At 39.2% G+C, this 60,948-nt stretch overlaps 3 protein-coding genes across 5 annotated transcripts in view; all 3 read left to right on the top strand.

The window, feature by feature from the left end:
- Window positions 1-4,897, top strand: part of cad (carbamoyl-phosphate synthetase 2, aspartate transcarbamylase, and dihydroorotase) — a gene marked incomplete at its 5' end in the record, with an annotated part of 23,247 nt that extends 18,350 nt beyond the window's left edge. The window contains 16 exons of one of the 2 annotated variants that reach the window (XM_079255257.1): window positions 1-80; window positions 197-361; window positions 774-905; window positions 1,086-1,287; window positions 1,365-1,555; window positions 1,650-1,790; window positions 1,911-2,000; window positions 2,672-2,813; window positions 2,960-3,183; window positions 3,268-3,342; window positions 3,498-3,710; window positions 3,811-3,936; window positions 4,018-4,173; window positions 4,257-4,358; window positions 4,456-4,550; window positions 4,689-4,897. The exon at window positions 1-80 is cut by the window's left edge and continues 87 nt beyond it. In XM_079255257.1, coding sequence (XP_079111383.1) covers window positions 1-80; window positions 197-361; window positions 774-905; window positions 1,086-1,287; window positions 1,365-1,555; window positions 1,650-1,790; window positions 1,911-2,000; window positions 2,672-2,813; window positions 2,960-3,183; window positions 3,268-3,342; window positions 3,498-3,710; window positions 3,811-3,936; window positions 4,018-4,173; window positions 4,257-4,358; window positions 4,456-4,550; window positions 4,689-4,788 — 2,234 coding nt within the window. In that variant the 3' untranslated portion in view covers window positions 4,789-4,897. The remainder of the gene's footprint in view (window positions 81-196; window positions 362-773; window positions 906-1,085; window positions 1,288-1,364; window positions 1,556-1,649; window positions 1,791-1,910; window positions 2,001-2,671; window positions 2,814-2,959; window positions 3,184-3,267; window positions 3,343-3,497; window positions 3,711-3,810; window positions 3,937-4,017; window positions 4,174-4,256; window positions 4,359-4,455; window positions 4,551-4,688) is intronic. The other variant, XM_079255258.1, reaches the window with a different exon arrangement.
- Window positions 4,898-18,256: 13,359 nt separating this feature from the next.
- On the top strand, window positions 18,257-24,943 carry dnajc5ga (DnaJ (Hsp40) homolog, subfamily C, member 5 gamma a; the record flags this gene model as incomplete). The annotated part of the gene is made up of 6 exons (XM_079254924.1): window positions 18,257-18,375; window positions 19,211-19,424; window positions 20,201-20,357; window positions 21,972-22,156; window positions 22,933-22,976; window positions 24,870-24,943. The coding sequence occupies 4 exons, from the start codon at window positions 18,257-18,259 to the stop codon at window positions 22,151-22,153; spliced, it is 672 nt and encodes a 223-aa protein (XP_079111050.1). The 3' UTR covers window positions 22,154-22,156; window positions 22,933-22,976; window positions 24,870-24,943.
- Window positions 24,944-34,960: 10,017 nt separating this feature from the next.
- On the top strand, window positions 34,961-59,091 carry trim54 (tripartite motif containing 54). 2 transcript variants are annotated; one of them, XM_079255262.1, is made up of 8 exons: window positions 34,961-35,261; window positions 35,745-35,923; window positions 42,502-42,685; window positions 44,849-44,944; window positions 46,542-46,775; window positions 55,496-55,518; window positions 56,062-56,186; window positions 57,410-59,091. In XM_079255262.1, exons 1-8 carry the CDS (start codon window positions 34,989-34,991, stop codon window positions 57,478-57,480), a joined length of 1,185 nt encoding a protein of 394 aa, XP_079111388.1. In that variant the 5' UTR covers window positions 34,961-34,988; the 3' UTR covers window positions 57,481-59,091. The 2 variants fall into 2 exon arrangements, with proteins under 2 accessions (XP_079111388.1, XP_079111389.1); XM_079255263.1 differs by lacking the exons at window positions 55,496-55,518; window positions 56,062-56,186; window positions 57,410-59,091 and adding an exon at window positions 48,030-48,155.
- The last annotated feature ends 1,857 nt before the right edge of the window (window positions 59,092-60,948 follow it).

The following is a 60,948-nucleotide window of genomic DNA, read 5'->3' on the forward strand; positions in this document are numbered from 1 at the left end:
GAGGAGTGACGATGGTGTGTGCGATGCCCAACACGTCCCCCGCCATCATCGATGCTGCTACTCTGGCTCTGGTACAAAAGGTAGGATGGATTTTCTACTGGTTCTTAGTGAAGTAGGCTGGAACAGGAATATGAAAAGATCTGGTTTGTAGCCAAAACCCGCTGAAGTGTTTTATACGACTTAAACTCGTCATCAGCTGGCTAAAGCGGGCTGCCGCTGCGACTACGCCCTTTATGTGGGAGCTGCTTCAGACAACGCCGCCATCCTGCCATCCATCGCCAACCACGCTGTCGGCCTGAAGATGTACCTGAACGACACGTACTCCACCCTAAAGATGGACAACGTTTCTCTGTGGATGGAGGTTGGTAACATCTTCCCAGTAGATTTTATTAGATTTTTTTTTTTTATTAATAAGAAAACTTTCATGTTGATGCTTTAAGCTTGTTCCATCCTCCACGAGAAGCGAGAACTTTTTTCTTGTTCTTGCAGCCTCGAGAACAAGAACTCAGTTCTTGTTCTCGTGGAGGATGGAACAAGCTTTAGTTTATCACAAGATGAAAACTGGGATGTATTTCTTCTGCAGATATTTTTATTTATAGGTCTGGGTACATTAAATGTTTGGAATTATTGATCCAATTCTTGCTGCTTTTAAGTTAAATAATGTTGTGAAAAATTGGCCGCAGTTTCCTGCAACGACAGGTTTAGATGCTAAGCGTTTTCTGGGTGAGGGAGGGTTTTAGAGCGCCAACTAAATAGTTAACTTATCTTTGAAGCACTTTGAGAAGTGGCCCAAGCAGCTGCCCATCGTAGCTCACGCTGAGAAGCAGACAGTCGCTGCCATCCTGATGGTGGCCCAGCTTTACCAGCGGCCGGTCCACATCTGCCACGTGGCCAAGAAAGAAGAGGTAAACAAATATTTTAATGTCAGTTTTAAACTGAAGTCTGTCAGTAATATCTGAATGTTGGGATTCAGCTTCATGCATTTTTCTCTATAATTTAATGTTTAAAGTTTTGTAACGCTTTAGAATTGATGCAGAGAGTCTCAAAGTGCCACTGAATCCTTTTTATTTTACCGCGACCCTCAGATCCTGATAATCCGAGCCGCCAAGCAGAAAGGCATCCAGGTGACATGTGAGGTGGCGCCTCATCACCTCTTCCTGTGTGAGGAGGATGTTGGAGGGATTGGTGAGGGCCGAGCTCAGGTGCGGCCCATGCTGGGAACCCGTGAGGACATGGAGGCACTCTGGGAAAATTTAGACATCATCGACTGCTTTGCTACAGACCACGGTTGGCAAACGCACGGTTTCAGTCGCACAGAAACGACTTCTGGACATGTTTACATCGCGTGTTTTCTGCTTTTCCAGCTCCTCATTCTGTCGACGAGAAGAACAGCGAGCGTCCTCCTCCTGGTTACCCCGGCCTGGAAACGATGTTGCCGCTGCTGCTCACCGCCGTCAGCGACGGACGTCTGACTCTGGACGACATCATCAGACGTCTTTATGACAACCCACGGAAGATTTTTAATCTGCCTGTTCAGGAGAACACCTACGTGGAGGTAAGGACCTTCTTCCTTCTCTTCTTTACGGTAAATGTGACGCCTGAGCCTCTTAGCTTAAAGATAAACTGATTTCTATGACTTTTTCATTTAGGTGGATCTGGAGCAAGAGTGGGTTATTCCTCAGGCTATGCAGTTCACCAAGTCAAAGTGGACACCGTTCCAAGGCCTGAAGGTGAAGGGGAAAGTCCTACGCGTTGTGCTCCGAGGAGAGGTGGCCTACATCGATGGCCAGGTCAGCACACACACACACATCGTTTGTGTTGACTTCCAGTTCGCAAACCACATCGTATGTGTGCCTGACGGGATTTATTGCTTGAAAAGTCAGTTGTCTTACCGAAGCTGTCCCCTGCAGGTGCTGGTTGCTCCCGGTTACGGTGAAGATGTGAAGACCTGGCCCGCTGCCTCAGTCCATCCACCTGAACCTGTTAAAGAAACCCCACTGGTATGAAAAGTCAGTACAGTAACGATCAGGGCTGTGACGATGTGCTTTAGTCCCGATTCCATTCTGATTTTTTTGGTACCAATTTGATTTAAATTGCAATTTTCACAAGTCCTTGATATTGCTGATTTTTGTAAACTTTAAAAAAAAAAAAAAAAAAAAAAAAAAGGTACAAAACTTTTTTTGCTCATCATTTTTCTTTATCAATGAGGGGGGGGAGCACAGCCAGACCATTATTCTGCTGCTATAATGCCCAAGACAACAAATAAAAAGATCAAGAAAAAAAACAAATTTTATTATGGATTATTTTTATTTAAAAAAAAAAATCCTCGGGTTGTTTTTGTTTGTCAGTGTGTGTGCGCGCGTGTGTTTAGTTGTTTTGATTGTGTGTTATTGTTGTACTTTTTTCTTGCTTTAATCTCAGATTTTTCAAACCCCTGATATGTTTCATTTTGTTACGTAGGTAATGTCAAATGGGGCATGATTATAATGTATGATGTAACTATGTTCACTGTAAAAAATAAGTTAAAACCACAAAAAAAAAAAAAGAAAAAATTGTGAAGCAAAATTCCCGATATTCCCAACTAGATTTTCCCACCCTCAGTAACAATGCAGTTTTATACAAGTCTAAAGCTGCAATCTTTGCTTATTTAAAACTTGTTTGCTTCTTTCAGACTCCTGAGCGCCCGCGTCCAACTCCTCCCCGTGAAGGTCCGGTTCGAACCCGAGCACTGAGCCCCAGACGCTCTACTGGAGAGTCACGCTTCCTGCTTCCACCTCGCATCCACCGCTCCTCTGACCCTGGACTGCCACCAGGTACTCCACCTCCCACAAAGCCATGACATATTCATGGCTTCTGTAAGATGTCGGTACTTTTGATGGTAAAAGAATAAACATCAAGTATTTTCTGTCTTTACTGCCCCGTATTTCCTACCTGCCTCTTCCTCTTTCTTTCCACTGAGTGAATCCACATTGTGACTCATTTCTTCCAGACATGGTCATGCTCCCACCAGCCAGTGCTGGCGATGGTTACAGCCATCCTCCTCCTCTCTCCAGGCTGCTTTCACCACAGTCTGGGCCAGGACAGATGCCTCCTGCGCAGGTGTCACACTTCCAGACGTCCCCTCTGCTGCACCCCCTGGTGGGCCAGCACATCATCTCTGTCAGGCAGTTCAGCAAGGAGCAGGTACGCTGTCACAGTAATGCAGATAGAGGCCAAACACGCAGTCTTTATTTTCTACATAATCATAAAACGGCTCTTTGCTTTTAGATCTCACACCTTTTCAACGTGGCTCACACTTTGCGTTTGATGGTGCAGAAGGAAAGAAGCCTGGAAATCCTCAAGGTATTTCCAAAACCATCGATCTTTGTTGAATTTCTGGAGAGTTTAAGGTTTTTGTACTGGGCTTAAAATAAATTCCATCTGGTCACTCTTCTTTCTGGAAATGCTTCTGTGTCTGATAGCAGCTCTGAAATGTGCTTTTATTCCCCTCCCATCAGGGGAAAGTGATGGCGTCCATGTTCTATGAGGTCAGCACTCGTACCAGCAGCTCCTTCGCAGCAGCAATGCAGCGTCTGGGTGGCTCGGTCGTGCACTTCAGCGAATCCACGTCATCCTCCCAGAAAGGAGAATCGCTGGCAGACTCGGTTCAGACCATGAGCTGCTACGCCGACGTCCTGGTGCTCCGACATCCAACGCCGGGAGCTGTCGAGGTGAGTTTTACCTTCAAGATAAAAACTGTTTATTCTTTGTTGAGCCGGGGCGATTACGTGGTGTAGTAACAATGTGAGTTTACTGATGCTCTGCACGCAGAACGCATCGCGTCACTGTCGCAAGCCGGTAATTAACGCCGGCGATGGCGTGGGGGAACATCCAACCCAGGCCCTGCTGGATGTCTTCACCATCAGAGAAGAGCTGGGGACGGTCAACGGCATGACGGTGAGAAGCCGCAGAACTAAAATCTAAATCCTGACGCTGAAGATGGACAGGAAAAATATGTTGTTGCACATTTTAACTCAGATTACCATGGTGGGGGATTTGAAACACGGCCGAACTGTTCACTCTCTCGCCAAACTGCTGACCCAGTACCGCATCACCCTGCGCTATGTGGCACCTAAAAACCTCCACATGCCTGCAGAGATCATCAACTATGTGGCTTCAAAGGGAATCATGCAGGTGGGAATAAACTGAACTAAGCAGAAATGCATGAAAAGCACAGAAGACATGAAATATGCCTGAATATTAATTCATTTTTGCAGGAGGAGTTTGATAGTATTGAGGAGGCGCTACCTGATACGGATGTACTCTACATGACCAGGATTCAGAGGGAGAGATTTGGATCTGAGGAAGAGTACAAGGCTGTAAGTTACATTTCTCCTGCAGTTTTTACTTTAAAATACCACCGTGTAACAGAAGGAGGACACTTCCATGAATGTTTAACTCTGTTGTTTCTGTTAGTGTTTTGGTCAGTTCATCCTAACTCCTCACATCATGACCGTTGCCAAAAAGAAGATGGTAGTGATGCATCCTCTGCCAAGAGTCAACGAAATCAGGTAAGCCCCAAAAAGCTTTATATTTCACATTAATCACATTTAAACAAAAAAAAAAAAATCTTTTTTCTTGTAGCAGACAGCAAAATAAGTTACTGTAAAAAGAATAAACATTTTTTTTTTTTTTTTTTTTTTTTATAGTCCAGAGGTGGATACAGACCCAAGAGCCGCATATTTCCGTCAAGCGGAGAACGGCATGTACATCAGGATGGCCCTGCTGGCCACCGTACTGGGAAAATAAATTCACATGCTGCTCATTTATAGCACAAAGGATCAAATTGTTACAGCGAGGACGCTGTATTAGATGCTATACCTACCGGTACAGGTTTTTTTCTTCCTGAAAACTGAATTGTCTCATTTCACGTTCTACATGTGCTGTTAAATTTACATATTAGATTTTCACTGAGTCGTAAAAGTTTACTTTGCTGCTGTAACACAGCACCACTTCTTTTCAATCACTTGACTTTCTTTTTTTTTTTTCCTTTTTGTGACATTTCAGCTGACCTTTTTTTTTTATATTTGTTTATTTTATAAACCCATTATACATTCAGACCATTTGAGAGGTCAATGACTAATCTTTTACATGTTTATTTGAAGTTGTTAACAAATGATCAGTGTTTGTCGAGCCATCTGGAAGGGACCAGAGGAAAAGGGATGAAGATGTATTTTCTTCAAATACTACAAAATGCTGTTATTTGAAAGATGGTTAAAAGTTGTAGCTATTTCACTTAATCTGTTGCAATGTGTGTTACCATAAAGGGACCAGCTAGAACACTTAAAAAGGGTAAAACATTCATACTTAAAATCACTCTTTCCATGTGCACATACATGTTCTTTGATGACTAACATTGGGGCTACTCAGGTATGTTCTCATGAGACTTTTGACTTCTGTAAATTTACTTAAAGATGTTACATCAACTCAAAGCAGGAACGCACAGATTCTCAAAGCATCGTCTTTGGGTAGTTAATGGGGTATTTGCTGTAACTCTCAATGATTTTTTTGTACTGTAACAGCTGATGAATAAACTATGTGGAGATAATAAGGAGAAAATGTGGCCTAAAACATTTGGAGATGCAGGTTTTGGCTCTTGTTAGAGTTGTAACATGTGTCTGAATGTTCTAAATGTCAATGATGAACACCTGTACAAAGAGGCCAGCATGGGGATTTGATATATTGAAGATTAATTTGAATATTTAATAGAAAGTTGTCATATTTAATGGTGTCAGTTCAAAATCTTACTGTTTAAAGCTCATGTAACCTGAATTATTAAAATTTGGTAGGAAATTCAGGGATTAAGAAACTTACTCTCCAGTCAAAACAATCATAATAAAATGCCATATCAATGATTAAATTGTGACAATGACAATTTAAAGGAGTCTGATAAATAAAATGTCATTGTAAGAGCCAGTTACAGTGCAGCATTCAGGAACCGTCTGAAAAATCAGTTCCAATCAAGTCCAAATTATCGGTTAGTAACAGCAAAGAAATGGTGTTTAAATTTATGTCATTACAATATATAAATGCTTGTCCTTTGTCTCGGACAGCTATTGATATGTTTAAAACTCCAGTAATGGCTAAAATCCCTGTTTAAAACCACAACTAATACCCGGTCTTTATGCTCTTACGTTACGTTTTTGCTTGCATTTGCGCACTGCTATCTGTTAACAATCCCTCTATTACACATTTAAGTTTGTAATAAAGTGGTAGTTGTATTTTTTTTTTTTATAATTAATTTATTTTCTGTTTTACAATTCATTTTTCTTTAAAGTGTGACTTTCGGTGGAAACCTTGAAAGCAGCATCCCACGCTCTTTATTTCCTGGAAGGAGGAGCCACGCACGGAGGAGCGGACACAGCGGGCTGTCACTTCTCCGCTACCGGCTAACGGTACCGTGTTTCTGTCCCGTGAACCTCCACTTAACACATAAAACCGGATGCCTCTATGATCCAGCTAACCTTACAACGAGATTTACGGTGTTCAGTTTACACAAGGTAAGGGATTTCGGTGATACTAAATAAGCTAGCATGAGGTTAGCTAACCTTTGCTGCAGCAAAGCCAAGATAAGAATAACGATATATTACCTCACAGCTCTTAAATTTATCATTTAACTTTTAATATTGTTCTGTCTGTTTCAGACTTGCCTCAAAATGGTAAATAAAACATTTTTCATTGGTATAGATTATTTTAGGGCGGTGGCAGGTAACACTGAACGAATGCTAACTTAATGACGAAGTTATGCGTTTCCTGCGCTTAGTCAATCATCCGAGATTAAAAAACGACTCTAAACTTACTCCAATCTATATTTTACGCCTAAACTATTTTATTGTAATTAAAACTAAGGGCAAAATGTGCAAGAAAGCAAAAAATAAATAAATTTAAAAAAAAAAAAAATCACAATATTTGTTGTCATCACGAAGGCGACCCCTCCAGCTGTTGCTCAGCGTCACGAGCCATCTGTGTAAGTTCATATTTATGAATGACTTTCCGCTTTAGATGGCATTATTGTCATTTTAAGAAGCTATCTAACAGTAATTTTAAGCTGTCAAACTCTGACACATTGCAGTTTATTTGGTTGAGAAAAAAATGGTTAAAATAAAAACTTTAAAAAAAAAAAAAAAAAAAGAAAGAAATATAAATAGTTAAAACGATCCTTGTACATTTTTGAATGGTTGGGCGTTAAACAGAAAGTTGTCCTCCCTGTGAAAGGGATTAACAGAGGATTAAAGCTCCACAAGGACAAACAGAGACAATCAGGTGGTATTGCTTCTTTGATTGTCTTTATTCCAAAACCTTTTTATTGTGCCTTGTACAGTATGTTTTGGTATTACATCTCTGTCACCTGTGTTTGCAGCTGTTTGTTAACACGGAGATAAAGTGGGATGAAGTGACACTTCACACAGTTACCTTTTGAGAACAATATCAGATGCACTGTTGCATTTAGTAAATGATAATTTAAACCTGAATTAATAAACTAGATTATGCTTTGCACTTAATCTTTCAATCTGTTTCAGTCAGGCAATTACTCATCATTTAGAGACTTACTTTTTCTAATCAGGAATTTCATTCCGAAATAAATCCTGGAATTGTGTAATTTTCCTAGACTTGGAAAAAGTCTAAGTATTTTTGGAAAGTCATATGGTTTATAGTACTGTACAAAACCACTTGGGTAGAGTCTTTGGTACCCTCTTTTAGAGATGTCTTAAGCAGACATGGTCTTTAAACATTTTCTGTGTTTTTCTCACCCTTTTGTTCAATCTTGGTACCCGACTAATTTAAGATCAATGTGTATTTGTTAAGTCGCTTAATTCTGACTTATAATCATTATGCAATAGAAAATCATTATGGGCTTAAGGGACTTTTCTTCTAGCAGTCTCTCACAATGACACATAATTTGTTCCCAGTTTCTTTAGTTGCATAATAAAACATTAACACTAACAGCTTGATGGGGGGGGCGGGAGGGGGGAGCATTTTTGCACCAATAAGAGTCATTTCCAAATAAATTAGCTGTAAACTTGGAATATCTCAGCATGGTAGGCAGCATGGCTTTAGGAAATTTGAGGAAACATGGAGAGAAAATTAAGTGTCAGGCCAAAAATAAATCAATACAACAGTGGTTTACTATCTAAAAGGATGTTTTTTTTGTTTTTGTTTTTTTTTAAAGAAAAAGTGGAAAAATCCAGTAAAGAGCTGACACACGACCCAAGAGATGAATTGGACCCTGACCCAAACTGTCAAGAAATCATTCCTAAGAAAAGGAAACTGAGAAATAAGCCTGAACTATATCAAATAACACAAGAACTGCACTGAAAATCTGTGGCAACAGGTCTGATGGAGTGATAAATCCTCCCCATAGCCTGGACTTTAGTGTTATTAAAGCTGTACAGGATAATCTTGACAGAGAACAGAAGAAAAGGCAGGAAAGAAAGAGCTTAGGAAAGCTCATAAAGAGGCCTGGAGAATTATTTCTGAAGACTTAAGAACTTTCAAGAGGACTTGTGTAAAAAAATCCAGGTTGTTTTAAAGGAAAGAGATGCTCATACCAAAATTTATCATTCTTAAGCTTTATTTAGAATGATAATTTTTATTTACCCTTTTTTATAGATCATATTTCCATATATACACTTGTTTTAATGAATCATTTTAATTCCAAACAAAGTAGTAAGGGGTAGCTCATGACTTCCGCTCATTACTCTATTTCTATTGCCTGTAATAAAATTATTTACATTTGTAATTATCCATTAATGATCCTATATATATTTTTAATATATAAAAAACATTAAGTCTTGCTGCTACTGGAGGAACATGGGCGGCTGGGATTTTTCCTGTCCGTGTTAGAAACGACGAAGCCTGCAGTGCTTTCAGGTCATGACAGCTGAATTTTTAGCTCTTCACTTGAATGTCCGTTTATATTGTTTTGCTGTCAAATGACGTTTGTCACTGATTCTTCAGACATTGTGTAACTCTGTTTTTGTGAAGCTGTGCTTGCAGTGTGTGGATCCTTTTTGTGCCAAACACTTTCTACTATCGTCAAACATTACACCCAGTAAAAGCTGAAGAACACTATCGAATGTAGAAGCAGCTGATACGTGTACTTTATTACATTCTCCTTGAGAATAAGAAGCCATTCCTATGAATAACACTGCCTTCATTTGGGAATAATACAAATTATTATTTTTATTAATATAATAGAGTGAAAAGTGTGACATTTTTACTTTCATGGGATATAAAACAAATCATAATGATGGTGTTTGACAAGCTACAGAAAAATGTGATATCTTTTATTCTAATTGGATGTTTTTATGTTTTCTGGGACAATGTCTGTTTTCTAAGTCTATTGACACAAAATATCTAAATAAATACAAAATGCAGAAACACAGAACAACCTTCGGATTAAGCCACTTGATGAAAGCGACAGACCAAAAGTTGTCCTAAATACTGCTACTGCTGTTTTACCTCTTCAGATCATACATTTTCTTTCTTGTTAATTCTAAACTTAAACGGCAAAAACTGAGTGAAAATAACATAAATTAGGACCTGGTATGGCTCATATTTCTGAATTATTTTAGAATGATTTTGCGAGTTGTTTTTGGATTAGATAAAAATAAGTTATTTGTACCTTTCGATTGAGTGGTATATTACTACATTAATAATAAATGGTTGAGCCTGCACATAAAAGCCTTTTAATGATGTTTTTTTGTGCTGAACCTGAATGCAACGGCTAGACCATATAGTGTATTAATGCAGTGTTACAGCCGTGGTGATTATTCAGGGTTGGATTAACAAACAAATATCCACAAGCCGCAAGAGCTATGGATTTACTCCATTTAATTTGATTTGTTGAACCACTTAAATTCAGTATCAATCATAATGGACTCTTCATCCTCCCATTTGTGACCTTGGCCCTGAAAGGTGATGCCATGTTCAAATCTGGGGTTCAATTTATTTAGTCCCCCCACCCTCCCGCTTCGCTCCAAGCAATAAATTCAAATGACATGGATCCAACAGCTTGTTAAGTTCTGCATAGTGGTGCATTCATACCAGCCAGGTGTGTATTAGCCCTCTATGGCTGGAGAAGTTTGATATAATTCATCTACATACACCCATTTCATTTTCAAGCTACAACTAGTTTGAACTTCCATTTATTTATATAGTGATTTTTTTAAAAACTAAACTATTAGTACTAGAGTAACCAAGTAGTTTTTGTAGCTTCAACTGGATAACCTGGGCTTCTTTACGACGCTGTAAGTCATCATCTATAAGTTTCTTCAGATGTGGTGGCTCTGTCGTCCCTCCCAACGTGGAAACACTGAGTGTTTGTTGAAGTGGAAGATGGTATATCAGGTGATTAGTAAGCAAGGTGGCCCAATCATTAGGTGAATTAAATTAGGTCTAATTTTAGACACATCTGACCCTTTTTCAGAACTTTCCTCCATGCATGCCAAGATCTTTTCCCCACATATCCTGCTGTTTTGACAAGCAGACAGGACAAGCACTGGATTAAAATCTCATCAGTTCTCGCCAGCCTGTCTTGTTTTTAAAATTGTACTTGGGCTTGACCTTAGAGAAAACATCAGCTATGCAGGTTTTACACCCAGATTTAAGTGATAGATTAATAATAAAACCTGCCATGAATAACTATCGGTTACCAAATATAATACAAAAAAATTAAATACAATTTTAAAGCACCCATTGTTGTATTGACCTGTCAAGAGACGAGAGAAGGGGTGTCCAAAGTCGGTCCTCAAGGGCCGCTGTCGCAGGTTGTCGGGCGTATTCCTGCTTTAACACACTGACTCCCATCAGATGGATCTCACGGTCTATGAACTTCAGCATAAAGAATTATTAAATAGAGTCAGGTGTGTTTGATGCATCAGACACCTGCAGGATCGTGGCCCTCGAAGACTAGAGCTGGACAACACAGGACTGGAGCGTCTAACTCTTGTACATTTTATATTTTTCATCTCCTGATTTAATGTCTCTTTTTAAATGAACTGGATAAATACAAATAGATCAGGGTGAGAAACACGCAAGTTTTTTTTCCACAGCAGATTTTCCCCTCACAAACATTTTTAATGGCATATACTTTTGTTATTTTGGTTTAAAATCCTAAAAGTTTTTACAGCAGTCAGCGCTTTTCTAACCACTTTGTACACATCTGTTGTCACCCACCCTGTTAGCGTTACTGTTAAAAAGTGCTGCATTTTCACCTCAGTAATATCAGCAACGTGACGCTGATAACAGAAGTACTGTACAATCTCAAATTTAGAACTAATAGTTTAGTTTGTTTGCAAGTATTTGTATGCAGTAAATGGTAAAATACCCACACTTGTGAGCTTGCTGTCTGTTAGTATTGATGCTGTTCTGGACCTTGCTCGCTGGTGCTGGTGTAATCTTACAGGCCTATAAACTAATGTTATTTAGTATGATCTCCTTTTCACTGTGGGCACATTGAAGTTTTATTTTGACTGCCTTTAGTTGTCTGGCATAGTAGTTTTGCTTTGCACTTGTGGTAATCACATGGTTAACGTGTCACACACCTTTTCCAAGTTATTTTTAACAATAAAGATGCTTATTTTAGAAACAGCAGCATTGCAGATTATTTTGTAGCAGCTCTGACTGACTAAGAATGGGACAGTGCCTGCAAACCTTGCATATATTTCTTGATGTTTAAGTACTTTCTCTGAGGAAAAAAAAGATGACAGTATTTTTGTTTTGAGGCTTTCTGAATTGGAAATTTACAATGATGCAGTTGCCATTGTCATCTTATTGTTAAGATCAATATTTATTAATGACGTTACACAAACTGCTCACTGATTTACAGTTAGTGTGTGTGTGGGACTACATGCCTGCTCTTGTGTTTTACAAGTCGGTCACATCATGAAGTGGTCATGAGCAAGAGTTGTCCAGGCTTTCTAAAAAGGTCTCAAGTTTTTCTTTTGATGTTGACTCTTTGTTTTTTGGCTTATTTTCAGGGAAATGTATTTAAGTTAAGCCACACAGTTGTATAAATAATATGGCACATAATTCCAAGGGGTGGACATAAGAGAGACCCAATAAATGATCAGTTCAGAACATTTTTAGGCTTAGAGATGCATGATTTGTTTCCTTTTTTATTGAATTTCACTCATGAAAAATGTCAGATTTGCCAAAAACTTATTTCAGATGAGTTAGATGGATGAGCAGCGCACTAAAGAAGGGTCGTACTTAATATCTACAGTCGATGAACAGTATTTAGAGTGACTTAATACATTAAATCCATGTTTAATGGGATGATATCTAGCAGAGACCTGACGCAGGACCTGAGATGCAGCTGACACTTTAGTTAATCTCTTTTCTCTTGACTGAAACCAGATCAAAGATGGTCTCCAAGTGAATGTCAAAAAGACATTATTGTCACACCAGATAGTTACTTTTTTACTTCTATACTGCATTTCCTTTTTGTTTGCACCTTTTTTACATTTTTTCTGGCAATACATAATGAAAGGTGGATCAAACGTTTGCACAATACTGTACACACTGCATGAAAGTACTTTAGATAAAATCGACATTTGCATATCAAGTTATATACCTAAAACACAACTGTCTACATTTGTTTCATCAATGCAGTCAGTTTTTTTAGACCTGAAAAGAAGCATTTGCACTTATTTTGCCCTTTTTTTCCCCCCTCTTCCTTCCTTTTTATTCTTCTACCTAAAAATTCTTTCAACAAAATCTTTTCAGATTGTGTCTAAAGTCAGAGAAGTAAATGCACAGGGGCTGGAGTAATTTTCATATGACCAGTCTTTGTATCGTTAACATGCTATATTTGCATGCACAAGACTTGTTTTTGTCTGCATCAGAAAGACTGCAGTTTGCCAATCAACCTAATAGACCTGGCTCAGTAACACCGATCGATCGCTTCAGGGTCAGCTGCGAGGTGGCAGTTTTGATCTGTGTACGCATCTCGTCGTGCTACTCAGTGGTAAAACAGGTTTATGTTGAGGAAATTTTCAGCTCTACCCTCGGCTTGATTTGAATAAGTATTAAAGTCAGCTGTCTTGGCTCAAGCAGGGACGCCATCTGGGCCTGTGGTGTTGCTAACATGTTTGTTGTGATCACCTTTTTGCAGGATTCGTTGTAATTTTTCCATTTTGTAGCTGATTTTAGACAGCCAATTGAAATAATTGCAATCAATGCTGTCTTTATTTTCAGATTTCTTTTTAGGAAAAGGGATAGCGCAGGACAAAAAAATGGCCAATCATAAAGTATGAAAAGCTAAAAACAATGTCCTGTTTGAAGTATTTGAGTGCTAATCAGTGAATGAGGGCAGATTTGTGAATGGAAGATCTTAAGCTTGCTACTATAAGAAAGGAAGAAACATATTTTGTTATGTAACCTGCAATTTTCCTCCCAGCAATCCAGACATTATGTTACCTTTCATGCATATACTCATTATAATACATCTTGTGTTGATGGAAGAATTTATCCCTATATTCTACATAGTTAATTATATTTTTGACAAGTATTGGGGGTTTTTTTTTTTTGGTTTTTGAGAGTTTTTGCATTTTATTCTTTAGTTTTCTTATTATTTAAAGTACCATCTGGTACAACTGCAAATGCATACAATCACCAAGGAACATTTTCTCCTTTTCACCTCTCATTATTAACAAATTAGATAACAGAGTAAAAACAACACTGTTTTTCTTGCACTGGTGCAATAGATGGAATCAAGCCTTTCTCATTAAAGACAAAACTGACCTTAAAGCACAAAAAGTGTTCAAATGAAAGGGCAGTCATCAGCTTTCTGACCAGAATTCACTGCAGTCTTCTTCTGAAAGACACCCTCAGGATGGGAATCTAATTTTAGAAAGCACTGTCTGTGTGACTGAAGAGAACACAAGTGAAAGTGGTTGCTTTGCGTGCAAATACTGACAAAGCGGCTCACAACTCAAAGGAAGGTTTCAATAAAGAGGTGTATCAAGTATGTGTTCGTAAATGGACGAGTAGTAGGACTGATGTTATGGATAAAGGGATGAGCAAAGTTTTTGCATTGGTAAACTGTAGTTTGATGAACAAGTAAAATCTGTATTTAATATGACAGTGCCGAAGCTTTTCAGTGACATTTTGTGACTAACTTTACAAGATAAAGTTTACTGCTGTGTATAAACATTTCAACCTACTAAAAGTCTAAACTGCTGCGCAATGATTGAAGCAGAATTTGACATCAACTGTTCAGCCGCTTGCAAGCAAGTATGCCAAGCAAGGTTTTCTTTGAAAATCACAACTCCTGCAAGGGGAACATTGTTTTAATTTGCTATTTAATGTTTAAGCGATTGCCTGGAAGTAATTTAATAAAATCAACCTCAAGAAAAAAAAAACACTTAACATTCTAGTTTTCATTTCTAAAGGTGCAAATGCAGCACTTGTTAAATAAACCCAAATGTATCACATTTGACAGACAGTTTGAGACCTTTTGCATCACTTTATAGGAAAATCTGTTGTCAAAGTCCCATTGACATTGGGACTTGGATTACATTATCATGATTTTGACATATCACATGGTATTAAATGGTAAATATCCCTAAAAAATGTACATTTTTTTGTTTCATTAAAAAAAATCTTTACCTGTCAAGATTGTGGTAGAGGTATGGATTTTTTTTGGTTTTGTTTTGTTTTTTGTTTTTTTATCCAAAAACAAAACAGAGGTTGTGCTGACACAGGACTTTAACAGGACTAAACACATGCACACACAGTGGACTAGCAATGGGAACAGAAACCATGGGGTATAGATACAGGGAACCCAAACAAGACACAGGTGTAATGAATCAACCAATGAGTCCAGGTGAAGCTAATAAACAGGAACAAAGGCTAAACAAGACACAAGTGAACTAAACAAGGAAGATTACAAACCAAAACAGGAAACCAGAACTGAAAATACAAAACACACATCATGACAGTAGTATGTTTCCATGGCCTTCTGGCCTTAAAGGATTAAAGTTAAGTCATTAAAAGAGAGATGGTAGTTCAGAAGCTGTAATCACCTGGATAAATGAGGGTTTCCCACGGGAAATTACAGTCGGTGCATCACTATATTCTAAACCAGAGGTGTCCAGCTCCGGTCCTCGAGGGCCAGAATCCGGCAGGTTTTCTATGTATCCCTGCTCAGACACACCTGATTCAAATTAATTAGTAGTAGAGCTTAATCAGTTGTGCACGTCATTGGCTGTTTGATCCATTTAGTGGAAGCTAGATGTGTTGGAACAGGAATACATGGGAAACCTGCAGGACAGCGGCCCTCGAGGACCGACTTTGGACACCCCTGTTCTAAACTGTGCTCAAGAGTTTAAGTTGCAGATGAAGTTTTTTGTTTGTTTTAATGTGTGACATGTAAAGAGAAAACGGTATCTGTATTTGAACAGGTGGGACGCCTCATTCGTCCAATCTTGTTTGAATATCACTTAGAAAGGGCTGGTAGGAAAGTGGTAAGACTGGGTCCGTAATGGCTTGATTGGTGCTGTAAAGTCTCTAATGGTGTTTACTTGATGAATAAGAATCCATACTGTACACCAGAGGTGGGGAACCCTGGTCCTTGAAGACCTGCATGTTTTCCATGTATCCCTGATCCAGCACACCTGAATGGATCCAACGTCCTATCAAGATGTGCACAATGATTCATTCATTTGAATCTGGTGTGTTGGAACAGGGAGACACTGAGAACTTTCAGGATGATGGCAAAGTTCCCCACCCCTGGTATACACAGTGTATCCTCGTATGTACCACTTAGAGGAATGAAACTCAGGCCACTCTGTTATTGAGCCAAGTTTTCTGTACGCACTCACTTTCTTGTTAACAACTTTTTTATTTTTGTTTCTCTTGCTACAAGATTCCAGTAAGTACAACTTTACAATAATTGAGAGAAAAATCTTTCTCAACAAGTAATGCTTTTCTTTGGGAAACTTAATAAGTGCTGTATATCATGACAACTTGGGCCGTGAAGATATACTTTTTTCCCCAATTAGTTTCAATTCCGATTTTTTAAGTGGCGATTCGATTTAAATTCTGATTCTCCCAATTCTTCCATATTGCTGATTTTGGTAGATTGAAACAAAAAAAAATGTGCAAAACTTTTTTTTTTTTGCTCGTCTTTTTTTTTAAAATTTCGATTAGGAAAAAACAACACACTACAGCCAAACAATCATTCTGCTGCTATAATGGCCAAGAAGACCAGTAAAATGATCAATAAATACAAAAAATAAATAAATAAATAAATAAAATTAGAATGGATTATATTTATGTATTTGGAAAAAAAATGTTTTAACAAAAAAATCCAGTTTAAAATTACAATCGATATTCAATTTTTCAATTTGATTTTCCCACCCCTCATGAAAACGGTCATCACACAGCAGTAAGAACAGTTTACGAAGCTGGATGAACTGCTGAGCTGCAGTCACATGTTGCTGACTCAACTGAGGGCAGCCTGCGACGGCCACAGTGGTGTTACACTGTCGCTGCAGCTATGAAATGATTAACGTAGCCGGTGGTGCGACTATTGGTATTAATGATAATAAGCATTAAAAGATTAGACACTGATATTATGTTAAATACACATGATAATGCTGAATGATGTTGAATCAGATTGATGGCAGATGTTAAGTCTGGTGGGGCTTTCTGGGGAGGGCCTGTTTATTATCATGGTTTTAATGCATTTAGCTTAAAGAAATAGGCAAATGGTGAACAAATATGAAGAATTTCAGGGAGTTTTGTAGCAGATGACAGAAGTCTGCACTCAGTCCTCACTGTATTTCTTTTTAGCCTCATAATAACCACTGATGTTACTATTTTAGCTTGACGTTTTAAAGCATTATCTTGGCAAATGGAGATACATCAACATTTCTTAATTTTTTTCTTTCTTTCTTTCTTTTTTTTTTTTTTAAAAGAAAAAAGAAAGCGTGTGACTAGAAACACTTTGCACCCAAAACAAAGGCCCAGTTCAAACCAGTTATTAGCTGGGATCCCTGTGTGATTGGTAGCGGCTGTAAATTTGTCTGAGTTTTAATCCTTTGACAAATCTGGCTTATGTTTTATTCATAAGTAAAGAATTTAAAGCTAATTATGTAACATACGTGATGATAAAGACATTTTGTGATCTGTATCTCTATAGTTTACAATTGTCTTTTTATTGTCGTATTTTATTTGTTTGCTTGTGTTTTTTTTCTAATGGAAATGATTAAGGTGCTGTCTCTTGTCTAACCCCTTCCTAGCTCATGATCCAACTTCTCTGGTAGATGTGTGTGTCGTACAGCTGAACATTGTGTGTTTTGTGTTACAGAGCAGCCGAGTGAGACTGAAACAGATTGATAGGGCGCTGGCCCTGTGTGACGTAGATTTGAATGTGTAATCTGTTAGATCAGCAAAATGTAATCTTCTTTAGTCAATGACCCAGGTGGCATTATTTGTATGGCTGAGTAATAGTCGTGTGTGTTTTGTACGGTAGCCATGGTTTAACAGAAATCTCTTTTGTGTTGTGTAATTGTTGCCACTAACGCTACATTACTGGAAAAAGCTCTATGGGTGACATGATTATTGGAATGCAAAGCTTTTTCCACTGGTTTACAGACAAAAAACACTTAAAATCTGCTAATGATCTTTTTCTTCTCCGATTGCTTTTCTTAAATGTGGTTCAAGAAGACCGACGTGATAGCACAAGGACTGAAAATGTAGCTCTTGCCAGTTTAAAGACAAGAAAGCACAGAGGATAGATCACTTTAAACCTGCAGTAACAGGTTTTTGTTACAGGCAACACAATAAGAGTTTTTGACAATATTGCTCAAACATTGTCTTTTTTTGTTTTTTTTTTTTAGATCTTTTCAATTAATAAAGCAGATTTTTACTCATTCACTGCTGAAATTTGATGCTGAGGTGCAATAGTGGAGAAATTTTATCTGCCTGCTGTGTATAAATAACATCACCAAACATGAAAAAAGAGCAGAGATTGTACCAAATTTATTTGTCAGATGACACAATAACAAGCATAAAACAAAAGGTTTAGCTCTCTTGGGATGCAATGTAAGCAGATGGAAGTGTTAAACTATTTCAGACTGGACCCAGCAGTCCTCTGGAAGCAGAGCATCAACACGGGTTGCAAGGTTTCATCTATGCGAGTCAATGCATCATCCTCTTAATATCGCTTTGATTAAATGAATTTTCTTTTTGTCTTTAAAGGTGAGCCATGGCTGAACCAAACTCCTCCCGTCCCCAAAGGAAAATGTCCACCTCCGGGGAGAGTGTGTACAAGATCCTAGGGCTCGAGAAAGGCGCTTCAGCAGAGGACATCAAGAAAGCGTACAGGTAATCTCTCTGAACATTAAGTAATCTCAATAATTACCTCTCCCATTAATGCAGGCTTAGCCTCTGTTGAGCAGGATGACCATCTATTCTGTAATAGTTACAAAGTACTCCCTTAATCCACAACCTGCATTCCTGGAATCATGCCCTTTGATCGTCTTGGGAAATTCAGTTGTATGTGTTGTCAAAGAGACTTTTCTCTACAATTAAAGCGCACATGTCCATGTGTGAAAGTAGGATTATTTTCATTTTAAACATGTTGAGACGGATGTTTTCAAGTGAAAAACTGGTTTAAAACTCTCAAACATTTATGTAATGTATTCTTTTTTTTTTTTTTTTGTTTGCAACTCATAATGACTCCATATTTATGAAGTATGTATCTATCTTAATTGAATTTATGGTTAAATAATGTGTTCAGATATGAAATTTGGAAGTTGTTTAAAGCTTTAGTGAAAGTCTTTTCTGGTCATGTCTGAAGTTATTCACAAGTTTCGATGTGTTAAAACTGGCTTCTTTCATGAAGAGTTGGATTTATTTTTATCTTTATAGTCAAAGTTTTCTTTAAATTGGCTTAAAGAATCTTTAAACCTAAAAAACTCAACATGGATATGTTTCAGAAAAAAAAATCAATATTAAAGTTGAATATAACCCCAGTTTTCAGCAGACTTATTGTGTAAATCTGTCTTTTTAACCTGTACATGTAGATCTCATCACATCGACAAGTGTTTTTGTTTTGTTTTGTTTTTTTTTCAAGCTTCGTCTTGTAATATAAAGTATTTTCTGTGTCCATCAGCTCATCATTTCCTCTTGTTTCATCCTTTCTTTTCTTTCCCGACAGAAAACTAGCACTGAAGTACCACCCGGACAAGAACCCAGACAATCCGGAGGCAGCAGAGAAATTTAAGGAAATTAATAATGCCAACTCTATTTTAAATGATGAGAACAAGAGGAGGATTTATGATGAATATGGCTCCATGGGCCTTTATGTCTCCGAACAGTTCGGAGAGGAAAGCGTCAAATATTACTTCCTCATGTCTAAATGGTGGTTTAAGGTTTGTGTTTGTTTCACTTCATGTATAGTTGATGGTTAATGTTTTTTTTTTTTTTTTAAATTATTATTAAAGCAAGAGAATATGCAAAACACAAACATACTGATGGAACCATACCTTGTTGTTTTCACAAAGTACTCATCTGCATACGCTGAGAGCTAGAGCGGTGAAATATTTGTAAGAAGGAAACTGGTACACTCGACTGACTGACCCACTGGTGTAACTTGATCGCTGTCAGCAGCGTTGGACTAACCACGCTGTCCTAGTCCAGCCAGATATGTGGATTAAAGCGAACAAAAACAAGCGACTTCCGTACTATGTAATGCAGTCTAACACAACAGATGTGCAGCAGATGTGCTTCCCCCGTGAAGCTGATGATAAGTTTTTGTTGATACTGTCAGAAATGATTAAGCCATAGATTATGCTGCGTTTGTGTATTCTATGATGTTTGTTCTTTCTTTTTGTGCGTTTCTTGCTCTCTAAATACTGGAGGAAAACCTTTTAGCTTGTGTCTGAAACAAAGAGCTAAATCGTAGGAAGCAAATTCCCGGCTCGTCTCATTCTTCTTTTATGTTACATATAATTTAGCACATACAAGTCCTGATCATCCCCCCCGCGTACGAGCTGCTCAGAATCACATTTGTAATCTGTGTGAAAGGACTCGATTGAATTCTCACTCTTCACTCTCAACAATTTGTAGATGTGAAGATTAAACTCTGTTAGATGTCCGTGTTGACTGTCATATGGCTAAAAATCTGTTTGCCTGTTAATCCCTGCAGAGTCTGGTGCTGTGCTGTACAGTTTTCACCTGCTGCTGCTGTTGCTGCTGCTGCTGTTTCTGCTGCGGGAAGTGCAAACCTCCAGATGATGATGAAAGCTACCAGTATGTTGACCCTGAAGACCTGGAGGCCCAAATCAAAGCAGAACAGGACGGAGGTGAGCAGTCAGCGATGTTTGCATGCCTTGTAGAGTTCTCATTTAGACTCTGATGTGTTGATTGTGCTTAACGGTGAGGTGATTATTCTACATTCTTAATGTGGTTTGCAACATTTAGCTTGGAAATGTGTATTTTCTGTGCATCTGGGAAAAAGCCTCATCACAGCAAAAAAAACAACAACAAAAAAACTGATTCTATATCTATCAGGGTTTATTTTGGTGTTCGCATTATGTTTGGTTAAAGCACTCATGCTTGAATTAGAGATTGACTACAAGTGTAAAGGGAACTTTTATTTTAGCACAGCACTGCTTGAAGGCTTTAATACATTTCCAGCCCATTGTTTTAAACATAACACCTTAATCCAGACTAGCATACCTTGCAAGTCCACTTTAACAATCTGAACAATAGTTCAACAATCCTCTTGTTATTATATTTACTTTTTAAAAAGTTCTTTGGTTGCAAAAAAAAAAACAAAAACAGAATTAAACATCTACACCAGGCCTCTTCAAACGGCGGCCGGCGGGCCACATGCAGTCCAGAACCAACTTCCATGTTTCTATGTAGCCTACAATCCTACAGTTGTGCAGACCATGAATGCAACACTTGGTTGCCTAGCAACATTAACCCCAGTGTGTTGTTGTGTTTTGAAGTTGTAAGAGTAGCGTTAGCAAGCATGTCGCTCTCTGTCCCAAAAACGCAAAATTCACAATGAAAACCGCAGATTTAACCCCGTCTGGTCTGATAAGTATTTGTTTATTTTTTCCGTCACATTCGAGAGCCAAACTGATGAGTTTAAAATGCAATGGGTGTGTGTCGGTGTTGAAAGATTATAATGTGAGGAGGCACCACATCGAGAAGTTTAGTTTGATATGAACTTTTTATGTTAAAAGTTAGGAGCAAAATAGGCTCTGACTGGAATTTTTATTATCTTATTTTGTGCATTTACCCTTGACATGTGGGACTGAATTTAAAATAGAAAAAACTAATAAACTACTTTATGTAAATGTGTCTTTTTTTATTTACAGGCTCTGTTCATGTTTTTATTTGAAAATCTGGCCCACCTGAACATCTAATTGAGTAGCCCTGATCTAAACAGTTATTAGTTGAATTTATCGAGTGTTTCTAATAAATTGTGGTAGAAAAGCAGTGACATTTAAATTTGAATACACTGTTATTTTTTTTTAACACAACAGGAATAATTTTCCACCTTTTTCAGCTAAATATTCCACTAAATATCCAACTAAATATAAATAAATATAAATAAACTAAATATAAATAAAAATAAACTAAACTAAATCCAACTAAATATTCCACTAAATATCCAACTAAATATAAGGAAATATAAATAAACTAAATAAACTAAATCCAACTAAATATTCCACTAAATATCCAACTAAATATACATAAATATTAATAAACTAAATAAACTAAATATAAATAAAAATAAATAAACTAAATCCAACTAAATATTCCAAATATTCCAGAGGGAGGTTGTTTTTTTTTTTTAACCACATTAACTTGAACTTCATATTTTCTCATTCTTTTTTCAACAATTTACTCATTAAACATCACTTACACTTCAGGATTTGTGTTTTAATGTTCCAATCCAACAGGTAACACAATAATCATAATCCAGCCTGCATCTGATCTGGGTTCAGAAAGCCCAGAAGACGAGAGTAAGCCCATCCCCCTGCCCATGCCTATGCCCATGCCTCCACCTGAGCCCCAGTCGCCAACCTTGGCCAACACAGCAGGGGAAGAAAACCCTGGGGAGACCTTGCCAGGGTCAAAATGACTCGTAAGAGCCACCGCGTCTAACTCATCTTGTCCCACTGTTGTCCGTCTGTTTGGTCTTGTATGACAAGCCGTCTTCATCCTCAGTGTTGCATGTCAGCTTCCTCTCTGACTGAATGTGGCTTCTGTTTCTTCACTCGCCCGTAGCAAACTGTTCCAGCTTTCCAGTCTCTACACATTAACCGCAACCAACATCGTTTTTGTGTTTTGTACCTGCATGCTTTTCAAACCATTCACATGCTCCCAGCCACGTTGCTTTCAGAAAGTCTGCTCGATTATGCTGCATCACAGGCTTGTGGTTAGACATAATTTATGTGCATGATATGATGGGACATTTTTAGCATGCATCCCGGGAAGAGGGAGATCCAGATTAAGTTATTCAGTTGAAAAATACTGCATTGCATGAACTAGATATTCACTGAAATGAGGAAAAATGAAGCATTTGCACAGCACAGTGTTTGATCTGGATATTGTTCAGTATGTATTGCTCTGTTTTACAACACAAAATGGACCTAAGGCCACTTTTCTTGTGAATGTTCCTGCTTTTTCTCATTCATATCTTCAAATGTTGAACCACACATATTGTGTTTTGTTTTTATTGAAAAATATAATTGGGTTTTGCAAATCTGTTAATTTCTCCGAAACCTGTATATTTGTATTTTCTAACGTGGTAACAGAATAAGGAGGAGATCATCCTCAACTTTTTGCTCTGTATTTTGTTTCCATTTTCTTCTTTTTGTACATTAGTAACGCGTTTATATGCATTTGTCTCCTCTTCAGGAAAGTGACAGCGTGAATCGGCCCCGGCTAGCAGAAGCAGGAAGGTGAGAAACAGCCTTTATTTTCTGTATGCTTGACAGAAGTGTTGCCAGGGAACCCAGTTAACCTACATCTCCCTGCTGCATGCACTAGTTCCTGATTACATGCAGTTAGATTTGTTTAGAAAGTAAAAGACAAATGTTTGTTCAAATCTGCCACTTCAGGCATCTTTCGGTGAAACATCCCATGCAGGGGTTTTTCATGACAAGACGGTTCCTCCAACACTGTCTCCAGCTTCTACTGAGGCGTACATTAAGTGCTTTGTCCCTCATGGCCATCTTCTTAATGCATTCAGGGAGCTTGGATGTTTTAACTTGGACAGTGGCCCTGATGCTCAGTTGTCACCTGCCTCCCTTTTTGCATTTGGCATTTAACCTCTGGATGGTGGATTTGGGGTGCAACTCTCCATGCATGGTGAGCAGCTGCTGTGTGGAAAGTCAGTGGTTTGGTCTGACTCCTTTGGCAAGTTTGATTGTCCCAGCATCATATCCCATCAGCATCCCACTGACTGGCTTCTCAGTGCCTTACTAGTTGCAGATACTTGACTGTTGCAGTTATTTTTGAGGCCTTTTAATGGTTGCCATTTGCAAATGGTAGTGCAAAGCCCTCCGTATGGACAACCTTCCCTCTCTCTGACACATTTCTCCAGTCAGAATGACATTCCAATGTCCCTGCTGTAGATCCCGGCGGTGTGGATCAGTGAGTCAACGTATTGCTCACTGTTAGTATACAGCATGATGTCCTTCATGTAGAGGAGGTGACTGATGGTGGCCCCATTCCTGAGTCAATGTGGTTATATCCTGGTGATTAATTGGCTGGGGGGGTTGGAGGTTTCAGGCCTATGAAGAACAGCGGGGACAGGGCGTCTCCTTGGTAAATACCACATTTGATTGAGACTAAAGTTGGTCTTAATGGTGGTCTGCCACCGCCTCATTGCTGCAAAGGCTCCTAGTGTTGTTGACCTTTAGGCTTTCCAGAATCCATGTATGTGGCATTGAGTTGTTGGTTTTCTGGAAATCAGTCCAAGCAGTGCACAGGTTTGTCTGTCTGGTGTTGCAGTCTCAGGCGACATGCAACTCGATTCAATTCAATTCAACTTTATTTGTACAGCGCCACTTCACAACAATGTTGTCACAGGGCACTTTACATACACATCATTTTGAGCCAATTCATACATATCCTATAATAGAAACCAACTGATTGCATTGAATCATGACTTCGATCCAATCCTCCATCCTGAGCTGCACGTGGCGACAGTGGGAAGGAAAAAACTCCCCTTTAACAGGAAGAAAACCTCCGTCAGAGCCTGGCTCAAGGAGGGCAGCCATCTGCCTCGACTGGTTGGGGTGGAGAGGACAGGAAAGACAGATCAACATGTACAACTCCTCTTGTATTTTAACCTTTGCCTTATCTTGGCTGCTATGATGCCAGACGGGAGCTTCCATGTTATGGAGAGACAGGTTAGCGGTTGATTTTTGGATGGGACTGTTCCCTTCTGGGGATGTTTTAGAATCACTGTTTCTCCCATGTTTAGCCATTCAGAGTGGATCCCTTCCCTGAGCAGGTGGTTAAGTTGTTCCCATATCCACTCACGGAGATAAGTGAGCATGGATCATGTCTGGAGCAGGTACTGTCCAGGTCTTCATACCTGAGATTCTTTGTTTGATGTTAGATCAGTGTGAAAGTGTTGGACATAAATTGCTTTATGGATAGCTTTTATATCACAAGAAGTTGTAATTAATTGAATATTTAAGCTTGTCCCAAAGCCTTAAAGATCATGTCTGTAGATAAAAAAAAAAAAGAAAATGTATGTCTGTATATTAGATTCCACCTCCGACTGCCGCATATTCAGAATCTTTTTCAGTCTAATTTTCTGCTTGAACTTTTTCCTCCGTTAGACTTTCGAGCCCCAACTACGATTCCAGCTACATCTGACTGCTGCCAGCAACCCTGAGAAAAACCAGCCCAGAGTCACCAGCCGGCCCTGATCCACTTCTTAGTCCTGACCCCACCTCAACCCACTGATCCTACCCACGAACCTGCAAGGTGGGCGCTTAAACACTTCTGGCTCCCTCCGTGGAACTACATGGAAATGAGCCAACTTGCTGGCAATGCTAAGACAGTCATGGACAACTTCAGGCCAGCTGTTGCGTACATGGCTACTCGCCATCCTCCAACAAGCCCCGCCCCCCACCCAATTCCTCTTTTCCAGCATCCGACAAGTCCACTTGAAGTCTGAATGGGGCCTGCATAGCTGTCCTCAACTCCATCCTGATCTGTTCTGGTCATCCCATTTCAACCAGTAAGGATGTGACACTGGCCAGGAAGATGGCAAAAACAGATAGGAGAGGATCCAAATGGAAAGGAGATCCTCTCTCTCTCTTTTTTTAATCCAGATCCGGACTGGAAATATATTTTTTTTTCGTCCCAACCTTTCCATTTTTCTCATTTTGAACGTTGGTTTCCTCCACATGGCTTCGAGGGCTGGTGGTAAATTCAGTGCCACTTGACATGAACATGTCTCAAAAGCCAGCGACTGAGCAGAAACTACACTAAGACTCCATGACGAGTGTCAACTTTTTTTATTTATCTCCCTTTTCTTCTTCTTCTTCCTCCATGTTAACAGTTTCATCATCCTGTCAAACTAGCTCTTGATACAAAGTGTGTTTGTTAAAAGTCAGACATCATGTCTCTGTTGTTGGTCGAGAGTAAAGTTTTTCATCAGGACATAACTACATTTTATAGTTCAGCACCAGATGTCTGAGCCAAAACCTTGACGTGAGGATTTACAGCGCGATTAGGAGGAAATTTAAAGATGTGCATGAATGATTTCTTTGTTTCCCTGCTGCATGCCACATTTTCTTCTCTGTACAGCAGCAGAAGCTGCTCAGTCTAACCTGCACAGAAACATAACAAGCATTTGCTGCAGCCTTTATGTCCATTGTGGTTTTAGAAGAGAAAAACTAAAACAGCCGTCAGATTCATCTAAATAACACGATCAACGTGCGATGCCAAAGCATGGAAACAAACTAAGCATTGACAAATAACCCGGAGGAGATGAGTTAATCGTACAATCTCAGTTTTACATTTTTATTGTTGTCAGTCTTGTTTTGCAGAATGTTATGAGGTTGACCAAAGCCTGCAGCTTCATGTAGCCGGGCCTAGACAGACTGAGTCCACGCCGACAGGTTGTTAAAACACCATTCGCTCCTGCAGCTACATTTCCAACTTTAACTTTGTCAAAGTTGTGTGTTTTTTATGCACTTTGGTCTATGCACCTAATGAGACGGGTCTGTTACCATTTCATTCAGTTCCACCATGCTGCAGATGGGTTTTGCACCTCTTACAGTACAACAGAACTGACCTCAGGTCATTTTATGTTTTTTCATTTCATTTGCAGAAATGAATGAAAATAAGAAGTTAATTCAGGATCTTTTTATAGCATATTTCAGGCACTCGCAGTTCAGCTAGTGGACTTTAACCCATAAAAATCATTTTCACTGACCTGCGTTCAGTTTTCCAGGATGGACACCTGCCTAACCTTTACATCCAGACTGACGGTGTTGTGCCTTTAGAAATGATTCAACTCTTGATGCGTTTTATACATTCCTGCTACATCTGCCAGCGAGGAGTGCAGAGTTACCCCTGAACATTGTGTGGAAAACGGTTCAGTGATGGAGCGTTTACGCGAGCTTGACTAATGAAACAAAGGCTTCATCTGTTCACTGGTGACAGATGCGCTTCTCTTTGCAAACCTTTAGTGAATCTGGGTCAGTGTTGCACACTTTGAAATGTACAACAATGCAGCCACTTGAGATGTTTGCCTCTCCAGTCATGCACACATTTCCCTGTAGTTTTTTTGGGGTTTTTTTTTTTTTACTTGCTTGGAGCACTTTAAGGAAAATAAATCCACCAGTTAGTCACAGATGGTTTTTTTTCCCAAGGTTTATCATCTGCTGCAGCTTTGTCTCTATGTAACGATACGATCAGTTGGGGATCAGTTTCTCCTTTTGTTTAGCTGAAACGCAGAGTGGTTTCAAACAGTCTAACTTTGATTATATTAACAGAAAATATATTTCATGTTTCAGCTTTTCTCAGTTTCTTTTTTCACCAGGAGATGAGTTTTCTTTCTGAGTCATCGGAGACTTTCGGATCTCAGGATTTTCTCCATAGTTCTTTAGGTATCTTTAGTTATTTTATTTGTGTCGCAAAGCAGGAACTGAGGTTCATCACAGCTCACAGAAATCCGTTTTTAGGGGTTTTTACTTTGGACTAAATCTTTTCCATTAATGATCCATGTGTGATGGACTGGTTCAGGTTACTGGGATGTACAGTAATCAGTAAAGCTATGAACGCAGGATTAGCACTCGTTTTTACAAAAACACCTGTGTTGAACAGCACTGTAATCGACTGCTGCTGGTTTTAAGCCGAAAGTCCACCAAATGCCTGTTGATGCACCAAAACGGTGCAGTAATTCCTCTGCTCAGCATGCTGTTGCTCCTTTCCTCTGCTTTTTTTTTATTTAACTTCTGAGTTAAGTTTATATTTTAGCCAACAAGTCACCATTGTTTCACAATTTTAGAGGGATTTATGGTGGGTATGTCTAAAGTAGGACCCTATAAAAGCGTTCTGTGAACTAGGATAGGCTGCAGTTAGGACACAAAGCGGATCTAACCTCAGTGGTAAGTGAAGCTATAAAAAGATTCCTGATGTACAGAAACACCTGCTGCCTCTAAATGTTGTAGTGTAAGAGGTCCACCCCTTTGTCATCCAGTTTAAAAGCTAGATTGGATTTATTCCTCGAGAGACAGCGTCTCATGAAGGGTATGATTGCTGCTGCAGTTGTCCTGTAACACTTCAAGCTCAGTCTAATCGATGCATTTCAGGACGTTTTGTTTTGGAGAGGCTTTACCTCAGCTGATGGCCTTCAGCTGCAGCCGCTTTCAGAACTGCAGCACTTGAATTCACATGAAGAATCCTGCAGCGAAAAGCTCCTATTTAATCATCTTGCTGCTTCTTCTTCCGTTCCACCATGTAAAACCAGAACTTGGCATTTTCTCTCTTTGGTTTTTGTGTAACAGGATGAGTTAATCTTTAGTTACCTCCTTTTGCCAGTCTTTTCTAAGCTTAGCTTGTTGGATAGCTTAACGTTTACCATATGCAAATGAAGGTGATGCTGACATAAGGATATTTCCCGCGGTGCTGAATTCTTTGATTAGCTTGCATGATTTGCATAAAAAGTCTTGGAAAAAAAAAACAAAACAATTCTGCTGCCATATAATACGTTCATTAAACCATCTGTGATGTTTACGTAGTTCATGTAGCACTAACACGATGAGGGTTACTGTCTAGCGCAGTACTGTTGCAAAAAGGTCATTTAATTTAAATAAAACTAAACAAAAATCTTCATCTTTTTGTGGTGATTGACAGGTATTTTCATCTCCTCTGATGATGGATAAAAGTTACGGTGTCTGTGTGTAAAATAAGCTTGTAAAACTCGTGGACATGTCTCCGCAGCCAAAATGCCCATCTGAACTGCAACCGATGCCGAGCGACACGTCGGATACTTTTTTTTGTTCATTACTCTGAAATCAGATCTGATTTTAAACATCTGCATCCATTTGCTCCAAACCTGTTTCTGTTGACTGCATATCAGCTGGTGTTTCTCAGCAGAAACGTCTGCAAACTTGAATTTATCTCATGATTCGTTTATCGTTGATGGCCAAAATGTGTCATAGATCTGTTTTTTTTTGTTTGTTTTTTTTTCTTTTTCATTTTAAATGCTAAAATTAAATCTTTGTGATGAAGCCATGACTTAAAAATGGACATTTTTTTCTCTTCTCTTGATTAAGTGTTGTAAATAAGCTGTAAAACAGAGAAATAACTGACTAAATCCATGTTGGTAATGTACATGATTCATGAACTGATTTAACAATGTACTTTTTTTTTTTTTTTTTTAAATTATTTATGCCATACAGAAAAAAGCATTGAACATGAGCAGGGTTGGTGATGTCTGTTAGGAGTGATAACATGTTAGCTTGCACTGTGTCCATGCTGATGAAGCGTGGAGCTAACCTTACTGCAGACACTAAGGAACTTTCGCGTCTGCGCTCTCTTTATGTTACGGGTTAGTTTGCCATGAGGACAACCTGATCAGATCTCCTGTGTTTCTCCTAAAGTGGAATAAAATAATAAAAGTTGAACATGAGAGTAGGTCATGATGGAAACGTTTTGTCTGTGTAGGTAACGATGGGTTTATTCTGTTGTTGTTTGAAAGGGGGGGGGGGGGTTGCTCCTGTGTTGGTTCCCTGTGGATGACGTGTAAATGAATTGTGATGAAAATCAGCTAAATAAAAAAAAAAAGGGGGATTTTATCATTTCTGGTCTGTTGCTTTGTTTTGTACGGAGACTTTGAGCTTCCACCTTCCTCTTTGTTCTCATACGAATGGGGGGAAATGATCTGCATGAACACAAAAGTGGAAACGCAGGAAAAACAAAACGAATCAGTAATTGCTATGAATCCTTTTAGATAAATGCTCATTTTGTCAGGAATATTTCTTGAAGGACTTCCCAAACTTTTGGTTTTTCTTCTCTCTGTCCAGATCAAGGGTCTCCAACAGCCTGGACCCTGAAGGCATGCGGGATCAAATGAACAAGGGGTCTCCAACTTCAGTCCTCGTCTTACCATCCTACCATCCTACAGGTTTTAGTGCTTCCCCGGTACAACCCACTTGATTCAAATAAAAAATGTTTTTCACAGACTTGTCATCTTCTGCACCTGTCTGTTAATGAGCCATTGATTTGGGTCAGGATGTAGGAGGGTGGCTCACAAGGACCGGAGTTGGAGACCCCTGGTCCACAGGTCTTTATGGTCCAGGCTGAAGGGAGGATTCATCTCCATTAGACCGGCCATCACTGATTTTTCAGTCCCGTTCTTGCCATGTGGCAAACCTCAGCCTTTTCTCCTCGTTAACAGCTCCTTGATGGTTATTCTGCCATGGAAACCGTTCCTGACGAGGCTCCAGGTAGACTCACTAAAGGTCCTCCTGCATTTCTCAGGACTCAGGACTGTCATATCAGTTTTAATAATAATAATGTTTTATAAACCTCACACTTTCTTTCCCTTTATCCGTCCTCCTTTAAAGGACTCTGAGATGAGAAGCTTAAGTTTTGAACCAAAGGCTTTTTAGGAATCATCTCGTCGGCGCACAAATACTTTTTATAAAACTTCCAGATTTTTTGATGGAACTAAAGACGTTAGAAAAATGCGAATACATGACAGGCTGCTGGTAGAAAGAAATAAATGCCCTGAAAAGGCTACTTTCTTTGTTATTTTTTAATCTTCTTTTATTTTTCACCAAGTTGTCTGTCTTGTATCGACACAACTCTGGTCCATTTCTTTAGTTTGATGCCATTTTCATGCCTCGTAGATTCAGTGGTCAGGGAGAAAAGGTTGAAGTACTAAGGTTGAACTGGAAATGATGCAGTTTTATGAATGAGAAATGCCTGAAGAAAATCAGGAGGATTATTGATCAATATGACTGTAAAATATAAAGAATGAGGGGAGGATGAAGATGCTTTTACTGTACTTCAGATCAATATTGTGACATTTTATTTTAATAAGACATTTCCTGAAGAGGTGTTTCATAAAATGAGTTTCATCACAAATGAATTACCTTTAATCTCAGCCTTTTGGTACCTCCCTCTTGTTTGAATAGTGGCATTAAAATCATACATGTACCAACAAGTTGACCAGATGGAGGTTTAACATTTTGGCATGAGGTTACTGCTTTGTAAACACTGAAACTGTGAACATGTTGACTGCAAGTTTGGCACGGATCTAAAAATTTGCAGCTTAAAACAGCAAGATTTTACAAGTAAAATGAGAAAAATGGGATTATTTCCTTGCATTTTGTGCATTTTATTTGCTTAAAATGGGGTTGAGGTGAAATCTGTGTTGGTGATGAGATGGTCGTCCTTTATGATGAAGTTTTAGGAGCTCATCCTGAGAGAAACAAGATGTTTTTACAACGAGGGAAAGGGAAACCTCTCACTAGAATGAGCTGAATGGTCAGAGGTCTGTGCCATGAATGGCTGTGGGTGTGTGTTTGTGTGTTTAGCTTACTCTGCAGCAGTCGTCCACTCCCAGGCCTATAAATAGTCCTTTAATCCCATTAGCAGCTTGGTCTATTTAGCCGGCTACATTCTGTTGATTAGCACATACCTCGTTCGTTTTGGTTGGCAGGACCTGAGTTTGCCGCGGTCTGGTGTCGGAGGGCAGCTGAGTGTCTGTGGGTCAAATTTAGGAACAGATTCGGGTCAAACCTGAGCACATAAGTCTAGAAGATTCAGTTTAGATGCTCGTTTGTTGTGTTACTGATCTGTATTTTTAGGTTGGCCTATTTTTTCCCAACACACGTGATGCTCTGACTACAGTCTGTGCCACAACTTTATGATTTATTTTCAGAACAAATACTTAAAAGAGGTCATAGATTATTGAAACTGTTACTTCATAAGCTGTTTGAAGGTTAAGTTTGTTTTGTTTACTCCCAACAACAACAGGAGTTTTGTGAAATAAAATGTAGCTTACACGGTTTTTCTTTTCTTTCCAGCTGCGAAGCAGTTTGCTTTACTTGGGTTAACCCAAATTATGACTAATCAATATACTTTCCTGTATTTAATAAGATTAAATTCTCTTTATCAAAAGGAATCTGACAGAAAACAACTTAAATCTGTTTTAATGCGTGAACATGATATTTAGCTATGATTTGTGTTGACGCTTCTGAAATTCGACATGAAATAAAAACTTCATTTTAAAAAAATTGTGCCCTTAATGCCTACATTTAACAGTTTCATACAAACAAAATGGACACAGTGAAAGAATAACAAAAAAGACTAGTATAAAATAAAATGGGACCAAATATTATTTATTTGAGCAGCAGAACAATGTGCAGTAATTAGAGATGAATCTGAATCTAAAAGGGCAGATTTTATATGCAGCATTTATAAGTTTAAAGCAAACTAAGTTGTAATAAAATCATGCAGCGCAACAGCAAAAATATTTCACAACAAAAAATAAGAATCGATTTAATCAAATGAGGTATTTATAATGCAAATAAATATCATTATTAAGTATTATATATATTCTCCCCTGCTTTGTCAGGTATGGAGCAAAATCTTGATTTATGGGTTGCATATTTTTAAGTGTGAATGTTAATATTTCATTTTTATTTATTTATTTACTTTTTTTTTTTTTTTTTTTTTTGCTTTGGCTCTAAATTTGTTTTGTTATCATTATTAGAAAAAAGAAAATAAATTAAAAATCATGAAAATAAAAAGTCTTGGATTTCAAAGTTATCCTTAAAATTCTATTCTTTAATTAATGATTAAATATAGTTCAAATATAATTACCCGTGATGATATCCTGTGCTGGTTAGCATGTCGCCTCACAACAAGAAGGTCGCTGGTTCGAGCCTCGGCCTGGGGGTAGGTTTGAACGGTGGCCGCTCTGCGTGGAGTTTGCATGTTTTCTCCGTGTATGCGTGGGTTCTCTGCGGGTACTCCTGCTTCCTCCCACCATCTAGAGACATGCATGTTAGGTTAACTGGTTGCTTTAATGGTGTGAATGGTTGTTTGTCTGTCTGTGCTGCCCTGTGATGGACTGGCGACCAGTCCAGGGTGTACCTGCCTCTCGCCCAGTGATTGCTGGGATAGACTCCAGCTTCTCTGTGACTCTTAATTGGACTAAGCGGTTCAGAAAATGACTTATGATATCCTGTAGGCCAAAGAAGGATAAAAGTAACTTTCTTTCATGTTTGGGTTGATCTTTTATTTTTTATTTCCACTAAAACTTAAAGCAACTTTAACTGTCCAGCAAGTTGAATGAAGCCACTAGTCTGTTTTTTGAAGATGTACATCTACCAGTATATTACTGAAAATCAGCAGTGCATAGGCTTAACATTTAACGAAGAAAGATGTCAGGACGGCGGTGAAGGAGTGGACCCAATCGCAGAGACGAGGGAACAGGGATGCAGGTTCAAGACTAATTTATTTTAACCCAGGAACTCAGAGGACAAACTCAACGAGCTAACACAACGAAATGATCCAGCAACTGGGAACTGAAAACCAGGAGGATATATACAGACAACATAATGAGACACAGGTGTAATGACTTAGCTGAGGACCAGGTGATCTAATGAACAGAAACAAAAGGTTAAACAAGAAACAAGACAAGTGAACTAAACAGGAAAACTACTAAATAAAACAGGAAACCAGGAACGAAGACACACGAAGAGTCCAAACCCTGACAAAAGAAAGGCGAAGTAAAGTTTCTTTTAGCATGGGAGGTAGTTAAACCAATATTTTGTTTACAAGCAGCATCTAATTTAATCAGTTTAACTAAAATGATTGCAAATTAAACAAGAGATAAAAATGAAAAGATGCGGGGGGGGGAAAAAAAAGGAAATAATGAGTTTAAATGGGTATTGTGGGTTCTGGGTAATAACATCATGCAAGGTGAAAAAATGTAATTGAATAAAGAAATCTGATCTCATGAGCCAACGAGGCTGCCCTTTGAGATATTATAGCTTTTAACAAGCAAATATGAAAAATGGCACAAATCATAAAACACTTTTAGAGTCTTGAACAACAATCAAATATTAATCTTCTACATGGACTTTTTTTTTTTTCTTTTTAACACAACGAAGCTTCATCAAGCCGTCACTGTAGTCTTCCTCTCTCTGCAGACACAAAGTATGAAGGAAACAGTAGGTGGAGTTCTTGAGCCTTAAATGTTCCCTCAATATTTGCATGAAGCTTAAATCTGTCCTGAGAGCCGGGTCAATGTGGAAACCAGCAGCTCGACCAGCTTCCCAGTAAACCTTTAACTCCTGCTGCCTCTTATTGATGACTTTAATCACACATAGTTTTATATTGTTTTAAAAAGAATGAAAAAATGTGACTGATTACTTTAAGATCATTAAACAAACAAGGTTTTTTTTTTATTACTGGCAAAGTGAATTAATATAAATAACAGAAAAATATATTTTTTGAGGATTTTTTTTTCCAAATCAATTAAGAAAATCTGATTTAACATAAAGAAGGATCAAAACAGGATTATAACAATTTTAGAAAAGAAGTTTTCATTCAACCATGCTTGACTCTGACTAACAGAAAAGGTTATAACAAGCAAATAGGTTATTTTAAAAAAACAAACAAAAGTTCATTAAAAGTTATAAGGCAAATAAGGTTATTTTTTTTAAAGCAATGTATGTTGAATTCTATGATTTATTGTGTGTATTACAACTGCATGCTGTTTAAGTTTCATTGTAATGGAATTTAATGTGTATTACTGTATTTTTCCTGCTGTCATTGATAAGGGGGTTTTGGACTAGATAAGTGCCCAACTTCTTCCAAAACCCTTTTTCGAACTTGAGAAAAATGTTTTTTTATTTGTTGTAACCAATATTTGTTCTTTTAAAAGTCCTTTTTTAGTTCAAAATTTAAAAAAACAAAAAAAAAACAAATCTCTTCAATTTTGACAAATCCTCCGTTCAGAACCTTTATATTTACACACCAGCTGCTGCTATCTGCAGTTATTACTGAGATTAGTGAGAAAGCAGGATAAGCAGAGATGCTGAGTACATCCAGGCAGGGATATATAGACGTCTAAATGCAGTGATGCCACGAGCTGTTTATGCCACGGTGTTAATGACCTCAGACATGGCCGCCAGAGGTTGCGTTATGTCACCAAGCCGCCAAGGTCCCCCTCTGAAGTGTCAAACTTCATGAAAACATCATCACCAAACCCAGATGGCGGCCGCTGCAGTGATCCCCTGTCGCGCCCCGGCGTTCCACTGGTTGTGGCTGTGGAACGCCGTTTGGACAGTAACCCAAGCCAGAACAAACCGAGGAGCTAAAAATACCAACAGTCAACAATCCTGAAGTGGGACTGGGACAGAGAGGGGGATGGGAGGGTCTTTATAGAGGAGCAAAGGGATGGACATGTTGGGGGAGAGATGGTCAAAGACAAAGAAAGTTGCTTTAGAAAAGAGCAGGATAGAAAAATCACCCACCTGTCTGGTTCCTGCTCCCATCTTCCATCGCCTCCGGAGGGGATGAACTTTGCTCTCGGCTTCAAGCCCCCAGCAGCAGGCAGCTCCGGGCCCACCATGGAGAACCTGGAAAAGCAGCTGATCTGCCCCGTCTGCCTGGAGATGTTCTCCAAACCCGTGGTCATCCTGCCCTGCCAGCACAACCTCTGCCGAAAGTGTGCCAACGACATCTTCCAGGTCAGAGAGTCTGGATGCTGCTTCACGCGTCTAATCAGCCGAAAGTCTTTCCCAGGACTCCTTTACAGAGGAACACAAAGCAGAATAGTGTTAACATATAACCAAACACCACAGTTGGACTAGATATAAAGACTAAATAGGTGTTTAAACCATCTTAATGTTTCTCTTTTCTTTCTTTTTGTCAACCGAAAGAAAATAAGACACATTTCACTTTGGCCAGATAGTTATTATTATTTTGTTATTGTGTGGTGGTCAGAGGTGACAAAAGTTTGGAGCATATTATTGTGCTTCAAAAGCAATAGCAAAAGCAATAATAATAATTTATAGCAAAAAAAACAAAACAAAAAAAAAAAGGATAATTGTTGATGACTTAGATGTTATAAGAAAGAAGAGTTGTATGTCAGCACTTAACCTCAAGTCTGTTAGCAACACATCTTTTAGCAGCAGAGGAACTGAAGTTGATGCTTCTCTTCTCCTTTTCAGTCCACTAACCCTGTGTGGCAGTCCCGCAGCCCCCCCAGCGCGCCTTCTAGCAGCAGCCGCTTCCGCTGTCCATCGTGCCGCCATGAGGTGGTGCTGGACCGCCATGGAGTCTACGGCCTGCAGAGGAACCTGTTGGTGGAGAACATTATAGATATGTACAGACAGCAGGAGACCTCCAGGTGAGGTGGGAGGGAGAGACATCAGGGGGTAAGATCTACAGAAAGTAGACCCTGAACAGACCCACCATGTCAAAGTGCCACATAAATGAAATTTCAGTTGAAATGTTTCCATTTTTCTCCTAGATTGAGCCAAAATGGTTCATTTTCAGACAGTTTCTTATCTGTTTTGTGCAGCCTTCATATAAACGAACACATAATTGTATAGTAACACAATCATATTAAACTTATTTCCTTTGCTGCAGTTTCATAATTCCTTTTTAACACGTCAAAAAGAGGAAACTTTTCCCCTTTTTTAACTCCTTTAACTCATTCACAAAACCTGCATCATCTCATGTGAAGTAGCTAAAATAAAATCTGCTTTGTGAAATGTTGTTTAAGCACAAAATAGTCCTAAAGAGCATGTTCCAGGTTAGAGCTCTCCCTTAAATCAGTATGTAGAAAATTATTGTTGGAATTGATGTTGAATTAAGACACACACACATAAATACACGATTTGGGCTTTTGAAGCAATTTTGTGTCATAATTTTACGACTGCATAAGAAACCGTAAGACAGAAAGTGACATAGAAAAAAGGAGACTTTGTTGCGCCAAAAAAAACAAAAAAAACAAAAACAAAACAAACTCCCCTGCAGTAAAAAGCACCCAATCACAAGAAGTGCAGTAACAGCATCTCGCCTGTAGATGGCGTGTATTCATTATTACCAAGCGGCAACCACTGACAGTTAAAAGTGAAGCCTATGCGGTAGTGCCAAAAATTGCAGCTCCCCCCTCACTCACTAGGGGCTCCAAAACAGAACAAATTCCCATTGACTCCCATGTTAAAAAGACCAACTTCACAGCAGAAATGAACATGTTTACAGGTTGGGACAAAAAACATTTTAGGTTTAATAGGTCAGATTTACGATCCCGACAACTGTGGGGGAAGTGAATTCTTTTTTATTATAACTCCTGTGTTTTTAGGTAATTTCTTCTCAAAATTTGTCACATTTAGGGGCATGTCCTTTTGATTGACAAGTAACAAGTATCCCGCTTCAAGAAAGACTAATGAAGAACAATTGCAGTTTTTAGCTGGTTAACAGCATGATTTGTTTTTAGCCTGCCTTCCCCCGTTAGCTGTTTAGCTCTTGATAGCTCTTGATAGCTCTGGGTTGATTCAGTTAGCTCTTAGTTACAGGTAGGTCGGATTTCACTAGATGTCACCGCCGTGCTAACAGCCCTCCTCTCAGCTCTACCTATTTGCCCATTTTTGTTTTTTCCGGAGAGACGACAAGCGTGACGCTGCCAAGATGGCGACGATAGCAACCACCCCTTGGGTTTCAATTCAGCTCTTCAGAAGCCTGCAGTGACATTACGGAGGTTTCATCCATCTTTTATTTCAGTGGTGTCATCCAGGTGTAATCTAGACACGCACTACCCTTCTGTGCCATATAGTACAAGTCTTTTATGGCAGCTGTTCCAACCAGTAACTAAACCAGCTGAATTTAATTAACTCAGTTCCTCTACAAGGTAGATGTTAGTGAAAACACCTGTTCTAAAAGCATTGGTAGATTCAAAAACATGGAGGGCTTTTACTATAGTTTTACATCTACTTTGTACACCTGTTTTATACAATCTATGAATATAACCCCTAAAAGGGGGGAGAACGGGCCCCAGCAAGTCCAGACCGGCAAGGGAGACCCCCGCCAGGCACCGGGCAGCCAGAGCAGATAGAGCACAACCCTCCAGCCCCACAGAGTGAGCCAGAGTGTGCACAGCCCACACCAATAGAGAGCCAGGACCTCCAGACCACAGAGTGGCGGCCAAGTCATACCGCAGTGCACTAGCTATGCTCCCCAGGCACCAGATCCCCCAACCACACATATTCGTTCACGCACACCCTTCCCCACTCACAAAGTCCCTCCTTACCATAGACTGTATATGAAAGATGGACAGAGCTTCCGACGGTTAAAAGGGAAGCCTATGCGGAAGTGCATAAAACTGCAGTTCCCCATTCATCCACTAGGGGCTCCAAAACAGAGCAAATCCCCATAGACTCCCATGTTAAAAAGACCAACTTCACAGCAGAAATAAACATGTTTACAGCCTGGTTCAAAAATCCATTTTAGGTTTAATAGGTCACATTTACGATCCCGACAACTGTGGGCGGAGTGAATCTTTTTCTAACTCGCCCGTTTAAAAGTAAATTAATCTCGAAATTCGGCATATTTAGGGGTGTGTCCTTTTGACTGACAGGTACCCGATCTCCCGCTTCAAGTGAGAAGAACGTAGAACAACCGTGTTAATTTTAGCCGGTTAACAACGTGACTTAGCTTTAGCCCGCTTAACTCCGTTAGCTGGTTAGCTCCTGTTATCTCTGGGTTAGCTCAGTAAGCTCTTAGCTAGGAGTTCGCTCGATGTCAATCATCTACCATGACGCTTACAGCCCCCTTCTCAGCTCCCCCTGACCATATTTGTATTTTCCGGGCGAGACGACACACATACCCCTGCCAAGATGGCGATGGTAGGAGCCGCCCACAGAACTTCAATTCAGCTCTTCAGAAACCTATGGGTGACGTCTAGGAGGCTCCGTCCATCTTTATTATACAGTCTATGCTCTCGACACACACCCTACACGCCCCATCTCTTACACATGCTCCATCTCACACTCCCCCATTCTCTCTGCCCCCACTCACATACTCTCCAATATACAAACACACCATGTAACACCCCTCCCCCACAAACTTGCCCTTTACACACCCTCACATGCCCCATTAAGCACCCCTTACTCAATTCCCACTCAATACTCGCCCCTTTATTCACACATACGCCCCACTCACACACTTCCCCACCTCCATTTACACACTTCATTCTACACGTACACACAGACCCCAGCCCCCCTTTATCCAAACTCACATTACACGCAAGTACACTCCACCATACACACACATGCCCCATCACGCCCCCAACCCACCAGCACACCCCCCCACATTCACGCCCCCACCCACCCACATGCATCCACTCCTCTCCCCCACCCTGTCGCCCACCTAATTTACCTAAATTCTTTTACCCCCCCAACTCTCTCACCTTCCGTTCATAACTTTATACATTCGGTCCCGCATACCCTCAACTCTCCCTCTCAACATGCCTCATGTGAGAGGCCCCTGGGGGGGCAAAGGACTGGAAGCCTCTGATCTGCATCACCACACTCCCCCATATACACTCCCCTATCCCCCCACCCACATGCACCACCACACCCCCACATACACACCCCTACCCCCCACATAAATGCACCATAACACATTCCGACACACACCCCATACGCACACCCCAGCAGTAAAGCAGCCAAGATCCCCAGTTAGGAGCGCACCACAGATCCACAGCCATCCAAGAACCCCAAACAAGAAATGACATCATCACATTACTGATGAGATGTGAAAGGAGGTTTCTAGACGAAATAATACTTAAACTATTTTTTCTTCCAATTCATGAGAATATTTTTCTTTACAATACATAAGGCAGTCAGGACAATACGTCCAGTGTTAATTTCCATGTTAATATCACCCAAGTGACTAAGTATGCAAAGAGGGTTCTAACTTACAACATACTCTTTAACATGAACATTTTCTAATGTCTCAATTAAGTTTTTTTTTTATTGCTTATTTGTCATAAAATCTTCATAGTGATTAAACATTTGTGTAGTAATAAGCAGCCACCAACAGAGGGCAGTGTTACATTCCTATCCTGTTGCTTTACAGGCTGCTGATGACGGTGATGCTCAGAGTGAGGCTGATCCAAGTTAATTATTCTTAAATTATCACACAAAGCCCCACTGATGGTCATTTTTCCCTGATTTATGAAGACTATTTTCTCATCATGTGAGATATTTTTGCATTTTATTGTCAGAGACGGATTTGAAGACCAAAACTCAGTGTGTTAAAACATCTGCAGCTCAAGTTGATGACAAGTGGATGGGATGATGTGAGTGGAAACTTGCAGGGAAAGTAACAAGCTGAAGAAAGTCTGGAAGAAAAATGTGCCCCATTTGAATGTTTTATTTAAGGGGCGCCCAGCTTCGGTCCTCGAGGGCCACATTTCTGCAGGTTTTCCATGCATGTCTCCTAAAACACACCTGGTTCAAATTAACGAGTCATTATGCAGACTTTCATAGGCTGTTGGAGCCATTTAATTTGAGTCTGGTGTGTTGAAGCAGCAACACATCGAAAACCTGCAGGACAGCAGCCCTCGAGGACCAACTTTGGACAATGCTGTTTTAATTTTAATTTATTAAGTAGAAACTAGTGATGCTTTCAGTGTGACTAGGGGTTTGTCATTAATGTATAAACATGTTTTAGAACATTATTTTTTCCAGCATCTTATTATTTTGAGCAGTTAATTTTAATATTTATATCATAATTTCATTTAAAAAAAAAAAAAAAAAAAAAAAGCTATAGCTCATATTTTGACCTTCTTGAGGTCTGTCATTGTGAGCTGCAGAGACTCCTGACTTTTAATCACAGAGACTTATGAAGCTTTACATACGAGTAAAATGTTTATAGTTGACGCCTCTTCAGTCCACCTGCCTCGGTTTTATTAGCAAGTGATGCTGAATTCATCCTCGGTGTAAATTAGTCAATTTTACTCTGAAATGCAGCTCATTGAGTCACTGGTTACAGCAAAGAGCTGTTACCTTTCATGAGAACTGGCATATCTAAATACATGCTCATTCACAGTGATGTTCAAAAACTTTCAGTACTTTGTTTTTTTTTTTAATGGTGGAAATTATAATTGCTTAAATGCCCATTCTGTCAAAGGTGCCCTTGCCAGGATAGAAAAGCTTCTCTGTGAGGATTTTGATTAATATCTGGCATTGATACAGGAAAATACGTATTCTTATGTAATTAAAGATATTTATGTTATGGCTGAAGCATTTTGTTGGAAACTAACTGGGTTGTAAATGAGCGGTGACACTTTTGTTTCCCCAGAAGCAAAAATACAGCAGGCATCTCAGCCAAACTCCTCTTGTGATTCTTCATCATCCGGTGACGTTTTAAAGTACGTCAGTGATAACAGAAGTAAACTAAGCTGGTTCAACAATGCAGAAAACTGTTGCCAAGTCCTGTTGCCAGGGATTGTGGATGCTCTGCTGCTTCTGCATTGAAATGACAGAAAAACTTTGCCAAGTTTAATTGATGGCCAATGACAAAAAGACACGAATAGGATTATGAAAGTTGCTCTGCGTTTGTGTGAAAAGAGTTTTAAAGGATCAAACATGAATAGTAGATGATAGAATCTCTTCTGACTGAGTTTGATGATGTCAAAAGATCCAGAGATTCTGGCATGATGGTGCCCAAACGTCCTGAAAACATCTGGACATAAAGGCACCATCCCATAACTTTTACTGCCTTTCAGGAGTCTCAAGTGTTTCAAGGCTCACTTCCGCGTGGCATTCCGAGTTTATTGCATTTAACGATTGCAGAGGTCATTAGCACCTTTAGTCATTTAAGTCACATGAGGGTTGTTACCTACTTAGGTATCATATGAGATTGGATCACTGATAGCGATGAAAGTGCCTGAGGAGAGATATCAGATCTGCGTTATATGTGACTGAAAGGTGGTTCCATAGCATAGACTGTATATAAACAGAGGGACGTAGCCTCCGTGACGTCACCCATAGGTTCCTGAAGAGCTGAACTGAAGCTTGGTGGGCGGTTCCTACCACCGCCATCTTGGCAGAGACATGGGTGTCCTCTTGCCTGGAAAATACAAATATGGGCAAAGAGGTGGAGCTGAGAGGGGAGCTGTGAGCGTTATGGTGGATGATTGACATCGAGCAAACTCCTAGCTTTCTGTAGCTAAGAGCTAACTGAGCTAACCCGGAGATAACAGGAGCTACCCAGCTAACGGAGGTAAGTGGGCTAAAGCTAAGTCACATTGTTAACCTACTAAAAACTGCGGTTGTTCTACGTTGTTCTTACTTGAAGTGGGATATTGGGTCAATCAAAAGGACACGCCCCTAATTGTGCAGAATTTCGAGATTAAATTACTTTTAAACGGGTGAGTTAGAAAAAAAATTCACCTGATCTATTAAATTCACCTGAACCTGATCTATTAAACCTAAAAAGGATTTTGAACCAGGCTCAACATGTTTATTTCTGCTGTAAACATGTTTATTTCTGCTGTGAAGTTGGTCTTTTTAACATGGGAGTCTATGGGGATTTGCTCTGTTTTGCAGCCCCTAGTGGATGAAGGGGGAACTGCAGTTTTATGCACTTCCGCATAGACTTCACTTTTAACCACTAGAGGCTCCGTCCATCTTTCATATACGGTCTATGATCCAGAGGCTATTCAGACACTCATTAGTTTATTATAGTGTGGTTCTTTTACTTCTACAATCAAAACAATCAAACTCCTCTGTCCAGAACAGAGACATCAGTATCTTAAAAAAGTCTTGCATCCTTTTGATTAATAATTCCCAGACCCGATCATCTTGTGTTAAGTTGATGTAAAGTCTCATACACTCATTGATTGAGATATCTGCAGTCTAGACTGGCAAGGTCTAATCGTATCAAATACCCTGTTTGCCTTTGTGTCTCCCCCAGGCTTGTAAACGCAAAGCCAGAGCAGCAGCAACAGCAGCAGCTGATGTGTGAAGAACACGAAGAGGAGAAAATCAACATCTACTGCTTGTCCTGCCAGACGCCCACCTGCTCCATGTGCAAAGTGTTCGGCCAACACAAAGAGTGTGACGTGGCTCCGCTCAGCAGCGTCTACATGACACAGAAGGTAAAAAAGGCTCACGCTGCAGGCTTAAATCCACATTTTTGCATATCAAGACTCATTTGAAGCTGAATTTAGACGATCTTGACAACAACAACAATAACAAAAAAAACAAAAAACATGTGGAGATGGTTTTAAATTAAATTCCAGTCAGATTCCTGCAGATGTCTCTGTTCACATGGGTGCTAAAATCTGATTAAAAACTGGATTCTGCGTCACCTACAACTACAATGTGAAATCCAAAGCAACAGATATGTTGAACAAATGCTGCTGCGAACATTAAAGAGCTGTTAGGTACAAATCCACGCAGGACTACAGCTGAAAGCTGGGAAATATGACCCCAAATTCATCCATACATCCATTTTCTCAACTGCTTGTTCCAATAAGGATCACGGGGAAGCTGGAAACAAACAAACATTTTTCTCTGGCCTTTTTGATAGTGTGAAAGTTAAACGGATATTAAAATCTTTTAACTTGAAACAAGCATTTCATTTGTGATTGGTGCCTAAAATCCTTGCAAATTCTTTAGTTTTTCTGTTTGCTTTGAAAAACTTTGAATGGGTCCTTCTCAGAATGGGATGGTGACCTTTATCCTTCCTCATGTGTCTATTTTTACCCTTCATCTCATTTCCTGTTTGGATCCTGGTAACTCTTTACAAAACAAGATGATCCCTAGGGCGAATGCGCAGTATGCATGTAAATAAATAACCTCTGAAAACAAGGCATCTAAAGGTCAACAACAGCAATGTCGCACATTGTTCTCTGTGCAAAATCAAAGCATGAAGTCTTTTTTTTTTTTTCTTTCTTTTACTCGTTGACACCCAAAGTCACACAAAGGCAAAGTGCAGCAGTTTTATCATGCAGTTGGCAGCGGCGTTTTATCGAGCAGTTGGCTTTGTTTGACATTTCAGCAGCGACCTCTCCATCTCTCACTCCGTCTCTGAATCACTCATCTGAAATTTAAATGAGGCTCGGAAAAGTTGTTGATTCTCTACCTCTGAGCAAAGCTGACCAACAAAAGTTTGCTCGTTTCGTTCGGCCTACACAGAAGTGTGAATGTTCGCCGCACCAGCAGCTCATTAAATAGCACTTCAGCTGTAGATGAGCAGTAACAGCTGAGTAAAAATGCACATTATGTCATAAGTTAAACAGATGCACGGCAGTGACTCTTTGCAGAGTTTTCCTCCGACAGCACTGTTCTCCAGTTTCCTTGTTTAAGGTCAGGACCTTGCAGGATCTAAAAATCTTTTATGTTAATGTCAATTCTGAGGTTTCATTTTATGTTAATCTAGTGATTTTCTTCATTAAATATCAATGTTTTAATACTGTTAAAAAGATGATGAGATTAAATGTATTATTAACCGTAAAAAAAATTAGATTTGTTGTTCTTTGAGACAAAAAAAGCATTAATTTGAGAATATTTTACATTTTTGTGGTAAATTTATTTATTATTTTAAGTTTTTTTGCTCATTTATAGGCTCAGTGGTAAATAAACTGCTTACTTTGCTGCAGCATTATCCATGCAAGAGATTTCATAAATGTTTAATGTATAAACAACTATTTTTCCTCTCTATTTGTCACAGCTAAATAAATAAATAATCATTTCCTTTTAAGTAGTTTTCTTGCTTTTTGCTTTTCTTTTTTGTTTGCATAAGTTGAAAATATTTTAGAATCTGGTCAAAAAGTAAAACATTTTCAGTTTTTCCCTCTTAGTGGGAAAAAAAAGAAAGAATATAAAATATTTTGAAAATCAGGATAGAAATTATAAATAATTTTTAAAAAAATCCTCGAGAATATTTTTATGAGTAAAAAAAATCAGGAAAAAAAAAATGGCAGCACAACCTGAACAGATTTCAGCACAGAAATAGTTGAATTCTACTCATGTCAATAATTTAAAAGCATCTCATTTGTTCTCTAATGTTTGATCATAAAAAAACAATTTGTTTCATGCATGTGTGTTATAAAAAACAAAGCAAAATCCCATTTAACTCCCACTAAACAGACACTACATCACTTTTTTTTAAACCAGTCTTTGGTGTGACGACATTTTGAGTTGCTGGTTAATTTACTGATGCATTCGGATGCTTGTTGGAGTTTAGATTTATTAGTTTTGTTCATTTCCTGCTGTGCAAAGTGGTTTTAACACCAGCGATGCCTGAATGTTTGCAGACGGCGTTGACTGATGGCATTGCAGCCTTGGTCGCCAGTAACGACCACATCGAGGCAACGGTGTCCCAGATGGAAGAAATCTGCCGCTCCATAGAGGTTATGGATGCACTAAAAAACACAAAATGATAAGTTTAACTTCCACGATCAGAGCAGACCTCACCTCCTTATCTAGCTGTTCTAGACATGCGCACACATCTCATGCTAAGCTTAATGCTGATGTTTAGCAGGGTAATATCTGTCATGTTATGTCTTGTCATACAGTTATATCAACAGAAAGGAGAGACACTAACATTTATATTTTCTGCCCTAAAATAGCTTTTTACAGCAGCACATAGTTGCAGATGTTTAGTGCAACGGGATTAACTCCTATTCACCTAACAGACATTCATACTCATCATTATATGGCCTGTATGGTTGTCAGTCATGTAATCTGAAGCGTATGCCTCTTTCCTCCCAGACATCAGCTTTAAAACATAAATGAAGAAGGATATTATGTAAATCTCAACATAGACATTCATACAAAAGAAATCCCTCTTAATTACGTCTCAGTCCAGTACAAGTGTGTCACAAGGTGACTGCTCACCTTATAGTGAAAATGTATAATAATAATCTTCATGTATAATAGATGCTACAGTATATTTACATGCTTATCAATGCTCTGATATTATGTTAATTCCTTTATCCTAATTTAATTTAATTCAATTCAATTCAATTTAATTTTTTAATTCAAAACAACATCAAAATAAATACAAAATAAAACTGCCAATTAAATTTGGCTTGAATGAAAAGGAGCAGAAAGAAGAGCAACCTTATGATATCTGCCCCTTAATTAATTTCATAATCATCTTATGTCCATTCTTGTCATACATTTTACAATAATTACAATCAACATCTAGTTGTTCCAAAATTTGCATTAATACCCATTACATTCCTTTCTTTTTAGTAGTTTTGAAAGCATTTACAGAAATCCAAAATGTAACACCATCGTAATTATTCAAGGTAATTCACATTATGCCTCTAACTCTTCATAAGTTTTTAATATTGTTCGTTTATGCTTTTCTTAAATACATTGATTGTTCCTGATTCTTTACCTTCTTTTGGAAGCTCATTCCATAAATTTATTCCTTTCACGGTAACAGTTCGTTCCACTAATAGAACTCTGCTGATAAACTTTTCTTTTTAATTAGAAAAAAAAAAGTCATGTTTATGGTTAGCGGTCATCAAATAAAGCTATGTAGAGTAGTTTGATTTTACATGAATTATGTGATGTGTACACATTAATAGTTATACCACGTCCTGCTGGAGCTTCTGATTGCTCGCATCGCTGCTCTATGATGCACGGCTTCACATCCGAGGTTGCTAGGGTTACTTATAGGTGATTTTTAGCTTGTTTTCATCGGCCAGGTTGCTTGTTTTAGTCAGAAAATCTTGCTACACTTGCTGAGTGCATAACAGGAAGGCTGCTGGGAAACTTATGGGTTGAGGATCAAACCAGAAAAATGCTCCTTTGTTTTTTTTAAATATATGGATGCAGTTAAAACTGGATTGGGGGGGATTCATTAATCAGACTTGGCTCTGTGGCAAGTAAGCGGGAATATATAAGGAATCTGCTTCATGCAGTTTGTTAGGTTTTTATTTCCCCTGCAGGTGTCACTCAGCTTGTTGTGGACATGAATTCTCCATGACATTACAGGAAAACAGTCAGAGACAGAAAGAGCACCTTGCCAGCCACTTTGACAGCCTGGTGGCCATCTTGGAGGAGAGAAAGCAGGACCTGGTTGGTTTGATCACCAAACATCAGGATGAGAAGCTGAAACACACTCGAGCCCTCATCCGTCGCCATGGCGATCACCTGGAGAACGCCGCCGCGCTGGTGGAGTCGGCTATACACGCCATGGAGGAGCCACACATGTCCTTGTTCATACAGGTGTGTTTCTGCAGGGTCAATTAAACAAACACAGTTACTGCTTATTCAGTTGTATTTATAGAAGGAATACATTCACTTATTATACAGAAAGTGTTTATTATTTCCAACTTTTCAACTTTATTTGTATAGCGCTACTTCACAACAATGTTGTCACAGGGCACTTTACATTCACGACTCAACATACACATCATTTCGAGCCAATTCATACATATCCTATAATAGAAACCAACTGATTGCATCGAGTCATGACTTCGATCCAATCTCCCATCCTGAGCTGCATGAGGCGACAGTGGGAAGGAAAAAACTCCCCTTTAACAGGAAGAAACCCTCCGGCAGAACCCGGCTCAGGGAGGGCAGCCATCTGCCTCGACTGGTTGGGGTGGAGAGGACAGGAAAGACAGATCAACATGTACAACTGCACTTATTCAGGAAGACCTGTGGAAAAAAGGAGAAATAAGTTAGAGACGGCAATATTGGCATATATTTATACATTAATATATTAGAGAAATAGTGCAAGGTACTTCTCAGTGCATCAGGTAACATCCCCGTTGCTACATAAGTAATGGATGGCTAGACTACCCATAACTATAAGAGCAAAGAGCATAACCTGGACAGTTGGGTCCTGGACATGCAGACTCCAACTCAGGAGATGCTCATATCCTCACTATAAGAATCATGGAAAAGGAAGGTTTTCAGCTCAATCTTAAATTAATATTACGAGACTATTTGGTGTCACCAGTGACTGGACTGAGACAGGATGCAGTTTGCACAGGGCGTATTCAGATTCTGGTGCACAGTATGTGCTTCACAACAAGATAAAAGCATGTGTTTCTTTTCTCTGAGGACATATAAATCTCAAAAAATCTGAAATTCGTCACTTCGGGAAGTAGTCATGTCCTGTAGTTTTAAACTAAAGACAACTCAAACACTGAATCAGCAAAACTTCTATCCTTAAATGAAGGTTGTATGACTTCCAGCGGAAAACAAAATGCAGAATAATTACCATGTAATCTTAGGCCATGTACACACATAGCCAGGGTTTTCCTTCATTCATTCATTATCCTAACAGCTTAATCCGATGAAGGGTCGCAGGGAAGCTGGAGCCTATCCCAGCAGTCTCTGGGTGAAAGGCAGGGTACACCCTGGACAGATCGCCATCATAACACACTGGAAAACTGATTTAAATTATTCTTCCTTTAGCAAAGAAAACATACTTACACAGGTAATAATAAGACTAATCTCCCATTTTTCTAGGTCCACCATTTTAGCTCTGGATTGGATATAATTTTCCTTCAGAAGGGATTTTAATTTTTGCCATAAATTCATAAGATGTTGGAAACAAACCTGAGACTTTGCTCCATATTCACATGATAGCATCACACAGTGGCTGCAGATTTGTCAGCTTCATGTCTTTGAATGTTCAGAGATGGTATTCTGCATACCTTGGGTTGAAAGCCCTGCTGATTTAAGTTCCTGTTGCTTTAATCTCCAACCAGTCTGTCCATTTTCCTCCGACATCAACAAGGCATTTGTGTCCAGATCACTGTAACCCATAGAAATGATTGTGTAAAAGTCACAGTAAACCAATAGTTTTATTAAAACCATGCCATGTTTAAAGTCAGTTAAATCCCCTTTCTTCTTCATTTTGATGCTCAGATTGAACTTCAGCAGGTCGTCTTGACCATTTCTACATGTCTCCATGGAGTTTGTTGCTACCATGTGATTGGTTGATTTTGATTGCTGTTAACAACTTATTAGGTGTACCTAATAAAGCAGTGAGTGTATGTTGAGTGAGTGTAAATTGCAAAAGACACATAAGATCAGGTATAATCAGGCAGTTAAAGTGCTTCAAGCTGTTTTTAATAATTCATTCATTCACTCATTATCCTAACCTCTTAGTCCGATGAAGGGTTGCAGAGAAGCTGGAGCCTATCCCTGCAGTCTTTGGACGAAAGGCAGGGTACACCCTGGACAGCTCGCCAGTCCATCGCAGGGCCACACTGAGACAAACAACCACTCACGCTCACTCTTATGGGCAATTTAGAGTGACCTGTTAATCTAACATGCATGTCTTTGGACGTTGGAAGGAAGCCGGAGTACCCGGAGAGAACATGCAAACTCCACACAGAAAGACCACTGTCCAATCCATGTCCCAGCCAAGGATCAAACCAGTGACCTTCTTGCCATAGTGCTAATCACTATGCCACCGTGCAGCCCCATAGTAACCCAATCATCCCAGCGTAAGACAACTTCAAAGCACACCACCATGGCTTTTAATATAATCTGTCCACATCTAACTACATAAGGCACATTGTTTAGTTTGTTCAGAGGTCATCCATGCCGTACCACTGGTCGCACATGAGATGTTGAGTATTTTTTGTCACAGGCAGTGATGTTTCGAAACCTAAAAGCCCGGTTGTGTACGTGCACATACAGATGCACAAACCTGGTATTTGTAAATCTTTGCTTTGGTTGGAGGTTTTTTAAAGAATCCTTTCTAATGCTGTAAATCTGCACTTTTGTGTGGTTGACGGGTCAGATTGTTGAAAAACATCTTCATTTTGTGAGATACCTGCTATGTGTGCACATGGCCTTCATGTTTTATGGTCTGATTCACCTGGTAGTAACATACATCTAAAGAAATCAAATAAGGAGGGGTTCAATTAAGGTGCATCAGTTCAAACCTGCCATTTCAGTGTCTCAATTGGCTACTTGTACCTGGTGGGAAATAAGGCAGTACACCACATCAGTTTGCAACAACTCTTTAGACACATTCAGATATTGTGGATAAAGACAGCTTAATAAAGTTGTGGACAATCAGGGTTTGACAGGAAACTTGTCTGAGAACCTTAAAAGCATCTTCTCTGAACACAGCATTCTTGTTCATTTCAACCCCCAAAACACCCTCAGACGAAAGCTGGTTCAGCCAAAGGACAAAACACCCGAAGACAAGCTGAGTGGTGATGTGTATGCAGAGCAGTGAGGAGTGCTCAGGCTTTTACAAATGAGAAGCAAAACAACTTCATGATGCACAGCACAACACAGGAGAGCCGGCGCCGGCTTAAGATTGTCACTGTGTGGACAGATAGAGGCTTTGAGAGGTAACAAGGACGCTTTCCATTAGATATTAATGCACACCTTCAATTTTAAAATGACTGAATCTCTGTGCAAGAGAGATGAAATTACCTTCCTGATCAAAACTATGTTTAAGTTGTATTGTCTAATGTGAATCGTCGGAGAGTCGAGGCTGCAGGGAGGCAATGGGAAGGTGATGCTAAATAGATAGTTTGTCTAAAACATTCAATTCCCCCCAAAAAAGTTTGGATACTGCCTGTAGTACTACCTGGATGTACCTGCATCCAACTGGACCCGCAGCAGTCTGACTAGGTTCAGGTGACTTTATTTGTACCCATAGGTACATTTGTTGTACAGCAATTTCAGGTTTGGTATCACAGAAGACAATAAATATAATACACACAAAAAACAGACATTCAAACATTCAGAATGGCTTGCAAAGTCAAAAATCAATAAATCGTTACATTAACAGATAAAATTTATTAAGGAGGACTGCTGCAGATGGAACAAAACTGTTCCTATAACGTTTTGTCCTGCGGCTTGGCACCTGGAACGTGCGTCCTGATGGGAGAAGGTGAAACTCCACAAATAAAGGATGGGAGTCACATCTCACAATATTAGAGGCTATACGCTGCACCTGCCTGGTGTAACAGGGTCTCAAGGCTCGGCTGAGGCTCGCTCATCAGCCTACTGGACCATTTAATAATCTGACTGATTTTATTTCTGTCCTTCAGAGCCAAATTACCAAACCAGGCTACCAAGGAAAATGACAAAATTGATTCAATAAAAGATCCGTAAAAGAGAGGGAGAGCATTGTTTTATCAATATTAAACATGACAGTTTTTTAGCACCTATCTATGATGTCCTCTACTGTTTGATTTCTTGCTTGTGTTGTTCTCACTCTCATATGTAAGTCGCTTTGGATAAAAGAATCTGCTAAATGTAGACTAGGATGCTGAGTAAAATGTAAATAAACACAAAAGGCACTGATTTGTTAAAGTCAGGAATCTATACTTTATACCCAACAGAACAGAAACACACTGAACAATAAAACAAAGACATTTCACTCGCTGCATTTCCATGACACCAAAAATTGTGCAAAAACTAAATATTGCAGTAAAAAAAACATGCGAATGGAAACAGCTACATTTTTTTAAAAAAAAGTCTCAAATATCACTAAAAAAAAGTTTTTACGCTCTCATGAGCTTGTTTTTTTAGACATTTCAATCCAGAAATATAACAAAACAGTGTCATGGAAATCCTTTTTCAGGGGCAACAAAAGGCTGGGAAAGTAAACGGCACTAACCAAAAACAACTGGAGGAGCATTCGACATTTAACTAGGTCATTTGAGAACCGATCGGGAACAAAACACGATGAATAGACAGCAAATGGTATCAAAAAATTGTGGAACAATTTTTTTGTAGACCCCACCATCTAAAGTGAAAAATATCATTAAAAGATTTAGAAAATTAGAAGGAATCTCTGTGCGCATAGGATAAGGTGAAAGGTCAAACTGGATCCTCATGATCTTGGGGTCTCCAGGCAGCACTGCAGTAAAAACAGACTAAATTTCCTGCTGGACATGACTGCATGGGTTCAGAAAGATTTCCAGAAATCACTGTCTGTGAGCACAGATGTCAGTTAAATGTTTCCCTGCTCCAACACACATGACTCAAACTAAATGGATCCAACAGACTTTGAAGTTCTGCACAATAACTCATTGATTTGAGTCAGGTGTGTTGCAGCAAGGAAACAGGGTTGGGGTTAGAAAACCTGCAGGACTGGCCCTTGAGGACCGGAGCTGGAAACCCCTGGATTAGTGCCAATGACGTGGGAACGTCCACATCTGTGAATCATCCAGCAGTGAAAAGTGCATGGAGCAACATCTGCTCCCATCCAGATGTCTTTCATACAAGGCCTTGCAGATTTCAGCAAGACAATGCGAAACCACATGCTGCATCCATCACAACAGCATGGCTACCACAGAGGAGTCCAGCTGCCAAACTGGTCTCCCTGCAGTTTTACCAATATAAAACATCTGGAGCATCATAAAACCAAAAATCTTGCAATGAAGGTCCAGGACTTTTGAGCAGCAAGACCAGAATGGGACAACGTTCCTTTCCTGAAAGTCCAGCAACTGGTCTCCTCGTTTCCCAGAGACAATGGTAAACATCATCCTGGAACTACTTCTTACAAATGTTTTCAAATAAAATCTAATAAAATGTCTCAGTTTCAACATCTGACACATTGTTTCTGTTCTGTTGGGATTGAAAATTGGGTTTATGATATTAACAAAGCATTGCCATCTGTTTGTAATTTTACATTTTACACAACATCCCATTTTATCTTTGGAACTGGGGTTGTAGACAAACATCTCAGAGAGGCGACCTAAAGCATCACCTTCCAACCCCCTACGATCCAGTCTAGACTCTCCCTCCAGGTGGTTTTATAAGCATTCTCACATTAAACTTCACACCAGTTTTGGTCAGGGAGGTAAACAACCCAGGGGGCAATGACTGGACCAGCTCATGCTATGATCAGTAGCTAGTCCGAGCCGAAGGAACCTTGGAGATCAGAAGCCAAATGTCCTTAAAGGGGTGCTATGATGGTATTTGGAGTTTTCTGAGCTTTCTACAGTGTTACAGTGTTGAATCCTCATCAGACATGTGAATGACACCGTTTTTTATCACCTAAACACATGTTTGAGTTTGAGTTCCAGCACGTTCTCCATTCGGTTTCCATGGCGACGAAAAACGCATCGTTTTAGAGAGTTTTTTTCTACTTGGAAATCCTTGTGACGTCCCAGGGGATAAGGTTCGGTGATTGGTTACCTTCTACTGGTTAACAAGGGCATGTACAAATACATCAGGCGGGTGGAAAACGTGGGATAAAGTTATTTCCAACGATGGCTGGTGAGTTCACCAAAGAGAGACATCCTGCTGCATTCGTTGCTGTGGGTTGCTGTTTTCCACTTCGTTTTCAGGCTCTGATTCAGGTTCCAACATGTAGGGCTGTATGCTGTGTGTTGACATTGTATTTTGTTTTTTTTATTGAGTTCATATTAGCCTAATCCTTCTGTTTATGAGACGTTACAATGACGGTGAAAGCAGGTGCGGTGCGCGCTTCCGATGTAGTGCAGTGGCGGGAGGCGGGGCTTAATGCGGAAGAGTCTCAATCCACTCGTTTTGCCCACAGGCTGATCTGACAGCCTACAGAGAGGGTCTGTCTGACGTAAATAAAGTGATTTGTGACAATAACTCCATCAATCCCAGCCCTTCTGGTCTCAGAAATAAAAATAAATTAACCTGAAATGCACATAATTGTTCCACTTTAAGAACCAAGAAAAATCAGTTCAGTGTCCTTGATTTGAGCTTGTAGGAGGATTAGATGGGTCCACTCATGCAGGAAGTGGGTGTTCCACATTGCTAACAGAATGTGACCCACACCACCTCTGAGTCACCAGGTCTCAGTGTTTCTTCAGAGCATTCGCACCTTTCAGTGGTCACACATGCAGGATGATGGACATAGAGGAGAGATAATTACATGCCTGTACCTGCTATTTTTTGTTTATTTTTTAGTGTGTGACCAGTTCAAATGAGTCTGTTTATGTTGGTAAAACTTAACACAGAACAGTCAGAATGTCTTTTTATTTATTTTTTTACAGTTTAACTGTAATTTTTAGTATTGTTTGCAAATCTTTTGCTGCTGTTTGGAGGCAGAACTTGGATGTTTCAGCAACATATTCATCGCATTTAGCGTTTATCCACATTACAGTTACAAAACTCACCTCAAACGTTACACAGTCCAAAAACCTTCCCTCCATCCATCCACAGACCTCATGAAACGCTCGTAGACCCCCACACAGCGACGATCAAACGCTTTATGTGCACAGCTGCTGGGTAAAGAGGGAAACTGGAAAAGGGAGCCCAGCAGGGATGGCTCCATGTTGGGCTCTTTGCTTCCAGTAACATGAGGAAAGCTGAGTCTCTGGTCCTGCAGTATTTAAGACACACAAACATTTTTGAAGAATTCATGCTCATGCTGAGATAATCAGCTGTTCTGATGCAGCAATCAGTGATGATCATATCGGTACAAACACGTCTTCACAGAGAAAACATGCAAACCATTTTCCAGTGTGTCAGATTACACAGAAACCACTCGAGATTTTAAGTGTTTGAGTGGATTTCTGTTTGTAGATTTAACTGGAGACATAAAGAAGCTGCTTTTTATAAAATAAAGTGTCAAAATTAATTTAGAAATATGATTTAAATTGTGTTTATCCTTCAGATGGATGGAAGACATTAAATAAAACTGAGACAAACAGATAATTTACACACAAATGTTTCAGAGGCTTCAACACAAATTAAAATATGTGTGAAATTCTGCTTTAAGAGAGAAAATTCAGGACATAAAATGATTGTTTGCATCTTTTAGTTGTAAAAAAATTATTAAAAACCTTTTTCTGTGTTCCTCTTTTGTCCCTTTTCTTCATCATTCTGTCTTTTCATCCTCTTTATTCTTCATTTTCTCTTATCATCCTCCATGTCTCTCCTCCTTCATTGAACCTTTTCTTTCTTGCCACTGTCCCCGTGTTTGTCTTTCTTCCTCATCTTCATCATCGTCCTTCTTCTCCATCATTGTTCTTCTCTACTGTTGTCCTCCTTCATGGTCATCCTCCTCCTTCATACCTTCTGTTGTCATTGTCCTTCTGTTTCTACCTACATCCTCGTCTTCTTCGTCATCCTTCTTTGTTGTTTTCCACTGAGCACCAATGAAATAAAGAATATTTTGACAAACAATTAAACACTACCAATGTACATCCGTAAATATAGAAAAAGAGAAATCACATTTAAAATGATTGATCTTCTTTCTCATCCACATATTTATGTATATGTTGGCAGATTAAAAGTAATTTGATAAAATATTACATTTAGGATATTTATAGCAAATTTAGAATTTTATTAATTTAAGCTAATGCTATATTATAGCTGACATATGTTAGCTTTTACGCTATAACTTTGTTCTGTTTTATATGTTATTAATTACCTAAAAACAGCAGTTGCCATAAAGCTGCTGGTCATTTGACTATTTCACCATAACATATATATATATTCTTATTAGTTTTCAGTTTCGTGCAGCTTGGAAAAGAGGAAGAGAAGAAGACATTTCCATGTTTTTTTCCTCCAGATGTGTCTTTTTGGACAGAACACCACATTTTCTATTTGGAAGACACTTTTATCCGACTTCGTGACACACCTGCAGAGCGCCGAGTAAAACCCGGAAACACTTAGTGAAAGTTGGGAATACTCTGCAGCTAAATTTAGCATCTTTACTGATGCAACATGTTTGCGTCACCTGCCTCCCTGACGGGAGTGTGTGAATGTGTGGATGGAGGAGAGTCTGTGCCTCAGGTGTTGCTATTTTATGTTCAACTCCATCTAAAATCAGGTGTTAAAGAGGCAGCAGGTTGTTGTAAACACCACAAAACCACACAGGAAGCTTCCTAAAAACCATGTTTTCATTTTACACGCCTGATAAATACTTCTGACAGATGTTGTTGACACCGACGACTGAAGGATTTTGTGATTAACTGTGTGTCCTCTTCTCCTCTCTTTTCTTTTTTTTTTGTCCTCTCCTGCCACAGAATGCAAAGGTCATGCTGGAAAAGTAAGTGTTGGGTGGTGAAGCTCTCACTCTGAGGTACTTTACTCCATCTTTTTCTGCTGCTTTTTCAATCAACTATGGTTGATCTGAAGAATAAACCTACAAGTATACGTGCAGTACATTGTTAAAAAATAGATTAAAATACTTCCAGATGTTCTATCATCTTTAATTACAGCAGTTTACTATACAAGTACTTTTAAACGTGACTTTAGCTGATGGAAATTATAGAACTATTAAAAGCATCTTAAAGGTGTTTGTCTCTGGCTTTTCTGCAGGATGTAAATGGATCCTGCAATACCAAATCTTTGCATTATTTTAAGATAATGGCTACTTTATCAGGTACACCTGTGTAATTGCTTGTTAACACAAATCTAATCAGCCAATCACACGACAGCGACGCCATGCATTTCAACATGTAGACATGATGAAGACCACCTTTATTTTCCTCGATGACTCTCCCAATGTTATCACCAAAAACATTTATCTAATCAATAAGCTGCTTTAGAAACTTGCTTTAGTCTTAACTTGGCATCTGGGTTTTGACAGAATGGCTGGGATGATGAAGACCTCTGGCATCCAGCGGCCGGAGCTCAGTTACGAGACCATGAGCCACTTCACCGTCGACACAGACGACGTCTCTGACATGCTGAGAAACATCGACTTCTGCTCCAGTATGTGCTGCGATACAACATAAGTAAAGCATTAACAATCAGGCTCAGTTCACGTTTGTAAGGTGTGTCCTGGGTGTGAGCGCACTCGGGACGCATCGACTCACATTTGTTTAGGATGTTTAGGACAGGAGCAAACTACCTAAAAACACATGGTTACCAATGTGCTGTAAACATAGAAATAGACATCCCACACACAGCCAGAAATGATGCAATTCAAATACATTAAAGTACTTTAGAAATAAAATACTCTAATATGTCAGAAATATACAAAAGAAATCTAAAAACTAAATTAAAAAAAAACTAAACAAAAATGTAGTAAAAAAGAATGAATGGAGACACAGTTCGCATGCTGTGATAAAAGTAAATAAGTATAAAAGTGTATATGTGTACATTTATGCAGATGTCTGTTTTTTCCTTCTTTCTCTTTCTATCTCTGTCTTTTTCTCTATCTCTACGAGGTCTTTCTCTTTCCCTTCATCTTTCTGTTGCTCCTATCCTCTCTGGTCTGGTCCAGCAGTAGAAACTCAAAAATTTACACAAAATAAATAAGGAAATAAAATAAAAATCTAGAAAATCAGGGGGATTATTATACCAGTAATGCTCCCCTTGGCAAAGTAAATTTGCTCAGCGAACACAGCATCCAGACAGTCATTCTGCTTGCTTAAATTTAACAAAAAAAAAAAAAAAAAAAAAAAAGTGTCTTAGGGTGTTTTAGACTTCAAAGTGGGGCCGGTTTGATGGGAGGGGAGCTCGTTCCACAGCTCGGTGCTGAAAAAGCTCTGTCACTAGAGAAGTTTGATTAAGACCAGAAGTGAGATTTAAAAAAAAAAAAAGATCATTATGAACAGCTTCGATAAGTACGTCTTATTACTGAAACTAGATTTCATACCATCAGGTTGCCTGTAAAGTGTAAAACCATCGTCTACATTGGTGGCTGCAGGGAAACCAGATTGGGAAGTGCAACCATGAGACCGGTTAGGACCAAACATAATACCTCAGTCACCATGGCAACTTTCACTTAAAACATCTCGGCACACATCACCGAGTTTCAGGACAATAAAAGAAAACATTTATGATATTCTGGCATCTCTCAGATTTAAACTATTTAACTCATTAAAACCTGAAACTACATGAATGCACCTGTCGTTCTGGTCATAGTGGGTTGGAAGTCATGTTGTCATACAAATACAGAGTCCTGTCTGTGTGTCTGTCTGTGCTTTCAGGTGTGGGAGAGGATGAGGAGAATCTCCAAGAGGAAGACGAGTCAGACTTGGAGTTTGGATCCAGATTTTAAGTGATGTAGCTGAATTCTTGCAGAATTAAATGCTTGATTTTAATGGAAAAGCATTTTTAGTTCTCTGAAAGACTTTAAGAAAAAAAATCAGGATTAACCTCATTTTACTGACCTGTCGAGAATAATCCATCCTGCTTTTATCTGGTTGGGCCTTTGTGCTACGTTTAGTTTGATCAACTTCTAGTGTTTCCACCAACAACAGAAACCATTTTCTGATTATTAACTCATGGGACCAAATTTAAAGGGTTGAAGAAACGTGTGTGTGTTACCAATACATCTTCTGTGTGCATAAACAAACATGAATGAAATATAAATTCTGTGATGATGTAAAACGAAACTGGAGCCAACCTGCAAAAAGATTCCCTTTGACATGTTGTACATGTTTTCTTTCTTTCCCCGCCACTGGTTTCCAGTCTGTTGCCATGCCGCCAGCAGCTTTCCTCTCGCTTTAACCTCAGAGGTTTTACAGCAGGTTTGTCGGGTTGCCAGCCCTATCCAAACCCTTTCAGTGTCACTGAAAATGTCACACATGCAAGAGACGGTGAAAGCTTAGATGTGTAATTTACGTTTTTTCTGGAGTTTTCCATCTTCATCCATCAGTATTTATCAGTTCATCTTTGATGAAAGTTAAATAAAAATTAAAGTTGAAACGCTCCTGATGAGACAATGTTAACATGTAAGGATGCTTGATTTGCTCGTCTGTAAATGCCTCTAACATTAATGTCTTCATCACAGGGTTTGAGCACAGATTTTTTGCTGATTTTGTATTTTCATTGTGAGAAATTACAGCAAAACTTTTTCTTTAGACATAGATTCCCTCTGGAGCGTGGTCCTTGGTACGTAAAACGTAAGAATAATATGTTCCACAAGACAAACTCAACAACAATACACCTTGAAAGTTTTACATGATATTCTCATCAAGTGGGCCAACAGATTGTAAATAATTTAAATGTAATATATATACACTTTTACTATATTTCCAGTTAACTTTAGAGATGGATACTGCCTTGCTGCATTGATCTACCATCTTTACAAAACTGACTAAGCAGTCTATAAACATTGTGCAATGCATTGTTAAAAATTGTTTTAAGTGATCTAATTAAACCCCACTTTTATAATTGGGGTATTTTTTCTTATTTAGAAATATTACAGAAGCATTTCAATAAATTCATATAACTGTGGAAAACTTGCACTCAGAAGACTAACTTGTTTTCTTCTACTGTTGATGCAACATTCCTTCAAATTATATGGAGGTGAAAATAAAGTCTGGCATGAGAAGGAGAAGCTTAGTGGGTCTTCAGCAGAAACTTCCAGGCAGGTAAAGAATTAAGATGTAAGAAACCAAGTGATGTCAAAAACCAGCAGAATGCTAGAAAAGGACAAAGTGCCTCCAACCTGCTGTTCCCACCACCTGAAATGTCATGAAGTGGCTTTTAGGGGCAACTGTGGAAGTCAAGATGTCTTCCGAGTGGGGAAAAAAAAAAAATCAGATTGCAGAGAAGCAGGAAAATGTGTCTTTAGGTGTACAGAAAGGTTTTCAGTGAAAGGGCAAAACTATTAATTAGCTGGAGATTAGAAATAATGTCAAAACGTTATCCATGTGTTTTATTCCACCCCCAATTCTTAGTATTTTTGGTTTTCATTCTTATTATTTTATCTTAAGTACTTATATTTGAACATCGAGTGTTTCAGTTTTTCCAGTGCAGTTGGTGACTGCACAGCACATCCAGAAACATTGTATGCATATGTGTGAGTGTGTATTATGTGTGTGCATTTGTATAGATGTGACTTGTTGGTGTGTGGTCTGGAGGACTTGATGAACGCTGCTTTGTTCATTACAGTTAAATACAAAAAACTTTGTGTTGCCATATATGAAGATGTTTTGTAAATTAGTAAAATAAAAGTGATTGATAATTACACATGCTTTTATAAGCAGTTACTAAGAATGGGGAAAAATGGTCGACAAACACCCCCAAAATGTTTAATTTAACTAATCTGCTGTTGTCTGATAGAGTGTTTACCAGTCCTGGTCCTCAAGTACCTTAGACCAGGGGTGCCCAAGTCTGGTCCAGGAGATCGACCATCCTGCTGTTTTTAGGTGGAACCCTTCTCCAACACACCTGAATCAAATAAGCGGCTCGTTAGCAGGCCTCTGCGGAGCTGAATGACATGCAGAAGAGGAATTCAGCTATTTGACTCAGCTGTGCTGGACAGGGGTTGCATCTAAAGGTTGCAGGATGGTAGATCTCAAAGACTGGACTTGGGCACCCCTGCCTTAGACTATGTCCACACAAAGCCACGTTTTTTGTTTTTTTTAACCAAATATCTTCGCCCATTCAGCCAGAGGTGGTGAAAAATAACTGTCTATAATCTCGTCCTTCACCTGTGGTCATCGATGTGGAGCGGTACTGACGGCAGTGTAAAAACAAACACAAAGCGCTTGGAAAACAGATTGCGTTAACAGTGGCTACGGTTACATGGTGTGTTTTTTTTTTAGATTCTGAATTAATATTTCAGAATAAAATAATTTGGGATTAACGTATTCTCGTATGTGTTTACACGAAAATAATTCAGGATGAAGGTTTACATGAAACACGTCCTTAACTCCTCTTCAGAGCGGCGGGTTGGGAAGGGTTCTGATTGGACAGAGGGTGCATGTGACGTATGACGTATACCGGAAACAAACAAAGCTGGCTCCCTGCTTCTCGTCTTTTCAGTCGTAACTTGTAAAAACTACATAATAAGTACCAGTTTCACCGCTATTTTGATTATAAATGTGAAGTAGCAGCTCAACACGAGCATACTACTTCACTTTTTACAGCAACTGAGAAGGAGAAGAAAGATAGACCGCCGAACACGGGAGGTAAAACAACGCGCGTCATCGGGACAGGACAAGGTAACGAGCATGCTCAGAACGACCAGAATTAACTTAGAGCGGAATGAAGGTTTACATGACAGAGGAATTAAATAGTTTGGAATTAAAATGCTAATAAACCAGAGACTTACATTGGAATTAAGTTTAATTCTGAATAAAAATTAGCATGAGGAGTTAAGTGTTTACATGGTCGTTTTTCATCAGTTTGAAGCGGAATTAACTTATTTGGAATTAAAGATTAATTAAAACTCCCATGTAAACGACGGAGTGTTGAGGACGTCCACACTGTTGGAAACAAAGGTCACACATGTGACGTCATGGTATTTTATTTTTTAGACGGTGATGTTTCAAAATCTAAAACTCCGGTTATATATGTCCACATGCAGACATGCAAACGGAGTATTTGCACATCTTCATTTTGGTCGGAGGTTTTTAAAACAATAGATTTTGATTGTATTAATCTGTGTTTTCGCAATTTGTCCTGTCATCCAGGTGAGATACCTGCTACGTGTGGACGAGGCCTCAGACGTGTCATTCCTCCCACACACCTGACTCACATGAATGAACTTCTTCATCAAGTTGTTTGCAGCCCG

Source organism: Telmatherina bonti (assembly GCF_933228915.1).
Source record: "Telmatherina bonti genome assembly, chromosome: 16".
NCBI lineage: Eukaryota > Metazoa > Chordata > Actinopteri > Atheriniformes > Telmatherinidae > Telmatherina > Telmatherina bonti.

What these genes read in the sequence shown, in the direction of transcription:
- trim54 (XM_079255262.1), top strand. Translation starts at nt 34,989, where the DNA reads ATGGTCAAAGACAAAGAAAGTTGCTTTAGAAAAGAGCAGGATAGAAAA. An exon ending in ACATGTCCTTGTTCATACAG is followed by an intron (nt 46,776 to 55,495) that starts GTGTGTTTCTGC and finishes CTCCTGCCACAG; the next exon opens with AATGCAAAGGTCATGCTGGA. An exon ending in AAACATCGACTTCTGCTCCA is followed by an intron (nt 56,187 to 57,409) that starts GTATGTGCTGCG and finishes CTGTGCTTTCAG; the next exon opens with GTGTGGGAGAGGATGAGGAG.